Source organism: Barbatula barbatula (genome assembly GCF_947034865.1).
Source record: "Barbatula barbatula genome assembly, chromosome: 18".
NCBI lineage: Eukaryota > Metazoa > Chordata > Actinopteri > Cypriniformes > Nemacheilidae > Barbatula > Barbatula barbatula.
Window position 1 is genome coordinate 21,465,760 of NC_136781.1, and position 68,282 is coordinate 21,534,041.

The 68,282-nt window shown below is 42.2% G+C and overlaps 2 protein-coding genes across 2 annotated transcripts; both read left to right on the forward strand.

Moving 5' to 3' along the window:
• The first annotated feature begins 34,235 nt into the window (after positions 1-34,235).
• On the forward strand, positions 34,236-39,953 carry LOC306907557 (uncharacterized protein). The gene is made up of 6 exons (XM_079479729.1): positions 34,236-34,497; positions 36,122-36,275; positions 36,415-36,558; positions 37,172-37,468; positions 38,091-38,216; positions 39,524-39,953. The coding sequence occupies exons 1-6, from the start codon at positions 34,394-34,396 to the stop codon at positions 39,749-39,751; spliced, it is 1,053 nt and encodes a 350-aa protein (XP_079335855.1). The 5' UTR covers positions 34,236-34,393; the 3' UTR covers positions 39,752-39,953.
• An 88-nt stretch (positions 39,954-40,041) lies between these two features.
• LOC306907558 (L-threonyl-[L-threonyl-carrier protein] 4-chlorinase) lies at positions 40,042-42,749 on the forward strand. Its single transcript, XM_079479730.1, has 9 exons — positions 40,042-40,130; positions 40,330-40,460; positions 40,541-40,591; positions 40,863-41,023; positions 41,106-41,394; positions 41,485-41,576; positions 41,949-42,088; positions 42,179-42,283; positions 42,392-42,749. Exons 4-9 carry the CDS (start codon positions 40,900-40,902, stop codon positions 42,482-42,484), a joined length of 843 nt encoding a protein of 280 aa, XP_079335856.1. The 5' UTR covers positions 40,042-40,130; positions 40,330-40,460; positions 40,541-40,591; positions 40,863-40,899; the 3' UTR covers positions 42,485-42,749.
• Positions 42,750-68,282: the final 25,533 nt, after the last annotated feature.

Consider the following 68,282-nt stretch of genomic DNA (forward strand, 5'->3'; position numbering starts at 1 on the left):
GCGTCTTCTGATTCTGGTCCAAATTCGTATTAATGAAAATCTCAGACTACGTTAGACTCCTAAATCTGTGCATTATTACTACTACCTCGTAATAAGGGTTACACATACCCTCATCTCTCTCCCCCAAAAGTGCTGAAATTCTGGTTCACACCCTGGTCACTTCCCGCCTAGACTACAGCCAAACTCTCTCCTCTATGGTCTACCTGCCAAATCCATCCATAAATTACAACTAGTACATAACTCTGCTGCCCGTATCATTACCAGAACCCCCTTCATCAGTCACATAACACCTGTCCTGCAGCAACATCATTGGCTTCCCCTCAAATATCGCATCATTTATAAAAATCTCCTCCTTACATTTAAAGCCATCAACAATCTTGCCCCTACATATCTCACTGAGCTCCTCCATAGCAAGATACCCCCCCCGTTCTCTAAGGTCCTCTTCCTCCATTCAGCTCATCGTCCCACATGCTTGCCTGGTTACAATGGGGTTTAGAGCTTTCAGTTATTCAGCCCCATATCTCTGGAACTCTATGCCCCACTACATTCAACACTCCATGTCCATAACCATTTTCAAAACTCAATTAAAAACTCATCTTTTCAGACAGACATACTCACTTTAATTTTTAATTTGTTTTGATTGTAAGGACCCTACTCTTTCGCCAGTTATTATTGATTCAATGTTTAGAAAATGGAGCACGGAAAATGGAGCGGAACTTTCTTTAGATGATCTAAAATCATTAGTGTGCAGAAAGGTGGAGCGCAGGTGGAAAAAACATGGTCTCCAGGTGTCTTTAGAGATTTTGAAGGAGTCTCTTTCGGTTTTTCAAAGTTCAGTTAATGTCTTCTGTTCGAAATAACTGCAAGCTCAGGATTTTATTTAGCACTATTAATTCAGCAATAAACCCTCCTGTGATTGGTTTAATGTGAGAATTTTTTATTCAAGCAATTAGATCTGAGATTATGACCATAACCTTGAGTTGTTAACACCACACTCTGTGTTCTGCTTCATTTACACATTTTGAATAAATTTCTCTCGTCCTATTGGCCGAGATTGTAGGTCGGATGAAACCTTCAAACTGTATTGGTGATAAAATTCCATCGTGGCTTTACAAAAAAAGCCTTTGACATCATTGGCCCTAGTGTCTTATCTATTATTAACAGTAGTCTCGTCACTTGTAGGTGCCATTGCCCCTGAAACACACTGTAGTCCAACCTCTCCTTAAAAAGCTAAATTTAGATCAGTCTGTTCTGTCGAATTTACAACCGATATCAAAGTTGCCATTTTAATCCAAGGTTGTTGAGAAGATTGTTCTAAATCAACTACAGAGCATGTTGGACCAAAATAATGTGCTTGAAGTATTTCAGTCAGGTTTTAAAGCCAATCATAGTACACAGTCTGCCTTGTTACAAGTTTTAAATTATATATTTTTATTAAATGATTGAGGTCACTCAGTGGTTCTAATGCTTTTAGATCTCACTGCAGCTTTTGATAAATTTGAGGTGAGATCCTAGTTTTACACCTGGAGAAAGTGGCAGGCATCCATGGCACTGCTCTAAATTGGTTTAGATCTTTCCTTATGAATAGGAGTTTTTCTGTTAATCTAGGTCGGACCTTTTCCTTCTCTGCTATGTTGACTTGTGGAGTCCCTCAAGGATCCATTCTTGCTCCTATGCTATTTGCCATATACATGTTACCATTAGGGTCAATCTTTTGCAAACACAGGATTTCTTTCCACTTTTAGGCAGATGAAACACAAATGTATTTGCCTGTGCAAAGCAATGAGACATCGCTGGACTCCCTTATGCTTTGCTTAAACGAGGTTAAAGGCTGGATGGCAATTAAAACTGAGCTTGTTTGGTTTGGAGGGCCAGCCATGCATGACGTGATCAATCTAGGTGAGCTGAACCCCTTCCGTTAACCAGTGGTCAGAAATTTGGGGGTTTTATTGGACAGTGAGTTGACGTTTGACAAACAGATAAATTTGGTTGTAAAATCTGCTTTTTTTCATTTAAGATTATTGACTAAGGTCAAAGCATTTTTATCCTTCAAAGATTTGGAGAAGCTGATTCATGTCTTTGTGTTTTTTCGACTTGATTATTGTAACTCTCGATATGTGGGTGTATGCCAAACAGCTATAAAACGGCTGCAACTAGTGCAAACATTTTCTAGATTTCTGGTGGGGACCCGCAAGTACAACCACATTTCTGCTGTACTGGCTTCTTTAAATTGGTTATTAATCCAAGCTAGAATATATTTTAAACTTGTTATTTTTGTCTATAATGGTCTTAATGGACTAGCCTTGGCCTATCTATCTGGGCTTCTTCAGTTCTACAAGCCACCTAGGTCTTTAAGATCTTCAGAACAAGGGGTTTAGCATTAGCTAATGCTAGTGCTTTCACCAATAGACCATTTGATCTTCAACAGCTGACGTGCTGTTTTGTGGCTCAATCGCATCTGCACTCTTAAAGTGATGACACAACTGTAGTACCAGTTAATGTTCAAATCCTTACGTATTATAAAGTAAATCCATGCTCGGAACATAATTAAATCACTGTGACACTTCATAAAACGGGACACAGCCATGCCTGAAGGAACCACAGTCACGTTTGTATTTAAACCCTGCAGGTCATGACAATGTTTTTGTATTATAGCACCTGTTACATGTTAATATAGTTTTATCAATACGATGTATTTCACTAACCTATATTACACTTTAATTCCCCCAAAACGAATGCTGGTTAAGCACATTTGCTATGGGTGAATGTCACCCAGAAGCTTCGCCCTCTGAATCATTGTTACTTACCTCAAACATCAGGATGTTGTTACCTACTGATTAGTTAATCTTTCTTCCTTATAAGTTATCAGTATTGAAAACAGTGTTAAAGGTCTAGTGTGTCAGTTTTGGGATGATCTATTGACAGAAATGCAATATAATATACATAGCTATGTGTTCAGAGATGAATAAAGACATTACATAATGAAGAGTTGTGTTTTTATTTCTTTAGAATGAGCTATTTTTTCTATGTACACAGCGGGTACCCTTGTATGTGTGGTGGGGGACACGAAGCAAGTAAGGGGGTTTCTTAAAGTATTACAATTGATTAGATTGTACCATTCACACTCCGACTACGCCAATCTGGGAATTCCACCCAAAGATTAAGAATAAACCCCAACGAAAGGCATACACAGGTTCGTATCACTCATTTGTGTCAGAGACATGGGTCATCGTACAAAAATATATTTTATTGACAATATTTAAAAGAGAAGAGTTTAAGAAGGATATGCGGGACTTTGCTCAGATTCAATGAACCCCTACAAGTGTAAGAACCAGGTCCAGGCAGGGACGAGAGGCACAGAGGCAGAGAGTCGTGGCGCGCCACCCGCAGATGCAGGACCACTGCACTTCACTGTGCGCACACACAAACACACTCAGGTGTTAATACCAAGCACTGCAAACGGTGAGAAAGATACCATCACCCCAATAAGAATCCTCTGCCCCTGGTGCTCAGGCCCTGCTAACACACACACAAAGGAGATACATCAAATACAGAAAACCCCTTTGATAGATGGGAGGATCATTCAGGCTCAAACTAAAATCTAAATAACCAATATAATATTATAACTAATAAATTGAAATAAACTGTTGGTTGAAACTAAACCCGAATGTCAATGGCGACAAAATATATGAAGAAATCAATAAAAGAAACAAAGCAAACTCCAGACAAAATTATTAAATCAAACAAACCAGTTAAGCAATTTGAAACAAAATAGGGTTAAAAAAATAAACTTATTTCAAAAAGATAATTAGAGAAGAGATCATTTAACTTTAGAAACAAAATTAAATACAAATGAAAAAGCAAGACAAATTGGAATGGGAGAAGAGCAAAGATTGCGGTTTAGATTTTAGCACAAATCTTTGTAGCTAATAGCAGTCCAACGAAAACTATACAAAACAAAATGCTAGAATCCGAATCGCAATTGAATCAGTTGACAGTTAACCATTGAAACAGTATCACGACTGGAATACAGTTATAGCCCTTTACGGACAGATCGTCGAGGAAAATGAAACGTAGCTTTCTCTGGAGGGGAACTCAGGTTCTCACTATGGAGGGATAACTAGTCAGATTGTAAACAAAACTAAAAGTCTACATTTTAAACTAAAAGTCCAAGTCGACAATTAATTTGGTATTTAGAATTGGGCATTTGGTATTTAGGATAAGGCATTTTGTATGTAGGATTGGGCATTTAATCATTTAGCCATTTATGATTGAGGATTTGGGGATTTAGGGTTGAGGATTTGGGGATTTAGGATTGGGAATTTGAGGATTGAGGGTTGGGCATTTAGCCATTTAGGTTTGAGGTTTTGTGGATTTAGCATAGGGAATTTGAGGATTGGGCATTGTTGTGTCAATTCATGATTACAAGCTATACTGAGCACTCAAGCCTAAATTCACACAGGGCACTCCCAAACTGCAGGGGGCAACAATGCAACCCGAGCTGTTTAAACCAACTTCCAGGAAGTGCTCTTGGGACCATATTAACCTGTGCACCCACAAGCAGTGCATGTGCATGGCATTGAAATGTTTGGTAAAGAACTTACTTGGCTCTCACTCATTCCTGAAAAGAGATGCTGATGACCACAGCTCCTGATAATCCAAAGACGCAACTGGTAGGACAGAATGTGATTGAATGTGTTGAAATGTGTTGAATTCATTCTTCTATATGTTTTTTTTGTTTGTTTGTAACATACAATTTCAATTAAATAGTGAATACTTTATGTGAACATAAAACTTGACAGTAACGTTACTCTAAACATGTGTATTGTTGAATCATTAAATAAGTTTAATTATGATATTGATATGTTAATTATTAACTTGTAAAGATCCTAGGTTGATCTAAATGACTAAATGAATGTTGGGTTTGAGGATTTAGTAACATTTATTTATGCTTATTTTGAGAAAGTGAAATTGAGATATATTTGTAACTAATTCATGGTTTTTGTTTTTGGATTTTATAGGTTATCAACCTATTCTGTTCCACCCTTATGGAAATAAATAATCATAAAGTGAACACTTTTGAGTTGTCCTTTGCGTTCATCAAGGATAAAGCAGTTTTTCAAGTTTGGGCAGAGCTGTGGTTGGTCAAAAACACACACAACTTGACAGTTGATAACCAGCGCGGCAGTGAGAACAAGGATCAAAGGCCTGAAGTCAAGCTGTCGACGCAAAGGAAGAATTGACTGTAAACTCTTCACCATGGCAAAGGAAACTCTTGGGTAAACTCTTCACCATGGCAAAGGAAACTCTTGGGAAAATAGTCAAGCAACTGAAGCAAGAGCAGACCTTAGCTAAATCTGCTTTCACCAAGCAAGCAAACTACCTGAGCAAAGCTGCAGCTGGTATGATTAAGCATGAACTACAAGAGGAGTTCAGCAAGCTCAGTTCCCTGGCGAGGAATGTTAGTGATGCAAATGATGACTACGCGGCTGGCCTACTAGCTGAAGCGGGAACTAAGGAAGATGAAGAGGTCAAGCTCGACAAGCACCAGCAGGCTGATCTTGAAAGGACAATTGAAGAGTGCGACATGAAACTGGAGGACATCCGTGAGGCAGTCCAATTCAACCTCTGGCCAAGATATGGTGGAGAGGAGGTAGACTTTGCAATTCAAGAAGCGGAGAAAGCCTGTGACGGAGCCAAGGAAATCCCCGTCACTGCTATCAACAGAGACGGCTATGAACTACAGCTGGAAAGAGCGAGGAAGCTAATCCATGATGTAAGTGAAAGCCTGAAAGACTGGGAAAAATGGATCCCACACGATGAGACCGCAGACCTGAAAGGCAGAGTAAAAGATCTGAAAATATTCGGCAGTAACCTCGAGGCCAAAAGAGCAGGATTCCTCACCGCACAGAAAATTGCAGAAGAGGAAAGAAGACTTACAGAACCTCAACAAATAGCAGTTCCACAACCAGTGGTGAGAATAAAGCCAACCAGTCTACCTAAATTCACTGGGTTTAGGAGGAATTTCCACAGATGGAGGAAAGACTGGGAGAGTCTGCAAAAGCAGGGAGAGCCGACTGGTTCGGTGGAAGTGAAGAAGTTTCAACTCCTTGACAGTGTGGACGAGAGAATATGTAGAGACCTTCGCCTGTCAACATATATCAATTCTGAAGACATATTTAGAGTACTCCAAAACAGGTATGGAAACAAGCCAACAATTGCCTTGGAGATAATTGAGGACCTGGAGAGGATCCCTCCTTTAAAGTCACACCAACCAAGGAAGGTAATTGACCTAATTCAAGCTGTGGAAAAGGCCCTGAATGACCTCATGGAGCTCGAAAGCAGCGGAGCCATAAAAAATCCCCTTGTCATCAGATCCATAGAGAGCAAGCTGCCGGATAACATGAAGAGGGACTGGCTGACATTCATGGTCAATCCCAGAAATGGAGTAACACCTGACAATCACTTCGACAGCCTTCTAGAATTCTTAAAGACACAAGAGGACATTCTAGAGAAACTAGACCAGTTGGGTGTAAGTGACAAACCTGAAAAGAAAGCTACGTACCCGGAGAAGCGGTATGCCTCCACAAGGTCCACGAGAAAAGGAGGATGTGTTGTGTGTGGAGATGAAAAGCACCGTGAGAAGATCTTCTTTTGTAAGCAGTTCAAAGAACTAAAGCCTGGTGAGAAGCTGAATGCTGTCGAAAGACTGGGAGCATGCAGAAGATGCCTCAGATGTCATGGAGAGGATGATGAATGTACGGACACTTACCTGTGCAGAAACAGAGACTGCAGAAGAGGAAGCTCCTCGAATCACCATTTCTTCCTCTGCCTTAAAGGAGGGGTCAAGGGGAAAGAATATGTGAAAGTGGAAAAACCCAGCACCAGGAGGCAAACATTCACAGAGGAGCAAGAGAGATTAATATGTGATCTTACCCCGGACATGGCAGAAAAATTCAGGAAAGCTTTCACCAACATGGCTGCAAAATCACACTGCACTGGAAGAAGCCTTCCTGGAATGATGGACTCAAGCACACGTGAATTACCAGTTATTCTTATGCTTCTCGAAGTAACCACTAACGCAGGGCAGAAAATTGGAACTCTCATTGACTTAGCATCAGACACCAACTACATCACTCACATAGCTGCCAGGAGACTGAAGCTTCGAAGTGAAAGGATCACGCTCGTCGTCCATGGAGTTGGAGGCATGGCCATGAAGGTAAAGACCAAAAGATACTTACTCTAGGTAAGAGTCAAGACCCCAAGAGGCACGGAGAGAGCTCATGAGCTGATCTGTTACGGGTTGGATGAAATTGCAAAAGTTCACAGAGTAATCAAAGCACACCAACTCAAGAAGTTCTTCCCCGATACCAACCTGGAAGATCTTCACAGACCAGAACATGTTGAGCTTCTCATAAGCCACCGTGAAGGAAGACTTGCTCCGCAGAGAGTAAAGGTAGTAGGAGATCTTGTCCTGTGGGAAAGCCCTTTAGGAAAGACCGTTGGTGGAGCACATCCAGACCTCTGTGAAGTAGTGGACATGGCCCTGCACAATTCTGAAACTCATTTTGCACGATCAATGAGAATCACAGCAGTAAAGTATCAAGAAATTGCTGAGATGCAAGAATCTAGAGCTGAAACCAAAACCACTGTTATTGGCAGAGAGTTCTTGGACTGGTGGAAGTGGGACAGCATTGGTGCGGCCTGCGAACCCATGTGTGGAGGATGTCGGTGTGGTAACTGTCAACCAGGAGGCAAAGACATGACTCTTAGTGAAGAAAGAGAGCTTGAGATAATCAGGCAAGGTCTCAGTTATGTGGAGTCAGATGCGCATAGTCAGGAGCCTCACTGGGTCACAAAATACCCTTGGATTGAAGATCCAAGTTCCCTGCCCAACAACAGAAGCGCAGTGGAAGCCACATTTCTGAGGACGGAGAAACAACTCAAGAGAGAACCAGATTGGCGTGCAGCATACACAACTCAAGTCCATGAGATGGTGGAAAGGAAGGCAGCAAAGAAACTCACTCAAAAGACCATTACCGACTGGAAAGGTCCAGTTTGGTATGTCAGTCACTTGATAGCACCAAACCCACACTCTGTAACAACACCTGTCCGACTGGTATGGAACAGCAGCCAGAGGTTTAGAGGAAGCAGCATGAATGACCTTCTCCTGAAAGGGCCCGATGTACTAAATCCCATTCGAGCAGTACTGCTAAGGTTCAGGAGAGGAATCCATGCTGCTCTCGGCGACATAAAAAAGATGTACAATTCTGTGTGGCTTGAAGACCTGGAGATGCACCTCCATAGATTTCTCTGGAGAGACAGTGAAGATGGAGAAATTGAGGAATATGCCATCACCAGGGTCAACATTGGCGATAGACCAGCAGGGTGCATCGCACAACTAGCCATGAGAGAGACAGCGAAGTTGCCCATGTTCACTCATCTGAAAGAGGAACGGAGAGTCCTTGAAGAGGATTCCTATGTAGATGACATCCTGACATCCCATAATGACCTGGAAAAGCTAGACGGAACCACCAAAAAAGTCGAAGAAATTCTGAAGGCAGGTGGATTCTTCCTCAAGCCGTGGGTCCGATCAGGCCAAAGTGGGAGGCAAACATCTACATCAGAACATCCAGCATCGTCAGATGAAGTCTTCATCCTCCCCAACCAACTGAGAGAAGGAGACAACAAAGCCCTTGGAGTTGGTTATTTAGTCGAATCAGACAAACTGTACCTCATGACCTTGATAAACTTCTCAAAGAGAAAAAAGAAGATGAGGATCAGTCAAAATCTCGTTGGAGAGGAAGTGAGAAGGGAAACTCCAAATCCACTGACTAGAAGACAACTGCTTAGCCAAGTAGCTAGTTTGTATGACCCAATAGGCCTTGCAACACCTGCCAAACAGAAAGGAGCCATTTTAGTCAGAAAAGCATTTCAAGAAACTGGAGGCAAAACTCTAACAAGAGACACATGGGACACACCTCTGTCTGAGAAACTGAGAGAAGAAGCAATCCACCTGTTTGAGGAATATACACGCCTCAACCAAATTACCTTCCATAGGAGCCTAACACCAGTCAAAAGGATTGGAGAACCCTGGGGAATAACATTCTCAGATGGGAGCGACCAGAGTTATGGAGCTGTGGCATACTTCAGGTGGGAGACCGAGCAAGGCATCCTGGTCCGACTTGAGTCCAAAGCCAAGCTTACACCACTTGACCAAAAGGGAGAACCAGTGAAGGCTGAGGTCTGTGGTGCTGTGTTCGCTGCAAGACTCAGGAAATACATTGAAAAGCACAGTCGGATGCAAGTAGAATGTTGGCTACATCTGCTAGATAGTCAAACTGTGCTGGGTGCAATCCAAAGGGACAGTTATGGGTACCAGACCTTTTTTGCAAACAGAGTGGGAGAGATCCAGAAATCCACATCAGTTGAGGACTGGAGATGGATTCCAGGTGAGCAAAACATTGCTGACCTCACGACAAGAGGAGCAACCCCAGAGGACCTCAAAGAGAACTCTGTGTGGCAAAATGGCCCGGAGTTTCTGAAACGACCTGTAGAGGATTGGCCGACAAAGTCAGCCAAAGAAGTCGCTGCAGATGCCAAAGAAGGTATAAACAAGCTCCAAAGGAAAAGTTTTACAGCAGCACTGACCCGAGCGCAGGTGGGAAAAAAACCCAACATGCTCCACATGCCACTACAATACCAACATCTCCAACCTCTGACAAAAATAAAGACCTGCAAGGCAGCCCTAGCGGAAGAGGGCACCAAATCCAAGTCCGGAGACCACCTTCTGGTTCTTCAGTGGGGAAGATCTTTAACATCAGTAAGTTCAGCAGTTTAACCAGGTTGACAAGAGTCATTGCCTGGGTGTGGAGAGCTGCCACAAGGTGGAAAGAAATGCTGGTCAAGACCACCACCACAAGCAAGCCAAAGAAGAAGGAAATTCCTTCAGCTCTTGAGATCAAGTCCAGAGTCAAGGAAGCTACACTTACCATCATGCACTCAGGGATCTCTTCCTTGCGGCTCAAAAGGATGTAACCTTGCCAGACACCACACTCAGCAGGCTCGCTGTGGTCAAAGAGGACAACACTGGACTTTTGCTCTGTGGAGGAAGATTCCAAATCTTTATGAAGAAAAAACTGCAGTACCAATCTTGCCCTGCACATCATGGGTATCCACTCTTCTAGCTCAAGAAGCCCACAAGACAAATCATGAAGATATCGCAGGCACACTCCTCCGGATGAGAAGGAAAGCATGGGTGGTAAGAGGCCGGAAACTAGCTCAGAAGATCGTTGATAACTGTGTGACATGCAGGAAACTTAAGGCCCGAAGATGCCAACAGATCATGAGTGACCTTCCATCGGAGATAATAACACCAGCCAATCCATTTGAGTACACAACAGTGGACTTATTTGGACCTTATGAAGTGCAGGATGAGGTGAGAAAGAAGGTGAAACTTAAGGTGTGGGGAATTGTCTTTTGCTGCATGGTGTCAAGAGCTATGCACACAGACCTTGTCAGCGACCAGTCAGCTGAAGGCTTCCTGTTAGCCTACCAAAGATTTACGGCACTTAGAGGGGATCCTGGGAAAAACTTTGTCGGAGCCAGACCTGCCCTCAAAGAACTCTACATGTTTCTGGACCGATTGGAGAAATCAAAGCTTGAAAACGAAGTTTCCAAGCATGGCACAGAATGGAGCTGGAGGATCCATCCAGCACACTCACCTCACAGAAACGGAGCTGCTGAAGCTGCTATCCGGACTGTGAAGCGGGCTTTACGCAATCTGGGAGGTAATGGAGCCTTCACATGGGGTGAATTTCAAACTTTCCTTTATATGGCTTCCAACCTCGCCAATGAACGGCCTATTGATGCCAGGACTCAGAGCAGAGAGGACTGTGTAGAATACATTAGCCCAAATTCACTTCTACTCGGAAGAACCGGACCCAGAGGAGATCCAGGGACCTTTGACTTTGAAGGCTACTCACACAAGAGATTAAGAACCATCCAAACAGAAGTTGACCGATTCTGGAGGAAATGGAGTCAGTTAGCCGGACCAAACCTGTTTGTCCGGACCAAGTGGCACACCGCTCACAGGAATGTGGCAATTGGAGATGTCGTCTGGATGGCTGACCAGAACGCCTTGAGAGGTCAGTTCAGGCTTTCCAGAGTTATTGACGTTAACACTGACAAGAAGGGAATTGTGAGGGTTGTATATCTCCGATCCTTCCTCAGCTACCCAGTCGCAACTGTGAAGTCCACTAAAAAGATGAAAAAACATTCAATCAAGATACCTGCAACAGTTCTTCACAGGGATGTCAGACGGATAGTTGTCTTGCTTCCAGTTGAAGAGCAGCAGCAGCAACAGGATCAAGAATAGAGTAACTAAATCCAACACATCACAGTACTGTGTGACCTCCTTGGGTTGAAGAACCAGGAGGTCAAGTGGGAGGTGTTGTGTCAATTCATGATTACAAGCTATACTGAGCACTCAAGCCTAAATTCACGCGGGGCACTCCCAAACTGCAGGGGGCAACAATGCAACCCGAGCTGTTTAAACCAACTTCCAGGAAGTGCTCTTGGGACCATATTAACCTGTGCACCCACAAGCAGTGCATGTGCATGGCATTGAAATGTTTGGTAAAGAACTTACTTGGCTCTCACTCATTCCTGAAAAGAGATGCTGATGACCACAGCTCCTGATAATCCAAAGACGCAACTGGTAGGACAGAATGTGATTGAATGTGTTGAAATGTGTTGAATTCATTCTTCTATATGTTTTTTTTGTTTGTTTGTAACATACAATTTCAATTAAATAGTGAATACTTTATGTGAACATAAAACTTGACAGTAACGTTACTCTAAACATGTGTATTGTTGAATCATTAAGTTTAATTATGATATTGATATGTTAATTATTAACTTGTAAAGATCCTAGGTTGATCTAAATGACTAAATGAATGTTGGGTTTGAGGATTTAGTAACATTTATTTATGCTTATTTTGAGAAAGTGAAATTGAGATATATTTGTAACTAATTCATGGTTTTTGTTTGTGGATTTTATAGGTTATCAACCTATTCTGTTCCACCCTTATGGAAATAAATAATCATAAAGTGAACACTTTTGAGTTGTCCTTTGCGTTCATCAAGGATAAAGCAGTTTTTCAAGTTTGGGCAGAGCTGTGGTTGGTCAAAAACACGCACAACTTGACAGGCATTTGAGGATTGAGGAGTGTATGCAAATTAGAAATCGTGGCCCAAATACTGGAGGATGGGTTTGAAATGGCTGGTGCGCAGAGGCACCTTATGGACAGCAGAGGGAGCTCCCAGTGCTAAGACACATGTAATGAAACCAGAGCGAGTGAGCGGTTGGAGCGAGGATATGAGGCACCGTTTAGGGTTTAAATCAAACTGCGCTTATGAATACATATATAAAAGCGTGCATATACATTGCTCACATATACAGTATTGGATGTTCAAACAAACACATATGAAAAACATGTGCGCACTAATTTGAAATCCATAACAATACATATGATGTTAGTAATGCAGGCATGTACACTTTTTCACGCATACATATAAACTCGATTCAAACAAACCTAAATAACACTCGCACATAAGGTGTCTCCATCTACATCAGAGATGGACCAACCATTTCAAACCCATCCTCCAGTATTTGGACCACGCCTCCTAATTTGCATACACTCCTAAATCCTCAAATTCCCAATCCTAAAACCCCAAATCCTCAATCCTAACTGGCTAAATGATTAAATGCCCAATCCTATATACCAAATAAATTTTCGACTTGGAGTTTTAGTTTCAAATTTAGACTTTTAGATTTGGTTTAAGACTTTTAGTTTTAGACTTTTAGTTTACAATCTGACTAGAAAATCCCCCCATATCTCACAACTGAGAAAGGGTATGGATTAGGTTCTCACGACTTCTTCAGTATCCACATCCAGTACATGTGAAGAATAACAATCGTAACGAGCTTGTGCAGCGGTAGACAAAAGCGTCAAAAAGAGACAAAAGTCTCGGTTCGGGTGCTCGCATCCAGTTTCCAGGAAGCAGTGACGGAAGCGCGTTAACGACGCAGCGATTCCAAACGTGACGCCTTACCAACGGTAAATGTGTTGCTGTTTTAAAGCCCAGGCGCACAGATGATAGGCTAGAATGGCCATCAATTACAATAATGAAACACAGAAATGCCCTTCCTGCCACACATGTAATTTGCTATGTTCTGTCAGCTGCCGTAGTCTTTGGAAATGGAGGGGTGTAGTGAGCGGTTGGTTGCAATTCGCAACCTTGCGGTGAAATATTACTGACTGGACCTCTATAGTGTCGGATTTTCGCCGGCGTGATTAGTCGGATAGTCGGTTGTTACAGACAATCAGAGTAGTCTTCCTGCCGTGAGGCCTGGGAGATGACCCAAAAACCACAGCACAAGGTAGAAACTTGTTTCAGTCCAAGTGTTTTTATTTGGACCGCGGTCTTGGCACACGTGAATCCACACACTTTACCCAACAAGAATATAGGAAAGAAAACATAAAATAAATAATTTAAACTGACTGAACAAACATAAGAAAAAAACATAAGCTGTGAGTAGCAAAACCAGGCATCATGCTAGCCTGGACGTCGACAAAGACATTTTGCTGGTGTGGGGGGTTTTCTTTGCCCCACTACCACACTCAACCAACCCCCCCTTTCCTTGTCTCACCCGCACTTATACACACTTGATTTCCCGCCCAAAATTAATGGATCGTACCATCCTTAGGGGTCAATAAACACTCTTTGACAGAGTTTGTACATTTAGTTACACTTACACATCTTTATACGTTAGTACAGTGAACTAACGCTCACGTGATGGTGACCTCTCTGCTCATCATCACAGGCAGCACTACCCATTCGTTCTGCATTAGTTTCTGCATAACTGACTGTGGTGAAATGGAATTAAGGCCACGCCCATCATTAGTAGGTTTCGAGCTCTATATAAAGGGGTTGCTCCGGTCGGAGGATGTGGCGTCATTGTTCAGTTAACTTCCGTTGTGGACTGGTGTTCTGCTGCCTGGTGTTGAGGGTAGGTCGTTTACCGTTCACCGTAGCTTGTTCATCCTTGTGCTTGGGTGATATCATTGAATGTTTTACCCCTCTTTGGAAAGGCTGGTGTCTGTTTTGGCGGGTGCCTATTATATTTGCTGCATTGAAAAAAGACCGCTCGATTTCGCTACGGTAAAGCTCCTTTACCTCGTTACATTACCGCATGTGTGGCTGCTGTCCTCCTGGCTGGTAAGCAGATGTGTATATATTTATAGTTTGATTACAGTTTATTACATCAAAAGTTATACGACTCGTTGTGTATGTGGTGTAGCGTTGGGGTGCTGTTCTGACGACTGGACGAGGCGTCCTCCGCATATGGGTTTGTAGCGCTCACTTTTAATGCATTGATCGCACTTCGTTTGAAAGGTACGTGCCGATTTTATTCTTATGGGTTTCAGATGTACAGCAAGGCATTAGTACACTGTAGTGTGGTGCTGCTGCATGTCGTGACGCTCCATCGCTGCTGTTTTGTCGTGATTTGTTTTGCTTTTTGTTTTGCTTTGTGCTGCTTTGTGGTGTTTGGCTTTGCTTGGCTTCGCTTTGCTTTGTTTGTTTTGATTTCTTTGATTTACATTTTGGTTACGTTGCTTGCAGTCCAATCAATTTTGTCTATTCATTTGTGGTTAGACCCCGGTGTCGCTTATGTGGCAAGTTTGCTCTGCTTGACTAGCTGCTTGCCCACTTCTGAGCGCATGTAAACCTGTGGTGTCGGGTTTCTCATTCTTCCACGTTTTGCTGGAAATATAAATTCTATTTCCCGTGTGCATACCCTTTTTTTTTGGAATTTGTTATTTTCTTTGTTTAGTATATTTGTTTATTTCGGATTATCTGTGTATATGTGTGGGTTGCCCATGCTTTGGGTAATCACAACTGGTTTTTGTATTAGGTTTATGTTTTTGTTGCTTTAGAAATATTACTTGTATTCTACTCTTCTTGTCTATTTAGTTATAAGTAATTGTCCTTTTTCTTTGCTTGCTTCTAGGAGTTGGGGAGGACCAGTGGGGTTGCAGGCTGGTGCGGCCATATACCGGAGTTCCTTAATTGCTTGTGTGGTTTTCCTGTTCTTTTTTTGGTTTAGGTTTTGTCCTTGCTGTGAATTTCACATTAGTATTTGATTTAATTGTAGCACGTGTGGCTCCTTTGGGAAGCCGGACACCTAGCCTGCCTCCCTGCTGGCGATCCCCAGACTCTGGTCAGCAGCTCTAATCTAACTCTGCTATTTTAATGTTTTCTAACCCATGCTGTCATTTGTATTAAGATTATTACCGATTTTAAAAGCACTGTTATGACCTGGAGAACTTTCTGCATAATACTATATTGTTGCCTGTGTTTTTCTTTGTCCATGGTTCATGTGTGCAGACACGTCACTACTCCAGATGGGCGTGGTCTCTTCTAATCACTTGGAGATGGTCATTGGTCCGACGCCAGGTGCCATGTGGTTATTAGGACAGCCCCAAACACTCATCGTGGCCTTGGGTTCCTTGTGTGCCATTGAACTCTTGTGCCTTGTGTAGATGGTTCAGCTGAGGGATGTTGTTTGATGTTACTGGATGAAGTTTTGTAATTCTTGAGAATGAGTAGTGTTAGACTTTGTGTTATATTTAAGTATACTCTCACACTGTACATATCTTTTTACATATGTTCACCAAGTTGGGGAGGTAGGGGGGGTAAGGCGCCATTTTGATTTACATACCGGTTTTTACTTTGTTTATCCTCAGGGAGTCAGGGAAGATACTCTGTTTTGTTTTTTTATTGTTTATCCTCACAGGTTATTTAGCACTCTAAAATAAGACTGTTTTGTTTGTTATGTTGGCCTTGTCTGCCCCCCTGAAGAGATTCCCATATGTTAATAAACTTGGTTTATTGAGTTACTTGTTTTTACGAGTGTGGTTTTCTTTGCCTGTTTCGGCCGACCCCTAGAGGTCGTAACAGCACGCAGGGGGTTTTTCCCAAATCTTGGATAAAATAAATTATATTTTGATATTCACGTCTCATGGTCTTCAGTCATTGGAAATCTGAACCTGTGTGTCTAGGTCTATATATTTCCCATATAGGTGTGCTGGGTGGCGTAGTCGGTTATATCAATTCCCTTTTTCTTGTTTTATTGTACCTTCCTTCCCCTCCCATGAGCTTCGGCCACATAACTATTATGTGCCCATTGTTTATTAAACTGATCATTAAAAAAAAAGTATTATTCCAGAAAAGAATGAAAATATTATCCTGTGAATCCTGTAACTCTCCTCGATGTGAAGATGTGCAGACATCAAATACCACCCCATCATCTAGCCGAAGGAAAGATTCATTACATTACATCCTTCTTTTTGCCCTTGAATCAACATTAACCATATGGAGAGAAACTTGTTTTGGCTCATTGGCAAAATGAATAGTCACCCGGTCAGAAGTAAGAGCCTTAGCTAAACCTTTTACAGGTTATACATAAAATTTACTTTCAAATTCATTCAAGTACAAGATAGATGAAGCAGGCCAGTTTACAAAATAAAACCTTGGGGCACCAAATGGTGATCATTTCTTATCACTTTTGGGATTTCATAACTTTACCAGGATTGCACAAGAACTCCTTTTACGTTTTGCTTTTATATCTTGGAGCCATACTATAAGACCGATTGCACAAATGAATCTGCATCGTGATTAAAGTAGTCAATGAGACTCACGTACTTCATGCACAAATCTATTCCGGCCTGATTATGACAAACTATTGATTTAATCACCTAAAACTAAAAACCATAATCATTCTCATTAGCTACATACCAGTGGTGTGCGGTGGACTTAAAAAATGAGGAGGCAGATTTCTACCCATGTAATTTTTGTTCATCTCTGTACTATTAACAAGTGCGTTTGTCAGTCATTTCAGTGTTTATGTGTGAAAAATTCCCTTTAATTACTACAAGTTCAATACAGTATGTACTTCTGATTTTTGTAGTTTTATATTTTCCCTGCTTTGGGAAAAGGTACATCAACACCACCTTCATCTTCCTCTGGTACTATATTTCCTATATAAGAATTACATCATTACCAGGGCCAGACGGAATCTGCAGACTTTTTTTGTTAATTCTGCGCAGAATTTTTTTCTTAATCTGCCGAATAGTTTTTATATTGTTTGAAATATGTTATAAATTGAAAAAAGGTTTTAAAATAAATTTGTTAAAAGATTTGAGAGAATGGGCCTTTAAACTTTACAAAATAAAAGCATTTACAAATCAGCTGTCAAAATTGCAATTAAACCTAAATAAAAATGTTATCAACATGTTTTATAAACACCATTATTGAATATAGACCTACTTGTTTATTTACATTTACATTTATTCGTTTGGCAGACGCTTTACAAGTAGTTTTATACAGTGGCACATTACTGCAGAGCAATCAGAGGTAAGGTGTCTTGCTCGAGGGCACTTCAGTCATGACCTGCTGACACTGAGATTAGAACCGGCAACCTTCAGATCACAAGCCCAACACTCTAACCATTAGGCCACAGCTATAATATATAATGATATAATATACATATGCAGAATGACATATTTTTATAATGATGATCATACATGTAAATGCTGTTCAGAGCTTTAAACTATGACGATCTCAGTCGTGTTTTTGACTACTTTAATGGATCTTTCAGTGTTACTGTCTCAGCACATGAGATGAAGAAGAAAGGAATTTATGTGGAAAAAAACATAAGCGCTTTAAGAAACTTGTTCGCTCATTGCATTGTTGTGTGTGAGTTTGCTGCGTCTGATTACGCAGCGCTTCTTAAACCCAAGTTTTATGTGTAGGCTAAGCTTGCTTTTATCCAGTGGCGGCCGGCCAATAGAGGGCGCTAGGGCGCCGCCCCCCTTAAGCCACAAAAAAAAAATTTTTTAAAAAATTAAAACAAAAATAGTAATAATAATGAGAAAAACATCAGTATGTCAATATTTGTGTGTTTTAAATATGGAATGCACCCAGTAATACATGTAAAATATGATACAAAATCATATTTACAACCTTTCCTCTGCCTGTCTGACCGCTTCATCAGCTCTGGGGCGATAGAGAAAGCGCCCCAAGGAGGCGGGTCTATGTAGCAGTTAAGCCAATTGCTAATTTAAGATATGAATGTATGACATAAAATTTAGCCAATCAGCGTTCTTAAATGGAATCCAAGAAGGGCGATCATTTTATCGCCCCAAGCCCTGATAAAATAAGGACTGGGCTCTAGGGGCGCCATTTTTACTAAACGACAATGGCGAGCGCGGACGTTACTCCTCCAAGACCCAACCCTAACTCGGTGAAATCTCTCCTCCAAGATCCGTTTGAGTGGAGAACTTTGTCGGAGAAAGTTCGGGTGAAAGAGCTGGGCCCAGATCAACCTGACCTCTCAATCAAACAGCAGGCTAGCGAAAAAGGAAAGCAGTATATGCGCGGCTTCTCCCGTAGCTTCACACACACACACACACACGTTTCTTTGTATATAGTTGACCTTAGCATAAAAATCATTCAGTTATATATGGTACTCTAAAAAATGTTAATAGTGTGTTTGCTAATATTACTGTATATATGTTTTGTATCAATTAATTGTTGCAGTTCTGGAGCACATTAACAATTAGTTACATTTAGTTTGATCATAAAATACTTTATGCTATTCTTCCAGTCAAAGGTTTGAGTTCAGCCACTTGATATCCATTTCTATATTATACATCCTTTATACAGTGTAAGAATTCCTATAAACTTTATAATAATTTAATGTTATTGTCCACTTTCCACTCTGTTCTGACAGCATGCATATTGTGTTGCCTATTTACTACCAATGGCACCAACAGCCTTTCCAAAAGATGTTACTTATATGTAGAAATAGTCAATTGTTTACAAGTTCAGTTTAAATGCAAATAAAAGGCTTGTGTTTGTGCATCATGATGTTTATGTTTTTGTGTACGAATGCCTCAACTTTTTAATATTGGCATTAAATAATTACTGACTATTTCACTGAGCACTGCTGTCCTGCAGTTTGTGTTAAATTTTATTGCGATGGTTACGGAAACAAAAAAGTATGGCACAGCCCCACCGAGAATATTTTTCACCAGCCGCCACTGCTTTTATCAACAAAAACATGTGATGCAATACGAACACGACAACCATATCGTGTGGACATTTATATAGACAGGCTGCTTCATTAGTGGTTTTTACTTTTGCTTTGCGTGAGGTAAAATTCGCTTGTTCTGTAGCCTATTTTAGAAACGATTACGATCTATAAGATTCGCTTGAGAAGTAGACTGTGGGTGTCTTTGGAATCGATCACGCCATAAAATCATCAGATTGCAACACTAACAGCAGAGTACTTGATGCTTACTCTTCCGCGGAAATATCCACGGGTAACCGCGGTCCGCGGACGCGCATTCCGTCTGGCCCTGATCATTACCAATACCATCAATTTAATTATTAGCAGTCCCAGAAATATTCAAAGCATTTAAGAGATCAAATCAAATAGATGTGACTTACTTTAAACTTGCTCTTATCCTGAGCAAGCCTGATCACAAGCAAACGTTTTTGAACAAATCTGAACCACGTAATATTCTGTCAACAATCGATAACTCCTCTGCCTCCGCCATCTGCGAAACGAATCCTAAACTCCGATTAATACAACTAATAAAACTATTTAATTAATGTTCAATCTAATTTAGCGCCCGCAGTTTAAAATGAATGACGAAGACGAGCAGGAAGGCGGGATCTCGCTGATGAGTTAATCCAATCATAGCCCGTTGGAGGCATTGCCTCCTCTCACGTGACTTTTCTCCATTCTTTTCAATTACCCCCACTCAAACTCACGGCACGCTTTAGCGGGTATATGTAAAGTCAATGAGCTTAGAGGAGGCAAGAGAAACGCTGTCTCCCTTTGGATTTCTTTCGAGCGGGGTCGCTGGTTCACACTGTTTTATACGCTGATTGATCTCATATTTCGCTTAATACATTCTATCAGCTGTCCTATTTTATTTCTGAACTGTTAATAATATTCTCATTCGATTATTTTCGAGGGGGAGGGGAGGCACCGCCTCCCTTGCCTCCTCGGAGGAAACGCCCCTGCTACATACATCTGCAACAATCTGCAAACCATTGGATTAGATTAAATCACTTCACTTCAGCAATCCCAAGCACAGACTTTACAGGCTAAAAATATGCAGTGATGTTTTTTGTTTTGGAGTAGAAAAGAAGCCTGTGCACTTTAAGAACAAACAAAAACACAGGTTGTTTTATGCAGGCAGCTTATTACGAAAGATAAGCACCCTCTATCTGTCGGAGGAAGATGACCGTTGTGTTGTCTGTGATGTCATAGAACATCACTACCAATGGAAAAGCATGTTCATGTATGCACAGGGCTGGAAATGTAGAGCATTTCCATCTTTTATGCATGAACTAGCTTACAAATGCTAAAAGTGGCATTTTCAGCATTTGTGGTTTGTTTTTCTTTATAATGTCCCCAACTAGACACCCCTTTTCCACCACTGTTTACTACCTACTGAACTTTATGTAGGTATAAGTATAAACTTTGGACGCGTTGAATAGACTTGTAGTACATTCAAGGTATACATTTTATTCGTATATGGGTTTCCTGGGATTGCTGGTAACGAGAGGCTCTACCAGTGTCGCGACAAAAGACAACAGAACCCATTCTAATCAGTGATGCTCCCCACAGTGGATGCTGTGGTTTGAAGACATGGCGTGAGCTACAGGAATCCCTCATTAGCACACACATTAAACCCCGGAAGAGGTGCCAGTTTAGCACAGTGCTATAAATTGGAGGGCTTTTAATCCTGTTGTACCCGAAACACACAGACTGGTCCGAAGAAATGGTTTAGCTGGTTTTCACTGACATTGTGCAAGTAAACACGGTCACACTTCAGTATATGGGTAAGATTAGGGATGTAGATATTGGTCATGCAGAATAAGTGCTTTATAAATCCTAATAAACAGCCAATATGCCAATAAAAGACATGCAACTAACAACTATTTAATAGTGAGAATTGCCCCCAATACTGAAGTGTTACAGTAAACACAATGGCTTTTAAACAACTCCACGCCTTTAATGATGATGTGCTGTGAAGGTAGATCCATCACAGGTTTGCACTGTACATTCTGTGTGTTCCTGCTGACAATCGCTCTCTATAATGCATTTTCAGCAACATGGAGGCGTGAGCGAGCTTTTTAAAATGCTGAGGAATAGTGAATCCGTGAGAAGTGATGCAGAGGACCGAAACGTTCCAAAGAATACGTTCCTTTTCACTCTTGGCATTTAACCGAGGAAAATCTGATTAAACTATGTTCTACCAAAAATTTTAATTCTGTCATTTATTTACCCTCTTTCCAAGCATGTATGACATATTCTTCAGAGCGGAAAAGCAGATACCATCCAGCTGGATGGATTCAATACAATAGAACTGATAAAAGCATCTGCTGTATTAATAAAAGTGGATCAATGAGTTAAGTTAATAATATAAGTTTTCAATTGAAATGTCCTTTAACGACGACAGGAGTCATACCTGAATATCATTTTTGAATATGTTTAATAGGTAAGGCATTAAAAACATTTGGGGTAAACTAAATCACAGGCTGTTTAACCAGAATTAAATATGATTTGGCATATACAGCTTTGTCAAAATCACGATAACTACTTCTCTTTAAACTCTCGCAGACGCTAATTGGGAAATTTGTAGCATTCTTATGTTTCTATTTTTCATAACCTAATTGGTGAAATTGCATTGACACTGTAGGGTGGCACATCAGATGTGCCCGTTTTATGTGTAAAATCATCCCCCTTTTTTAAACAAGCTTAAAGCTTGAGCATGCTTTTGAGCATTATTTGAGTATGATTTAATGGTTTCTTCAATAGAACCCAACACATACCATACTTTCTTTTCCATTACAACCAATAAAACTCCCGTCATTACTATTAAATCCAGTGGATTTTGTGTGATGGTTTACAGCTTTTTCAGCGGTGTATGCATTCTAAAATGCTAAAATCTAGTTAAGTGCTGGTCATTCCTGTTGGCTACAACCGCATGTCTGTCTACAATGCCTAAAACAATGTAGAAATTAATATTTTAGGATTCGAGTGTTCATGTCTGTATCAGATAATATATAATATATAAATATATCCCTGGACTATATAATTAAATGTTTATTGAAAAACTATCTGCGAAACTAATACTAGATTGACATTACTATATCAAAGCAAACAATGCATTGTCCAGTGCCCACAGTCGGCATTTTCAGATGCCTTAAATACTGGATTGACAATTAAAGGCACAGTGAAAGCCCATGTGAACCAACTCAGGGTGTATAAGAGCAAAATCTAAGAGAGGCATGTACAGAAATGTGAATATTAAACCAGCAGCCTCAAAATTGACTACGTCTAGAAGAGAAGATGTATATCGCAGGTTATTGTTACATGTTTCCTCAGGGATTGTGATAGTAATCTGGATGAGTTTACTTGGTTTTGAGATTAGATTTTTCCTTCATGTTTAGACGAGTAGGAATTAAAAGCAGCCCAGGAGCAAAAGGTTATGTCTTGCTGGGCTTCTGGGATACTGCATTGGGTATCTGTGCGGTTTAATCAAACCCGGATTGAATGAAATGAACTTTGCCTTTTGGTAAAGTCTAAAATTATCAAACCCTTTTCTAATGCTTTTAAGAAACACCCAAGTTCTCAAACATTTACCTCTTTATCATTGCGCAAGACAAGGAGTCTGTTTAGCATTTTATTACCAGTAATGCTCCAAAAGGAATGTCCTTCAATAATAAAAATATGATTTAAATTCTATGAGGAACCCTGATGGGTGTTTTGAATTACTGTCCTTGCATGGCACTGTTATTTTACTTTGTACGTTTTTCATTCTCTAAACGAAGTCCTGAATGATGACACACAGGTATGCCAAGGTCATCATGTGCAGCAGCAGCGACAGGACTGTGTTTTTTCTAAGCTCTGCTTCATGATGGCAGTTTACTGCAGACGTGTAAAAAGGTTTTCTGCCACAATGTCAGTAAAGATCCCCATAAGATTGTACATTACTTGCACATTAATGGCCAAAAAAATTCTCATTCACCATGGAGCTGACTAGCGGGAACATTGATGATACCAATCACTCAGGAAACTGCAAAGATTTTTGGCACTGTGGAGAAAATGACATTCAAAAGCATTAGGTGTAATTGAAGAATTTGACACAAAAATGTCATCACCTACAACCTCCCTAAAAAAGCTGACTTCCTCTAAGGTTTCTCTGCCTTCACCAATTCAGAAAATTTGCCAGGGAAGAAGTCATTTTCTATGATATCCGACATACAGTTAGACGAAAGTTACTAAACCTGTATGAGATGTTTTTTTAGAATGTTGATAACCTAACAACATTGAACCCCATTGACTTGCATTGAATGAACACAAAAAAATCTTTCTCAGAATATCTCCTGTTGTGTTCCAGCGAAGAAAGACTCGCATACAGATTTACAACCGCATGGGGGTTGATACATGGTAACATCATTTTTAAGACTTTTCTGAGCATCTAGAACAGGAAAAGGTTTGGCTTAAGTTATCATGTTGTCTAATAGTCTTTTCAACTCTTGGTACTGTTAATAAACATGGAGGTGGTGCTGGATGTGGACAGGTGGAGCTGTGGTTGGAGGATGAATGAGCCCTGAAATACTGCTTACAAAAGAAGAGTAACCAGACTACATAAATGCAGAAGCATGCGTTGTTATTCTCTACAATGCTGATTGGCTGAAAATGTTTACATGGCCAATTTTAGTTCACTTAGGGTATATTGCTATAATGTGTGTGATAGCAGGTCACCACCTCATTTAGTAAATATTTCTGGTTTCGCGAAGTCCTGTCCATTATCTAATAGAACTACACAGGTCCAACACTGTATGGCAGACATTAGATTCTAGCATTTCTATACTGCTGTGGTGCAAGAAGTTACAACCATTCTGTTCTCATTTTCACAGGTCTAACTACACTATCACCCACAATATTACAAAAGCACTGGTTCAGAATATATATATATATCGTTTAAAATAAAAAGAATTGTTTGTTTTAACTGCCTGTCTTGGAAAAGCAAGTATGTTGGCTTGGGTATCGTTTTCAAGCGATTCCAATTTCGATTCTGCTTATCTTTTCCACAGTTGAAGTAAAACATTTAGATATCAACCTGTATGATCCTTTAGCCTGCTAATTGACTGGATTACAAAAATATATTTATGAGCACCAATTATTGTATATAAATACAGTATACACATACACATGTTTTGTCTGATTTATTTCAATTTGTGTTACCAATACCATTCCTTGACTACATCATGATAAAACTGAACATTTCTGAAAATTCACACACAGGCATTGATAAGAGGAATTATAATTTTAATTACAAGTATCCAATTCCTTTCCATTCCGATTCCCAAACAATTCCGATGTTTGATTCCCAACCCTAGCTGTCACCTGGTCTTGAAGGGCCCTCAATCTTGTATGATCCCGTGGAGTTCATTGATCTCTTTTAACGACAGCCATGACATCATCTGTTCTTCCACAGATTAATGGCACTCTGATAAGTGATGATATCGCTCTGCACTAAGATTGAATGGAATCGTGGGAATGGAGCAATGGGAGGCATTGTGGGAGTCAGGCTCTTTACTTGTGCTGGTTACAACACTCGTGTCTAAGCCTCCAGGGATTCGTATTAAGCTCTCTCAGCTCTGAGCTTCACCGTATCATGACCTCGGGTGGCGCAACCCTGACCGGCCTAAGCAAGTCACGGGTGAGCACTGCCGCAAATCATGATCTCCCAAAAAAGTGAGGCAGCTCTTGAATAAGGGCAAGGGATCTTACCAATGGCTGTCACAGGCTGGGGGGCCTTCCTACTCTAGATAGGAGATGGCCACCTGGAACCGTGAGGGACACTGGGGAGTGCAGGAACTTCGAGAGACGAGGCCACATCCTACCGACAGGGAGGTGATATGTGGAAATTACACACACGGTCTCACCAAATGGGGAGAACTCATGGGAGAATGGTGCATGACCCCAACAGGCATACATAAAACAGTGGAGTCCACCGGGGGGAGGTAACAGGTTCACCAGTGGGGAACCAAGAGTAAGGAATACGTCAGACGGGACAACCCAATGGGGAAAAAGAGCGCACTGACTCGCCTGGAGAAGGCAGGCCGTCGCAAAAGTATTGGGTGTAGCCCAACCCGCAGCTTCTACTCAGTGCACCTATCTCTGTTAGGAGACAGCTCTTCCCTGTGCCCTGCACTGACATGCTCGGGTCTCGAGTGAGGGAGGATCGAGACATGAAAGTACATGTCCTCTTGGTTTATAGCCACGAACCAATCCTGATGTCAGACGGACCTCAGGACGTGCCTCTGTGTCGACATTCTGAACGGAAGCCTGAAGAGCTTATTTCAAAGAGCACAGCCCCAAGATGGACACAGCCCCCACACTTTCTTTCTGGACGATGAAGAACCCAGAGGACATCTCTGTCAGACTCGACCCCTTTCGCCAGAGGGGTGGCACATTGACCCGAAGCACGGGAGTATTCCTGCCTTGAACCGAGGAAATGGAATGCACCGAAACCTGGGCGGGCATCTGGCGAACTGGATCACACGGACGGATCCTCCTCGCTAGCCAACTGGACAGGCTGGGGAGCAGAGTCCGCACCCCAGGAACCACAAGTGTCAAATAACTTATACGCTTTGGAAGGGTTGGTCGGTCCCTCCAGGTGGCAGCTGTCTGCGGGCACAGGTGTGCCGTGACTGCACGATCAACCTGGGGTACATCAACACATCCCTAGCTGCCAATGTAAAGGAAAGTCAAGGCAGAAAAGTGGGCGTTCCTGTCTTCATGAGCTGGTCATGCACATCCGGAAGAGAGGTACGGGGTACCAATATAACCGCGGTTGTTTAAAACTCATACTCGTCAGCCCTATGGGCTGGTCAGTGCCACCCATCGGAAACGCGTATTGGGTTATGAACGGTCCACGCCTTTGGCGTCAGTTTACACAGCAAGCCGTGACCGCTACACCTCGTACGAGTCGATCGCATCCAATGTAACAGTGGTGAGATATGTCAGGGACATGTCCATGCTGTAGGAAATTTACAGCTCTTTTAGACACCCATGTCCCATGTCTTCTGTGTATTTTAAGGGTCAGACGAGTGATCGCTCAGTCAGACGCCGCCAGCCAACGAAGCCGCGCAAGAGACCTCCCTCTCTACAGTACAGAACCTGGGACCACACCTCCGAGGCACGCAGGAGCGCCGTTCCCCGTATTTTTCCTGCTCCCTTGGTGCATTCAATAAACGTTACCCTCCGTGGGTTGTGTCTAGCAATCTTTTTGTGTACGTGTCGTTACTTTGCTCGCTACACCTTTTAAAAAGAACAAAATGAGTTGATAATAGATCAAACCCCATCTGTTGGTTCAACAAAACTTGTAGAGACCAACAGAAAGGGAACTGCCATTGTTCTGTTTCCAATGTTCTTCAAAATATGATGAGGACCTCCTCATCTGGCCTGTCAATCATAGAGCAATAAAGTTAAACTCATATGGAGAGGGGCTTGTGAAGGTGGACTAACGCAGAGTAGAGCTATAGAATGAAGCTGCCAGAGTCATTTGTTGGTGAAGCAATTCCCCTCACCTGTCTCTGTGTGAAATAGGATTTACTTTGGCTTCCAATCAGTTGATTAAAAGCATTGACTGGTCTGTCAAGATTCTAAGAGTGAGATACCAGACTCTTGCATCACTTGAAGATGAACAAACTGCAGTGAAAAAGATGCATAAGAGAACAATCACTTGATGAACCTCAAGAATCCCAAATTCCTTTAAACTATCAGAAATGTTTCATCCAGAGACAATTTTCAAATCTTAACCAATTTTAAAACCATGGGAGACCACGGACACAAGGACCTTAAACAATGGCACACACCAGACGATATGGTCAGACAACACACCCGCTGTAGTAATGATTCACAGTGGTAGGGTCCAGGAGAGTCACAGAAACTCACAGTGTGATCAAACGTGACTTCAGAAGAGAAACTATTATGAAGGCCAATCAACATGTACCGTCTCTAAAGCCCAACTACTTACTGAAATCATCTGAAAGTCACATACCATCTTAAGGTCTCTTAAGAAGAGTCTAAAAATGTTTTGATCCGGTTGTCTGGACAAATTGTTGAACATTTTGATACGGACTCTCTATTTTGTCATTTTATATTTTAAAACTTAAAGGGACGTACACAAGTAATTCTGAAGAGAAAATTCTGAATCGTCCTGTAATGAATAAATGGAACTGAAATGACACTATACTTTCACAATTAAATGACAAAAAGGGGTTGTCCGATTACATCATGGTTCAGCATTTTGTCACTGTGGACAAACCGCTTCAGAAAATTAACATTAGGGTTTAATCTAGAATCTAAAAAATACATTGTGGCAAAAAAGTGAAATGAAACCAACAAAATGCTGCTGAAAACGTCAGTTTGACTTTTTTAGATAGACATACTGTAGTTCATTCTAAGATGATAAAACCAAAACACCTCTGAAGACTATGTATATTATATTGCATTTCTGTCAATAGATCCTCCTTAATCTTCCACATAAACACAAGATCAAACAAGAAACACAGAAAACAGAAGGCTATAAATACCCATATAATGATGAACAAAACTAGACATGTAACCTTAACCAATGAGACCAATTCTAAACAGGAAGAGTAAAACTGGGAACAGAATGAAGGGGTCTATGTGTCTCTATCAGCACTCTGTAGTGCAGTGGTGTTCACAGGTTCTGACACTCGGACACTGTTCACTTATTTTCCTATGACTTGACTGCTTAACCTCACCAATAGTATTTATCAATCAAAGACAGAACTCAGTACCCAGCAACATTACTTACAGTTTGAAAAACACTTTGATTATTCTTTATCATATCTGTGTGTAGTGATGTAGCCTGGACGAGAGCCGGGATACGAGACCGGTGCACGTACAGCTGACGCTTGTTATCACTCCCTCACCGGCATCGAATCCCGGCTCTTGTTCCGCCTACATCACTACACTGTGCAATGATATACATGTATTTAAATTAATTAAATGACTTCAGAAAATGTCATGTGATTTTTGGTAAGGGAACATGGTAAGGGTTCTGGCGTTGCATCGTTGGAATTTCTAGGGGACGAATGTTTCAGTGTACTGGAAGAATTTTGTGAATGAGACGTAGTCCTATGTGCCAAAAACAGGCCAAATGTGACAATTACTGTATATTCAGAATGAGATCCACATACTTGGTAATTTAGGACGAAGCTGAATAGATAGAATAATTTAGAGAATGCGGGGCGTATTAAAAATCACTCAATTCATGACACAGTTCAGGCTCCACAATCTGCTTTAACACATTATTCAAAATATATATTCATAGAGCAACTTCATCATTATTTATATCTAGAGGATAAAAGAAAATGATGGATGCCATGACCTACCCAGTTAGTTATCAATTCAGAACGCCAAAGCACAGATGCCAATGTGTGTTAGCATTTATCACACCTCATGACCGTACGATTCATCAGTTATCCACACTTGTCCCTTTTCATTTATTCTCTCTTTGCAAGACGCAGAATGTTTCTTACGTAAGCTGCCATTCTGAGGTTCCTCTTTCCAGACGTCAAACGCTCTCTTAATGAGTTTTCCTCGCAGCGGTTTCGGTAGTTGATATGGCCAATAGCTTGACAACCTTTCTCTCTTTCTCCGTGTGAGGTAAACATCAACGTTTTTCACATGAGTACTACTCAAAAAATGATGTACAGTAGAGTAGTGCAGAGCCACAAAGAGAAAGAGACTTCTAGTTTCCGACAGCTGGCCACGTACCTCGCACACCGCTTTCAGAGCAGTTTGCATGCTAATGAAGAGCAGTCAATGAAACTTTAGAAAAGCAGTGTGCTGTGATATTACAAGCCCTGAGAGGAAAAACACTCCCTCGCAAAAGAGCGCCGGTGACCGCTTTTCCAATTACAGTAAAGACCACGACTGAAATCTGTGTCCTTTCTCATTTGAAAATCTTGATCTATAAGAGCTGTCTGTAGCCAGCGGCCGTGGTTCACTGCAGTATGGTAGCTCGATGCTGTGGAAGCTGAAATCAAACCTTTTCTATTTCATCCTCTTCATATGCCACATATTGCAATATGTTTACGAATAGTATAAATAGACTGAGAAGAAGCCTCTGGGCAGGAGGGGGAAACAATTGTCGCCGAAATCTCATTTATATGCCCCACACTGCCACACTAAATGTTTCATTAGCTTTTAGATTATAAATGATTCAGAAAATTCTAGTTTGAATCTCATGGGTTGCCTTTTTTATGAGCGTGTGCATAATCTGGTTAGCTCATATAGAACTTGTTTCCCTGGCTGGTAATAATTCTTCTTTTCAAAAATCTATCCAGTCTGCCTTTCCATAAAACAATAAATACAAATGTGTATTCGATAAAATATGAAAATGAAGTTATGCACGGTTTGATGTGCATGATATCTTAAGTTTGTTTAGAAGAGGTGTGCTTTTACTTTACTGAAGAAAAAGACTCGCATTGAAGAGGTGAATTTTGACTCATGAACACATGATATTTGTAACAGCAACATTTCAAAGAATGGTTTTTTTCATGGTGACTAAAACCGGGTGATATCAATCCTGCGTCGAGGTATTAAAGAGGCCAATTAATGGGGAATTGTAAGTACTTTGTGATTAACTCCAAGGATTAATAAAGATACTGTCACATTAAAACTAAGCTGACCCATTTAGACTCTAACAAAGGAGCATTAGAGTCGAGCGTTCGCAGTGAACTACTGAGATAAATGAAGCTCAGAGAGAACGGCAGAGAACATTTTGTGTTCAGCCGAACAGATAGAAGCTGTCAGGTCATCTGTGCATGTACTCTTAATGTCTGAGGCACGCAGAAGTCTACTTTAAATAAAACACACACACACACACTAAAGAACATCAATGCTGAATATTCTGCAAACACTGATGTGTTTGATTTCACAGCATGCATTTTGAAATGGCATCATGTTTAAGAAGATCCTTACATTGCAGTGATCGGCTATAAGTTGCTATGGGTACACCATTGCATCAATCATCACAACCACTGTTGTCACTCCCGAAGCTTTGCAATTTCACGCAAGTTCATGGCCATTGTTCAAACTCTAAATCCCAACTGGATTACAGGAACACAACAGCAATCCATGACACAACACATTTACTGTTCAATGGAAAACACAGGAGCATGTTAAAACAGAGTAGTCAAGGGTTACATAGACATACCCGGACAAAATTAGGTTAGGATAAGAAAGAACTACAAAAAACTGACAGGACTACAACAGGAAGTGACATCATACACGACAAAACATACGATTTTAAATAAAAGACATGACCACAGCACTTTCATGATTGTGTTTTATTTTGTGGTGGTTTCTTGTGTTGCTGTGTTCACTGTTCATGCAAGTACAAATGAGTCCGTTGTTAGTTTCCATGAATTACCTGTGTATTTATATTCCTGGTTTAGTTCTGCTTCTCTGGTTTAGTCAGTTCTCATTTATGTTTAGGTGTTTAGTTCTCTGAGAATCCCAACCCTTATCATAAAGAAGTATACTTATAGCTAGTGGTGGCAAGATGAAGCCTCATGCTGTATTGAAGCTTTTCGGCCAAGTGGTTCACAAAAGGGTTCATTTCTCGAGGCTTCGTTTGCTCACAATACCAAGAGTGTAAAACAAGCAGATACAGTACAGATGTGCCTGACGGGGTCTTTGAGACATTGTATTTCGTGCCAGTTAAGGCTTAGAAATAATCGATTTCCACACACTAATATATTTATATGAATATAATGTGTGTATGTTCAGGTGGTATATATTGATTGTATAACATATCTGTGAAAAAAACATTGGCTTCAAATGAATGGGGCTATCAAATGTGTGTACATAAATGATTTGGTCATAATAGGCAGAAGGGGCATTATTATTATTATTATTCTAAAAGTGTCTGGGGTTAACTGGGCAGAGGGCAGTGAATGTGCTTGTGTAACTTGGTTTATATAGCTGTTAAACTGTCGCGGCAAGATTCGACCCTCTTACTGAACCACTCAGGCGGAAGATACGCCTGAAAGCTTCCAGGATTTCTCGACACGTGCTCCAAAGCCTCGGCACAGAACGAACATCTACTTATATCACACTTGAATATACGTATTTCTGATAAGGGATAAACTGTTACAAACAAAGAACGTGAAAACCTGGCAACTTTAGTTTATTTGTATTTTATTTATACATTTGTGGTAACACTTTATATTAATGGAGTAGTTCACTATAAAATTTTAATTTCACTCAACCACATGTCATATAAGCCACCAGTGTGTTTATTTCTTCTGTCGAAAACAAAATGAGACTTATGAGGAAAGCTTTCCAGTGTTCTTCTCCATATAATGCCTACATTCAAAAGGCTCTGCATGACACGTAACGGTGTTGTCTAGCAATACAATTGGTCATTTTCCAAAAAAACTAAAAATGATATTCTTGTTAAACATAATATATGGCTTGCTCTGCCTCGGAATGCCTCCATGATGCGCGTCCATGACTTCACGGACTCTGTAATCAAGTTGGAAGTTCCCACCCAGTGTTTACAAGTTTGGAGTTAAAAGACTGTTCCCAAGTCATTGTGCAAGATTATCGTTTCAAATGGTCAGTTCATGTGCAGGTCAGAAATGTTTCAATCTTTGGAAATCTACATCAAGCATGCAAGGAGCTCTCTTCCGCCACCAGCCCATTTGTTTGGGACTAAAGCCAAAATTGAACAAAAACTTGTGTTTAATTGTGTCTAAAACTGAAGTCACTAATTAACTCAAGGTTTATTGTATAATTATACAAAATACGTATCACATCAGATGTTATAAAAAAAAACAAGATCTCATACAAGTACCTTTCTTGCAATCACATCTCGGATATTGTGGGCCTTTGCGTGTATTCATTTTGTTGACAGATTTCTTTAAGACAATCCCCCATTCTTGTCATACAACCACCACCAGCAATTTAATGTCGTTCCCACAGTTGTGGCCTTGACCGGTCTTGAAATAAAATCCAGAGACCACTAATAAAATGGCACTACATGTTACCTGTTGTTTGGTCATACTTACCTGTGGAGGTTACCTGTTGTTTGGATTTTAACATGTCACCTGTTCCTCCGTTCACCCCTGCAATAAACCAGTCAACTTCAGCTCTCTGTGTGGCATCGTCCATCAGCCTATAACTGTTACAGTTTGCTGCATTTATTAGCAGCATCAGCTTTGACAATCTAACTCATACAGCACAACCCACCTACTAAAACAATAAATGAATTTATGGGTGATAACATTTGGTGTTACGTTTGGACTCATTCAGCGGGAAGCTGAAGCTGGAGGTGGTTTGGAAAGAAGAGGGAATATTATCAACAGAACTTGTATATACAAAGAGTTTATGTGTTTGTCTGGGCTGTTATTCCGAAACGCAGCCAGAAACAACGAACATTGACAGTTCTTTTTATTCCCTGATGTGAAAACACAACTAAACAATTGAAGTAATTCAAATTTGAATTATATCTTGCATTTTCATATGTATGAACAACAGTGTGTGCTTGTTAATTGTGATGCTGTATCGTTATTCCTGCAGGACACCAGTGATAGCTGTTAACTGTCACAGCATAGAAAGGTTTACAGAGACTGGATTTTGGCTGCCTAGTATAAAACAAATGCCCAGTGCCATCAGATAAAAGTACCTTCTGTCCAGATGGATATCACAGGAACATCTGCAGCGAGGCTTCACTTCAAGGTTCTGCAGTTGCTCCAGCGTCATGTCACGTGACCATTGTTCTGCCCGACCTGTATCTGTTATACTCAACATGACTTTGAGTCCGTATCGTTTACAAAACGACGGCCCTAAGCCATACTAACTAAGCAAATATCCACTAAAAGGTGTGCACATCCAAGAAGCAAACATCTCAACGGGGGTTCTCAACCACAACAAAAAACCTACAAATGAATGAAAAGTGGTAATACGCGGTTGTGCTCTTGACCCAGGCTTACACTTTTTTTAATCAAAGATTCTATTTGAACACATTTTTGTTGTTGTTTTGAGCTTTTAATCTTTCAGACTGGGTCTGATGCAGCAGTCAGCAGAACACAGTTAACCAACAGACCATCATTCTCATCCTTCACGTATGTTCCGTTTCAGAAACAAATCAGTCCATTTCACCATGTCATTTATCCCTGGTCCTTGATAGCGTTTTGGGTCAATAATGCCATTGCTTTAACAATCTCTCTAGAAACTAGCGCTAATGCTCGAACTAATGCTGGACTCAGCAATACACTGACTGACATGATGATAATGAATGAAGGAAACAGAACCGGAGCCGTCATCTGGTCAGTCCGCCGGGCGTGTGCTGTAAATACTGATGGACTGAAAGAAACGCTACACTGTCTTTCAAACATTAGTGTGCTTTGTTATTGGGATTCGTTAACAAACAGTTAAGGTCAAGTCGGTCAAGTTGCATTATGGGATAGAGTACTGTATTCTGAGACACGCTGTCCTACTAAATCGTGCATTCAATAAAAACAATAACCTTTATATTAAAATATCACACATGTGACAATAAGTGGGAGAGTGTGTTGATGAGTAAAATATATTTATTTTTGTAACAATAACCAAATTCACTATAGTGTTTTGGTGAAACTATGATACATTGGTACATCTTGTGACTGGAACACGACAAAAGACACTCTGATGTAGGCCGTCACCCACCCATGTCCTGACAGTCAGATTTTGTGGTTTGGTTTTTAACAGTACAAGCCCAAAGAGAACAGATGATTCTACAGCGGAAATTCCCCACCGTGACATCACTTCCCTGTTTAACTGCTCGCTACAATAATCCATACAAAACATCATAACGTCAGTCTTTCTGTATGAAATCATTCTCACAAATAATAAATAATGTCATCGTGATGAAACTAAAGTATTTATGCTTTACATGGCATTGTTATGAGTTTGTGAGGACGGTAGCAGTGAAGTGTTATAACAGTGGGTTGTTTACTGTTGTGACACGTTCAGTTTTACTTCCTACTTTGTGATGTCTTGCATGTCAATGAAGGGGTTTATATGTGAACTTTCGCTCCGGTGTTTACCGTAGTGTGTAAAAGTCACTACACGCTTTACTTGTTCTGTCGTTTGTATTTGGGGCGAAGTAGATTAAGAACTGAAGTGATAATCTGATTTTAAAGAGTCATGGATGAAAGTTCACCGTCTTCACTATCAGAAGAGGAGTCTTCAAGAAAAGATAGTTTTTTACCCGAGGAGTCGAGTGAACCCAAGGCAACGGAGTCTTCAGAGTAAGTGTTATTTGGTCATTTCAATATTCTCCAAAATTACTTACAACCGAAACCACTGAAACATGGCAGTTGAAATAATAAAACATACAATTTGTTAAGACAGAAAATTATTATAATAAAGAACGGTGTTCTCTACCTTGGACATAACATAATTTTGACAGGATGTATTTATTTATGTATTAGATTTTTTTTAAACAATTGGATGTGTACTAGATGTTCTCAAATGATAAAAACATGATTGACAGAATATTCATGTATAATAAAAATGAAGAAATAGTGGAAAAAAAGAAGTGTCCAGGACTGATACTCTCATTCTCGTTTATTAAAGACTGTTTAAACACACACAAAGATATTTACATTAAGTTAGATTTTCTGTGAAGAAACACATATGCTAGTAATGGCTAACAAGTTAACAAATTACTTTATATTTTAAAAGTATTATGTTAAAAACTGTCACACCGTGTAGACAACTTTTTGCCCTCTCATAACCGATACAGGTAGATTTCCACATTTAAAGAAATGTTGGGTTTAAGTGCATGTTATAACAGCTAAGTGCATTGTGGCAGCAGGGGCGGGTCAAGAAATGGTTCTGGTGGGGGGAAACAACAATTAATCTGGGGGGGCCGCTCAAAAGTAACAAAAGTGAAAGCTGCCAGAAGTGGGCGATCACTTCAATTGATATTGTAGAGTTACACACGATTTGATTTCATTGCTTGCTTTTCTTGGCCACATTAAATCTTCTGGGTGTACTCTTACCAAGTGGTAACACACAGAACACTAGCATGTTTGCTGTACAGAGTTAGCAAGAGGTTAGTGCTTCTAGCTCTGTACAGTGAACATAGCAGTGTTCTGTATAGTAATCAGTTTTAAGCACCACTTAAATTTTTACAATGCAACAATAATATCCTTTAATAATAATAATATTAAAAAATATATATATATATATACTTAAAAATAGAATTCCCTCCGTTCCCTCACGGCTCTTGTCCCGCCCCGCTCATAACAGATGAGATATACTGTAGATAACATTAACCTATGCACTGAACACTGTAAGACTTCTAAAGACTATTCTTATCAAAATAAATCTTCAAAACTGGTCATCATTTCTTCAGGTCCTTATAAATGGCTAGTGATTGGCAAAACAAACACACACTTTATTAACACACATCATTTAAATCTACACGTGATGTGTTCAGGGGAAACATCTCGTGTCTCACACGATACGGGTCAATAGGAACTGAAAGTCACCTCAAATCTACCCAGCTGCTTCCTACCTGTAGTTGTGGATGTTCATTGTGTGTTTGTGTGTTAACTTCAGGTTATCTGTTTGTAGTGTCTCTGTAGCGTTGTGCTATGCTCTGACAGAGCTGTTCATATTTTGAGTTTGTTGTGGGGTTCATCAGGCTAATATGAAAACAACAACAGCCATGTTGGAAGTCGCCAACATAAGAGGATAACAAACTCTGTGTACGGGCGCACGCGCGTGTGTGTGTTTGGTTATAGATGTAATGTCCTGCACATGTTCGTGTGATGATTAGCTTTAGAGGATACATCATGAGTCTAATAAAAAGATCTATGGAAGTCAATAATTAGTAAATAATAAAGTCAATTGTGTGTGTTGTAGGCCGGTGGAGGACACGGCACAGGTTGGGGAGTCGCTGGTCAGTGGAGAGGAGCAGTTGAGTCTCATCACAGAAAGCATGTCCATCACCTCCTCTGATGAAGAGAAGCTTCAACTCCTTAACAAAAACACTGAGCTCAGGCGAATCAACAAAGAGGTAGAAAAAGTTTATCAAGAAAAATAAAGATAACAAACGCACGCAAACAGGAAAGAGGATGTCACACTTGTGTAAAAAAGTTCCCAGCGTGATATAAAAGCATACGTGTGTTTCGTGTGTGTGTGTGTGTGTGTTTTAGCTGATGAAGCTGAATGAGGAGTGGGATCACGTCTATCACAGCACGAGCGTTGGTCTTCAGCAGCGTGTTTCAGCTCTTGAGGAGGAGAGTTCAGCTCTGAAGAAGCTCAACAGCAGACTGCTCCTCAAAGTGGAACATGAGCAGGTATATTAGTTATTACATCACACTTACTGTATGGTTCAATTCATGTTGAACAGCGCGTATGGCATGATCATGAAGCAATTCATCTCTATAGTTTTTTCTTGTTCTTTGTGGTTCAAAACCACAGAAACCAAACAGCCTCAAATGCCAAATGGATAGAGAAGAAATAATATACATGTCATGAGTGTATACTGTATACATATAAATGTTAAATATCAGTGAAGCAGTAGTGACCTCTACTGCCAAACTCAGATACAACTGGATAGAAAAAATCCAAGGAATGACGCAGATTCTCTACTCGATACATCAAAAGTCATCAGATCGAAAGATGGTTGTTTGGTGCCATTGTTGGTTAAAACTAGTGATGTGTACTTCTATACCTTTGTGAATTAAAAGAGTGAAAAAGTCAGAGGTCATGTGTGATTGCAAAGCATCTCCCAAATGTTGTTAAATATCCTTTTATGATGTTGGTCTTTCAAACTCTGTGGTGTCGATGGAAACGTTTGAATTGGTTTCATATGTATGCTTATTCCTGGAAGGTTGTGATGTGATATTGATATTGTAGACCTATACTGGCTCAGCACATGAGCAGGACATGACGTGTGTTTGTGTATAGAACAAGAGGGAGTATTACGAGCACACATTGATGCAAGAGCTGAAGAAGAATCAGCATCTTCAGGACTACATCAGACTGCTGGAGAGCCGCATGCACCAGACAGACCTCAGCGGCACCTCTGATCTTCATCTACGCCACCGTACCACTAAACCGTCTGTTGAGGTACGATCCACTTCTGGACTTTCTGCAGGTGTAAAGTCTGTCTGCAGACTGTCTGGGACGGCAGCAGAGAGCGAGATGGATGCTGTGAGAGAGGTACAGGATCTAAAAGAGCAGCTGGAGGCGCTGCGGTGTCAGGTGGGTTTTCAGAGACTACAGAGAATGTGTGCACATGAGCATATTTCAGTCCTTTGTGAATACAGTGAGTAAACAGCATTCCCTAGTGGATGTTAAAGGTACTACATTATTCATTTGTTCTTTTAAATTAACATGTATGCATTTGACAAACGCTTTCATCCAAAGCGACTTACATTGCATTATACTATACCAATCTTGTGAACTACAGATTGAAGTAGCTCTTGGCCTTCACAGTTTTAAGGGTTGTTTTGCAATAATGTTAAAACATATGTCTTCAGTGTTTTTTTTGTGTATACAGATGATTGTTTTAAAAATGTGTAAAATGTTTTTTAGAATGTTATCATGTTTTAATTATGTTTTAATGTGTTAGTTGGGTGACTAAACGAACCAACTGCAGTTTGATTGATAGAAATCGATTTTTGAACCAAACTCCTCATATCTATATTCTGTATATATATATATATATATAGGTAGTGTTTAAGCAGAACTTGAACGGAGGGATAAATCTCATATTTATATTTTACCCCAAACTCAAAATATTTTTTTTAAAAAGGTGTAGAATTAAGTACAATTGTATATGTCTCCTAAAATGAATTGATCAATTGTGTCTATCCCACCACAGACTAAGATTTATGAGGCGGATTATAAAAGCGAGCATAAGGACCATGAGCGGATGCTGCAGGAGAATAAGAGACTGCGGCGGAGAGAAGGAGAGATGCGACAGCAGATGGGTCTTCTGCAGGAGCAGGTGAGCATTAAAGCCTCCTTCCTGTATGACGGACTCATACCACTGGGTGGCAGACGTTACTAGATCATCATCTATTGCCCTTGATTTCCTCCCAGTGCGCTTGACAAACTGAACATTTTTTTGAGGGTTTTTTGTGTTCAAATCCTTTCCTTGTTTGACTACGAGTAAATCATTAGTGGGTTGGCATTGTGAGTTTGAACCTCAGCTATTTCACTTCTGACGTCATTAAATTGTCATTTGATTAAGAAAATGAATATCAACTGCTCATTTCTGCTATTTCATTTTGTGCCACTTACACCTATACACTTCATTTTATCTTTTATTATATTTTATCTGGTCGAAGGTATGCAGAATAATAGACATTCAATCAAACAATATGAATAGAAAATGTCTAAAGCTCAGTCGATTTGTTGTGACACAAACTGATCACATGTTTGCCAAATAATGTAAAAAATGTTTTATTTTCCACTGTATTGTCTGTTTTAGCCGTATTAATGCCAGTGCATATAACTCCCTGTTGGGATGTTGCCATTGTGTAATCATTGTCTGGTCATCTGAGATACAAAACGCTGATTCACAAAAGGAAATGCTTTTGTAAACTAAGTGAAACTAACCGTGGCAGCTTTTCTTTCGAAGGAAGTCACTAAAAATAGACTTAATAAAAGAATGATAAAAGTAGACTGCATCATTAAACTATTAAAAGAATGTGTTTGGAAAAAAGACATCACACCACAGTAACTCTTCCGGTTATGACTGAAGACAGGTTAAAATAAAGGGATGAATAATAAACCATTAAGCACAAGTAATTCATGAAATTAAAATGTTTTGGTGATAATTTGAGTGCAGTGTGTAATATTTGTGTGTTACTGTACAACAGAAAGGGTTCACAATCAATCCTATTCAGCTTGGTTGAGATGTTGTGATGTGAATGTTATGCAGCAGTACCAGAAGAATACAACAGGTCATTTTTGGTCATATGATCCTACAGATTAAATGTGGGTTCTTCACCTTGATGCCATAGAAGAACCATTTACTCTCTTACTTTTTGATCATCTAAAGAACCTTTTCCACTATAAAGAGTTTTCTATAGAACTGATTTCTTTGCGTTTGGGCTCTATGAAGCCAGACCATAGCTGACCATGGCAAACATTTTTCCAACTAAACTTATGTATATGCCAATTTGTTTAGTCTTTGTTTACATCCAAACATAAAAAAATAACTTCTCAGAAAATAAAAGAACAATTATAATATAGGATTTATTGAACATCAAACAGCTTACATAAATGGAAAATCTCTGTTTCTTTCAGCTTAAGGTGTATGAGGATGACTTTCAGAAGGAGCGTTCAGACAAGCGGATTCTCCAGAGACTGCTGATGAATAAATCACCTGCCGTGAAAGATCCCATCCTGGTGCATCGCTGTAATAATGATCAGGACACGTCCAGAGCAGACAGAAGAAAACACGAAGAAGAACGACGGGCCGGATACGTCTGTCCTAAACACTTTGAACATCACGGACAACTGAACTTCTCCTGAACAAAAACGAATTTCCCCCAAATCAATAATACAGCAAAAAATCTTGCTTTATTAACTAAGATATTTATTTTATATTTTTTGTTGTTTTCATTGGATGTATTATTATCGGAGAATAGTTGTTTTTTTAATATTCTGTGATATGTTACATTAATAAATGGACATAAATAAATGAATAAATGAGGAAGTCCCAGAATCAGTTAACTGAAAACCGCTCACGTTACTCAAACACATATACATTTCACAATGTTTTTTAGATCAGATTAAAATAATTGAAGTTTAAGTTTGTGTTTAACAGTGCTGACAACATAAAACTCCAACAATACATATCAATGAATGAATGAGGAAATACAAAAACCAATGACTTAAATGTCTTCTCAAGGTAAACCACCTCTGGCTCAATGTCTGTACGTGTATAAATGACCAACTGTTCATTTATCTAAAGCATATAATCACATAGGTTTAGGTGGTTTCAAAAATATGTTTGTATTACTAAGAGGAAAGACATGAAGAAGTTCTCTCCGCTTTGACTATAAGGAAAGACTTTGAGAAAAGTTATAAAAATAAACCCTTTGTTCCAGGAATGTCAAATACATATGTCATGATATTTAGTCAAAGGAGGAGCCAAATCCTAAAAGTAATATAAATAAACCGAATGTGGCATCTTACAGAACCATTTATATGAAAGCAACAGCCGAGCAGAAGTGAACAGGTATGATGGATTGATGTTAAGATTAAATATGATTCTGAGCTTCTTTATTTGAAGTTGGTCTTTATCTTCTTTTCCTACAGCTTTGAACACGGATCAGTCTTGACTCAGTCCAGATAACTTTATAAACTCGGGTAAGCTGTGTGACTGAATAAACTTGTGTATTTGTGCATGGCAGCCCCTCCGTGAGAACTCTCATCGACGCCCTCCATCCGTTTACCTCATTTAGATGTTTTTCCAGTTAAATTGCTCATGAAGAAAGCTTCTGTAAAACTCTGTGTTCCTGCCAAAACAACTTAGAATACATTTCTGCTGTCTTGAATAAGCTGAGAGGATAGGTCGGAAAATGAAAGGTCAGATTCAGAGTGTGAACACGAAGGCTATAAAGACACTTTCTCTCTTCAGCAGCAAATAAAACAGAAAGAGCCGTGCACCTTTAGACATGACCACAGCAGAAGTTCAGGCCCTGTACGAGCAGCAGGGATATCTGTCGGCTCTTCCCATCCTGAGTCCTGAAGAGCTTCAGCGCGCCCGAGACGCTTTCGCTGAGCTGGAGAGAAAACACGGTGAGTGCAGCATCATTTACAAGGCTCCATCTGGACAATTATTATAGCTAAAATCAAACTACTGCATTCAACTCTCTAACAGGTGAAGACTACACCGCGTACAGTCTTCATAACATTCATATGGAGTACGAGTGGGTGAGCGCTCTCGCCAAGCACCCTCGGCTTCTCGAGGTGGTCACGGCAGCCCTGGGGCCCGATGTCATCCTGCTCGACTCCAGATTCATCTGTAAATATCCAGTGCGTAACAAGCAACAGAACAATGATGTCATCCCTTACAACCAATCAGGGAACAGCTGTGAAGAGAAGACGGAAGGAAATGTGAACGAGGAGGAAGACGGCCTTCCGTTCGTGGCCTGGCATCAGGACATGAAGTAAGAACAATGTCACATAATGACGTAACATGGGGATGTTGTGCTTTTCTGTTGGCTTAGTTAGCAGAACGTGTGAATGTTGGTTTGCAGGTACTGGGGTTTTGACGGAGGTCCAGTTTTGTCAGTCTGGCTGGCCCTGGATGATTCACTCGAGGACAACGGAGCCCTGCAGGTTATCCCAGGTGCTTTACATCGTATTCATAAATGAAAAGAAAAATGAGTTCTTGTTTATCCATGTTTATCGTGCTTCAGATCATCGAATCAGCTTAACAGATATACAACAGTACACAATAACCTCGATGTTTAAATGCCCAGAATACTGTTAGTTTACGTCAGCTATTCCCGTTAACGTAAAAAATCACAGCTGAGCTTCTAGATTTCTGAGCTTCTAGAAGTTAGTAGCCTAGTAGTTACATTTATTATTTCCAAACTGTTTACAATGTTATTTTCAGTTGAGAAGCACATATGTCAGATCTCATGGGCCTGGTTTGTGCTTTATTTTTGGCTGGGTTTTAGTTCTGTCTAATGTCTGAAGTTTTGTGTTTATCCAACAGAGAGTCACCACTCTGGTCTTCTGCCTCATCATCAGTCCAACCGATCCGGCAACATGTTGAGTGTCAATCAAGAAATCCCAGAAGAGCTGGTGGAGACTGAGAAAGCCGTCTTATGTCCCCTGTTAGCTGGTCAGATGTCGGTGAGTCTATGTGTTTCATAACTCCAGACATTCAGTACACCTACACGCAATGTCCAAACACTCATTGTTTTCAGGGTTGTTTTTGTCTAGATCCACGATGGACTTCTGGTTCATGCCAGTGATCCTAACACGTCCAGTAGGCGGCGCTGTGGATATGTCCTCCGTTACGTCCCCACATATACTTATCCGATCCAGGTAAACATCTCTCCCATTAAAAAAACAACGAGGACATTCCACACACAAGACATTGTGTATTTATCTGTAAACACTGCTGAGGATAAAAAACATGTGTTTCTCTGACAGGACCCTGAACGGCCCAGAACTTTCCCTGCTACAGTTCTGGTCAGTGGTGTTGACAAATACAACAACTTCTCCAAACAAAACTCCAGACTGTGACCACTTTACACTAAACTCTCTGTGAACATATGCAATGTATTAAAACATGACGGTCTGTGTCATTTTACTGTATATTATTTTAATGATTTTGAATAATACGTAATTTTTCTTGACTATCAATATGGCATTTATAGTGGTATTCATTGTGTATCTATTCTTTTTCAGAAATCAAAAGCGATGAATGATTTGATTTTAAATAGAAGTGACTATGTTCGTAACTTGTACTTGATTTATTTAAAAACTCAATAAAGTCCTCATCACTCTCACTTCTGGTTATTTGATGATTCATTTGCACCCTATTCGGCACAAAACATTCATACACATGTTAAGACATTGCATTTAAAATATAATATTTATGATTCAAATCATGTAGATTAAGGACTTTAACACAAAATAAAAAATAGTCAAGTTAAAGAGACTAAGAATTACAGTTTTTTCATGTCCAGGTGGAGATTTCCCACAGTTCCCTATCAAAAGAACAGTCTTTGTTCGACCGGTGAAGCACGTGTGTCAAACACGGCAAAATATTTTGGCTTTAAATAACCTTGGCAGGTGACGTGAGTAATTACACCAGCACCTGCAGGTTATAAATACACGTGGCACGAACGTGTCTTCAGGTTCTATTGTCTTCAAGGACCACTTTGTTTGCTTGTACATCTGTTTTGTGAGGGAGAAGTCTCCCGCTTGTTTTGTTTCAGCGATTGCAAATGGATTGCAAAATATCGGTGACAGGGCCAAGGGTTAGGAGCAGACACCAGAAAACACCAAGAGGCGGACAACAAGGATGAGTTTAAAAGGTACGTTTTTATTAAGCTAAAAGGGATAAAAAGCAGGGGTGGGGATGCTCGTGGCTGTAGCGTGGACGCAATGAAGAAGAGGGGGGTGCTGGTAGGTACTTTTCCGTCCTTCAGGTAAGTATATTCCTCTCTAGGTGGGCCTGTGGCTGTAGCGTTGATGAAGTGAGGAGGGGGGGGGGTGCCGGTAGGTACTTTTCCGTTCTTCAGGTAAGTATATTCCTCTCTAGGTAGGCTCGTGGGACAGACCGGGACTTCCCTCGTCGTCAGACTCGTGGAATAACTCGTGGCGCAGGCAGCTTCCGGGCTCGGTTTCATTGACGTGCTCGCAGAGCCACCATTCAACTCTTCGCAATAGCTCCCTCTTTGCTCTCTGCAAGGGACGGACAATTCGACAGTGAGGCGGACAGTAGTAGGTGAGACAGAAAACGGTGTACTTTACCAGCCTTCGCTCTCGTTCTGGGTGTAATGGAACGGCATCGTCAGAAGAATGGTAAGGCTGGACTTTTGTTGATGTGGGATACAGTGCTCGTGGCTTGTGGCAACAACGGTGCGTTGAGTTGTCCTTCCTCCTCTACACCATGCACACGATCTTTAGGGACCTGGAAACAACTACGGGGACAGTTCAATTTGAAAGCATCTTCAAAGTTATGGACCAGTTTCATCCATCAGAGACTTAGAGAAAACGCAGTTGTTTGATCTCACCACACTTGTGCATAAATCACTCTTGTAAATCCTCACACGTGTTGGTTTCACTCTTTCAGACACTGCAAACTCACTCTATCTTTACAGCGATTAATCAACTCGTTTCTCTCCTCTTCATAGGGTGGATGATCCAAAGGATAGTGGTTTTAGAAGATAAACCCGAACTCCATGATCTCCCCAGCTGGTACAGTTACTGTTCCTCACTCGCCACTCACTGCCGCAGCCGCTACTATAATCCACTAGAGCGCTTCACAACTGCCCGAACATTCTCTTCCCCCTTCCTCCTTACCATGCTTTCAGCCTCTCTCTTTATACTCTCTTTTGTCCGGGCATGTGCTTCAATGAAGCACTAATCATTGGATTCAGCTTGCGCTCATTATAGTCGGCAGCCAGAATGTGTAAACACAGAGCCGGCCCGGTGTCACACCGGCATTTCTTCCCCCTAGCAACGAGTCGAAATCCCTTTGGTTCCCGGTCTGTTCACCCGTTGACACCATTATAGTGAAAACTTGACCGCCGTAGTGGGAAAAACCAGAGAGGGAGACAAGAGGCTCGAGCACTCGGCCAGTACATAGCAAAAATAGGCAAGGGAAAACATTAACAAAAAAAACCCACAGAGAGTCAAGGCTGACGGAGCTACCGTCTACAGTCCCCGGACTTAGATTAAAAGTTCATAAAAGACAGTCCATCTGTCAGGACAAAAAGTTCAAAAAGCAAAACCAGAGGCGGAAGCACTCTGGGCAAGATATCCACACGCTGAGTTGGATAAACAGTTCTGGGGGTCTCACGCCGGGTGGGGTAATCCAATAGTAGAGGTGCCAGAAGTCAGAACGTTTCCTCCGGTAGCTTTACAGGAGAACAGAGAGAGTAAAGCAAGGCTTGGTAACACTCGATCCGTAGAGTCCCTTCGGATTTGACGCACCCACGAAACGACCAGGGTATACACATCTCTGAGAGGACCCAGTAGCATGAGGCAGATCGTGCCCGACATAACACAGAGGAAAACACAGACAACACAGGGAGTGCTAGACCCGGGACCTGACACTTTTTATTTACTTAGCCTAGTTTAGAATAAGAAGAAGGAAAAATATCCCTCCCTGTGAGAGGATCCTCTCCGATGTCGATAAGCATGAGTTCTGCTTTGAATGCTTGGGGGCTGATCATGACGCCCGAGGAATTATGTATCTGCTTTCTCCGCTCGCCTTTTTTAAGTGAGACCGAGCCACCTCTCCCTCGGGTCCACAGTTTTATCTTGCTGTGGCACGGGAGACGGATCCGTCTGCTTCCCCCATGCCTTCACCGAACCGCGACGTCCTCGCGTCTGCTTCTGAAGCGCGCCTCGGCACTTCTTCTGAGCCGGAGGAGGACAAGGCTTCCCTTGTTTCTGCGGAGTTAAAAAGCGACTGCGGTCCTCTCACAACGTGAAGGCGACTGAGGATTTACTCGGGCGGCAACCAAGGCAGTCGACAGGCTTAAACTCGACTGGCCGCAGCAACAAGAGGCCCCCAAGGGATTAAAGCTTGATGACAGATATCTGTCGGGCAAGTATCTCCATGACGAGCTATCTTGTTCATGGCAGAAACCTAATTTCTCCCGTTTCATTGTGGACACGGGGGTACATGGCGACGCCCCGGGTGGAAGAGACACTGGTGAACTCTCTCCCCTGGGACATTGTCGTCCCTGAAAAATCCTTCTCTTCCCACCAAGCCTTGCAGAGTTTACATTAACATTTACATTTAGTTATTTTGCAGACGCTTTTATCCAAAGCGACTTACAGATGAGGAAACATTGGAAGCAATTATAACAACATAGGCAACAAAATACATAAGTGTATCAAACTAGTCCATTAAAGCCTAGCACAGTATACAAAGCTAAGAATAGTGAGGTTAGTATTTCTTATCTTTATTTTTTAAGAAGGAAAGGGAAAAGAATTAGGATAAATCAATCAGAGACGTGTTGACAGAAGAGATGCGTTTTAAGGCATTTTTTAAAGATGGCAACAGAGTCTGCTGGTCTTGTAGCAGAAGATAGATCATTCCACCAATGTGGAACAGATCCAGAGAAGGTACGGGAGAGTGACTTTTTTCCTTTTTGGGATGGTACCACCTTTGCAGACCACAGTGATCTGGCAGGAACATAGATCTAAATTAGCGAGTGGAGATACGATGGTGCGGACCCGGTGGGGGTCTTGTAGGCGAGGAGCATAGCTTTGAACTTTATGCAGACGGCAACAGGGAGCCAGTGTAACCTGATGAAGAGTGGAGTTACATGAGCTCTCTTCGGTTCATTGAAGAACACTCTTGCTGCCGCATTCTGGATCATCTGGAGAGGTTTGATTGTGCAAGCAGGAAGTCCAGCCAGAAGCGCATTGCAATAATCCAGTTTGGACAAGACAAGAGCCTGGACTAGGACTTGCGTAGAGTGCTCCAATGGGAAAGGTCTAATTTTCCTAATGTTGTAGAGGATGAATCTACAGGACCGGGTGGTGCTGGCAACATGACGTGAGGTTAAGCCGATCATCGATTACCACCCCCAGGTTTCTGGCTGTGCTGGACGGTGTGATAGTTGATGAGTCTAGTTGAATGGCAAGGTTGTGGTGAATATTTGCGTTGGCTGGTATCACAAGCAGTTCCATTTTTGCAAGGTTTAGCTGCAGGTGATGATCCTTCATCCAAAGTGAGATGTCACTCAGGCATTCTGCGATGCGAGCAGAGACCGTCGGATCGTCCGGGTCCCACCCTCCAGTGTCGATTAGCCTGCCTCTGTTGTTGTCGACTGGCCCTCGATAAAGCAACACGTGCTCTTTGCCAGGAACGTCGGCACCGGCGGACCAGCTGAGTAGCAGCAGGGACGTCAACCTTTGGCTCCTGTCCGGGAAACAGAGGGGGAGGGAAACCATACTGACATTCAAAAGGAGACATGTCTAGGGAGGAATGGTAAAGGGTGTTATGAGCGAATTCAGCCCAGATTAATCGAGAGCTCCATGTGGATTGATTTTTTGGAAACCAGGCATCTTAATGTCCTTTCAATGTCTTGATTTACTCTCTCTGTCTGGCCGTTGGACTGGGGGTGGAAGCCGGAAGACAGACTGATGGAAGATCCGATAAGCCGTCCGAATGCCTTCCAGAACCGGGAAGTGAACTGTGGACCCCGGTCGGAAACCATATCCTGCGGGAAGCCGTGGATCCTGAACACATGCCTCATCAACAGTTCTGCGGTTTGGTTTGCTGTGGGGACCTTGGGCAGAGGTAAGAGATGGCAAGTCTTTGAAAATCTATCCACCACCACCAGAATTACCGTATTTCCTTGAGAGTGTGGTAAACCTGTGATAAAGTCCAAGGAAATGTGAGACCAAGGGCGTCTTGGAATAGGAAGTGGGTACAGCAAGCGTTGAGGGTGGGTCCTGGTTTCCTTATTCTGGGCACAAACAGAGCAGGCAGTGACGAAGGCCCGGACGTCTTTGTGCAGTTTAGGCCACCAGAACTTCCTCTGGACAAGCTTGCATGTTCTGGTAGTTCCCGGGTGTCCAGAAGGGAGGGAAGCATGAGCCCACTGAAAAAAACCTCAGAATGCAGACAGTTAGGGACAAAGAGGCGCTCAGGAGGGCCATTATCTGGTCCTGGCTGCTGCAGTTGGGCCCTCTTGACAGCCGTCTCAATATCCCACTGGATGGGAGCCACCACCCTGGAAGTGGGGAGAATGGGTTCTGGAACAGACTCCCCCTCTTGTGGCTCATACTGTCTCGAGAGTGCATCTGGTTTGAGATTCTTGGAACCTGGGCGATGGGAAAGAGTGAAGTTAAATCGGTTAAAAAAGAGGGCCCAACGAGCTTGTCGAGAATTCAACCTCTTAGCCTCCCGGATGTAAATGAGGTTTCTGTGGTCCGTCCATATGAGAAAAGAATGTTTGCACCCCTTCAGCAAATGCCTCCACTCTTCCAATGCCATCTTAATGGCCAGCAGTTCCCTGTTCACAATATCATAATTTCTCTGAGTTGGGGTAAGCCGACGAGAGAAAAATGCACACGGGTGAAGCTTGTTATCACGCCTACTCCTCTATGATAGGACAGCTACTACCCCCACATCTGAGGCATCCACCTCCAATACAAAGGGTATCTCTGGATCAGGGAGAGTTAGGATTGGGGCAGATGTGAAGAGTCGCTTCAATCTATTGAAGGCTTGGTTAGCTCTGCTGGTCCACACAAATGGTTTGGCTGACTTCTTAGTCAGTGCGGAGAGAGGCTCTGCAACAGAACTAAAGTCTCTAATGAATCTCCTATAAAAATTGGAAAAGCCCAAAAAGCGCTGTACCTGCTTCACCGAAGTTGGATGGGGCCAATCCAGGACTGCCTGGATCTTGCCAGGATCCACATGGAGGCTGTCCTTGGACACATGGAAGCCTAGAAATGAGATTGCTGGAACATGAAATTCACTCTTCTCCAGCTTCACAAAGAGTTTATGTTTTAGCAGATGGACCAGAACATGCTGAATATGTTCCTGGTAGTTGAGGGAGAATATGAGTATGTCATCCAGATAAACAAATACAGAAATATTCAGCATCTCTCTGAGAGCATTATTAATAAAGGCCTGGAAGACGGCTGGGGCATTAACCAGGCCGAATGGCATTACCTGGTATTCGTAGTGGCCCGTTGGGGTGGTGAATGCAGTCTTCCACTCGTCTCCCTCACGGATTCTAACTAGATGGTATGCATTACGAAGGTCCAGCTTAGTAAATATGGTGGCACCCTGCAAGATCTCAAAAGCCGTGGTCATGAGGGGAAGAGGGTACCGGTTCTTAATGGTAAAACGGTTTAAGCCTCTGTAGTCTATGCAGGGTCGGAGGCTGCCATCCTTCTTTTCAACAAAGAAAAAAACCTGCTCCTGCAGGTGAGGTAGAAAGACAGACGAATCCGCTGTCCAGAGCTTCTTCTAGGTACTTGTCCATGGCTAATCTTTCAGGACCAGAGAGAGAATAGAGCCTTCCACGAGGTGGGCAGGTACAAGGAACCAGTTCAATAGGGCAATCGTAAGGTCTATGAGGGGGCAGTGAGGCAGCTCTGTCCTTACTGAAAACTTCATAAGGGTCTGCATACTCCGGGGGAACTCGGGATAACTCGGGAAGATGAGCTAGAGACTTGGTTTTAGCTGACTCCATCTTGGGAACAGCCATGACTTCAGTGGACAGGGTTTCGGGAACAGAGGCAGATCTCCACATGGAGATAGCTGACGAAGGTTCTGGGAATGATTCTAGGAGATTGGGGGAACAGCAGAAGGCGATGTCTGAAACCCGGCAGTTAGTTCCCCAGGATCTAACAATCCCTCGGGCCCAGTCAACGTGTGGGTTATGAGCAGTCAGCCAAGGGAAGCCAAGGATTAGAGGGAGTTTAGGAGAATGAATAAAAAAGAACCGTATCTGTTCCTGGTGTTGCCCCACCTTTAGCTGGAGAGATGGGGTACAATGATTAACCTGTCCTGAACCCAGAGGACTGCCATCAACTGCCGTAATGTTAAGGGGTTTCTGAAGCATCACAGGGCATGCAATCGAAAGTGGCCTGGCTTACCACAATAGAGACAGCATCTGTCTCTCATCCGTCGGTTTCGTTCAGCCTGGGATATCCTGGTCCCACCCAACTGCATGGGTTCCTCTGGGTCACTAGGAGACGAAAGTAGTTTAATAGGGCTAGCAGACTCAAGCAATCTGTTCTCCAGTTGTCTCTCCTGTCGACGTTCCCTGAGACGATGGTCTACCCGGGTGGCCACGTCAATGAAAGATTCGAGATCAGGCACAGGGTCTCGGTATGCTAACTCATCCTTGAGCTCAGGAGACAAGGCAGGGCTCGTTGATCCCATCCACTCTCTGTGGCGAGAGTGCGAAACTCAATAACAAACTCTGCTGCACTCCGGGTACCTTGAGAGAGACTGAGTAAGCGGTGATCCACATCTCCCCTACTAGCTGGATGATGGAAAACTCCCTTTTTCAACTGACTGAGGAGGAGTCAAGTTTCACGCTCCTGCTTACTTCTCCGCGCTTACTCTGTCGCTTTAATACTTTTATATTTTATCTCCTTTTATCACCTAATTTTAACTTCGGCACAGTGCTCAAACGTATTACTACAAAAATCCGAATTATCTTATTTGACCAGCCTCCAACTGAAAGCTTACATTCCGGGGAAGAGAAAACACAACTGTCTACACTCATAAGGATAAGAGAAAATGCCTTCTCTGGAATCTACTTGCTGCATAAACTGCCACAAACTTTTACAAAGGATTGCAGTTCTTGAAACAAAGTTACTTGTGGGACCACCAATCCAGACGGAACACAAATCAGAGCTCCGTCATGGACGCCCTCAGCACACAGCCGGTGAGTCCCATAAATCTAGTACTCCTCGACCGGCCTTTCTGAGTGTAGAGAAACAAGCCGATCGACTTACAAATAGATGGCATAAACAGGGAGACATCAGACTGTCACGAGTATCACATATTGCCGCAGCAGCATCCTCTACCCCAAATATGGCTACAAGGATTGCAAACACTGGTCTCCGAACACCGCCCATACATCTTGAGAACAGATTTGAAGTATTATTCAATGAGGAATCCCCAAATTTGATGAATGTGTCTGAACACAGACTAAATCAGCCAGCAGCTAACTCTGATTTTAACAGGCGCTCAAGGTCGAACAGACAGCGGCACTCAGCTCAAAGCGCAGCTGAGCCCAGGACTCTGATAGTGGGTGACTCCATAATCAGAAACATTAGTAGCAGGGATACAACTACGTGCTGCCGTCCACAAGCAACAACTTCTGATGTAAACAGGGAACTTCAGAACATTCTGGTGAAACATAAGACTGTAAATCGACTCATCATTCATGTGGGGAAAAATGATATTCATAAAGAACAGTCAGAACTTCTTAAGGACTTCAATGAACTCATTGAAACACTAAAAACACTGAATGTTCAAACATTCATCAGTGGACCACTCCCAGCAAGAGGAACAAACAGGTTTTCACGTTTGCTTGGGCTTAATACATGGCTGCAAAAAACCTGCAATATAAAAGGAGTGAACTTCATTGACAACTTCAATATTTTCTGGAGTCAGAGGCAACTGTTTCAACAAAATGGCCACCAGCTAAACAAACTGGGTTCAAGAGTGCTTAAGGACAATATCTTCTTCTCCCTCAGTCATCCTTCTGCCAATCCACTCAACCAGAATGGCACACACACACCCGAACACAGTGTGAATGACCACATGTCTTCACCTCAGCACCTGGTTGGACATGCGGCTGACACGTCACACAATGATAACACCACTCAGTTCATGGACACCATCTCAGCTGAGCCCTGCCCACCGAGCTCAACACAGACAGACTGTGACATATTAGAACTGCTCCAAGATTCAGCACCCAAGTACGACTTCCTGGAAAACAGCCAGGGAAACCAGGACAGCGTATTACAGCCTCTGATAACACCAGAGATACAGCCCCTCTCACCAGACACGTTATCTCTCTCCCCAGCATCTCCACTTCTGTGCTTCTCAGAGAAAATGGAAAAACTGGTGTATGCTGGCACCAAACTTGCTGGAAGCCCCCAAATATCGACCAAAAAACGACAAGCCCCACGGCCACCAAAGCCTGCAGGCCCAGCTCGCCATCGCCCTCCTCCTGTGAGAGCTCTTCGGCCTCTACCACAACGCCAGTGCCCACACCCTCCTCCATCTCTTCGAGGTCAACCAAAAACAACTAATACCAGCTCTAAGTGATATGTGTCGGGTCCCCGCTATGATAACAGTAACTTTATCAAATGTTTACAGAACAAGCGGGAATCCAGTGTGCCTGTATCTTTTTCTATTGCTGTGCTATCACACGACAGAAAGTCTAAGGCCTTCAATAGTCGTAGATCAAACCAGACTAATCTGGTGCCCATTGCACGTCAAACCAAGATTGCTATGGGGGCAAAAAGCAAGACTGTAAAGTTAGCACTTTTAAACATCTGCTCACTTAAAAACAAATCACTTCTAGTCAACGATTTAATAACCACATACAACCTGGATTTTATGTTTCTAAATTAAACCTGGCTAGAAGACAGCTGCAGTGCAACAGTCCTCAATGAAGCATCCCCTCCTAACTTTACTTTTATGAGTGTCTGCAGATCAGTTAGGAGCGGTGGGGGAGTAGCTGCTCTTTTTAAAGATGTCTATCAATGTAAGCAAATATCATTTGGAAATTACACGTCTTTTGAATATCTGGGTATTGTGTTAAAAGGTGCTCCTCGTGTAACCGGCAGAGTAGTCACTGTCGGGTTGAAGTTTGTCCCTCTGCAGCTACGGCAGCCCTCTGACGTCACCCGGTTAGCCGTGAGTGGCTAAACAACTAATTTGTGGCCAGGCTAGTCTCTATAAGACGGTCTGCACGGTCGGGCTTTGAGATATTCGCTGGTGTCCAGATAGGTCTTCGGTCTTGTTAGGACTTGGGTATGTGGCTCTCCTGTGCAGCGAAGGGGTTTGACTGATTGCCAGATACTTCCGGGTAGTCGGGCTGTGGATTACCGAAGGTCTTGGGCAAAGCACCCGCCAGGTAGCTGTACCGCAAATAAGACGCGACGTCTAAAAGGTAAATGTTTAGTGTTTGTTACGAGTGGATTCGGGGTGTTAGGACTAATGGCGTGGAACGCGTGCAAAATGAGTTTGTGTTGCCCTGATGTAATGCATAGTTGTGTTTGTATATTCTTAATGGTAATGTATTTATTAAATACGCTGTGTGTAACAACTGTTGTGCAGGATTGTGAAGACTGGTGCAAAGGGGCTGTTTTTCCACTGTGTCATTTCCGTATGTCAACATTGAGGTAAAAAGAAAATAAGGTTTTTATGAAATGTTTGTGATGCTATTTGACTAATTATGTATGTGTATATCAAGCACTGATTTAATGATTTTGTGTCTGCAGGCAGATTGCTCCTGCTGCTTAGCCTTGCCTAAATTAAGTTTTATATATATATTTTTCTTTTCGTTATTTGTGTTGTGGCCTCAGTTAATTCTCTGTCTGACCGATGTGGTGTTGGCTGTTCTAGTAGCATATAGTGTTATATTCTCTATCTACACGGCTAGTGATAACAGCTCGTCTTTTTTCCTTCTCTTCCGGAGTGCTAGAGTAGCTGCTCACGAGAGGTTCCTGGTTCCGTCCTCGCGCACTGCACCACGTGTTGTAGTGGTAAACTGCACTTCACCATATTGATTGAATCATTGACTTGTAGTGGTCGTGCCTGTGTGTGTGTGTGTGTGCGTGTGTGTGTGTGCATGTGATGGTGGACACCAGAGTCCAGAGCACGGGTGGTGAATGTCACACGTATCCCGGACAGGTAACTTGCCTTGACAGTGAATAAGTATTTCTCCCTATTAAATGGTTAATTATATTGTTCCTTGTATCAGCCAATACCAGGTCGGGTCTCTTGAGGCCAATTCTTTTGTTTTGGACCTACTGTGCCTCGAACATGATGTTGCGGCACTTTTAATCATAACAGTGTGTAATAAAGTATTGTTTTTCTATCGGAAGCACGTCTCTGTCCAGTTCATCTTTAGTGTAGTGCTACAAACCTGTTTGCCTTAGATTAGGTATTTGGCAGTTGAGGTGCAGAGTATATCCTGGTGTGAGAGGCACCAGGTGGCGTAGTCAAGAACCTTCAAATTTAGAGCTGGTCAAAGCTTCATAAGGTCAACTCGCATTTTACTAATCACTATTTGCAGGCCTCCAAAATACTCTTCATCCTTTGCTGAGGACTTTATAGAACTGTTATCAACAATTTCCTCAGAGTTTGACTGTTTCTCTATTGCCGGAGATTTTAACATTCACATAGATAATGCAGAAAACAATATGGCAAAATCAATCAAAACTGTTTTAAAAACATTTGACCTGACTCAGCATGTACATGGACCCACACACAATCGTGGACACACTCTAGATTTACTTATCAGTAAGGGTCTAAACATTTCATCTATTGTTATTAAGGATGTAGCACTATCTGATCATTTCTGTATTTTCTTTGATATATTGATCTCTCCTGCCATTGAAGTTAGATCTGTGTCTGTCAAGAAGAGATGCTTAAATGAGAACACTAGTGTACTATTTATGAAGCCCATATCTTTAACACCAAGCATATCTGCTGACTCTGTTGATTCTCTCCTTGATTATTTTAACTCGAAGGTTAAAAGTGTAATTGATGATATTGCCCCTGTGAAAGTCAGGAAGAGTGGTAGACAAAAAGCACCTTGGAGAAACTCAACAGCGGTACAAAATATGAAAAGACAATGCAGAAAAGCAGAGCGCTTGTGGCGGAAGACAAAACTTGTAGTCCATTATAACATCTACAAAGACACCCTCCATGCTTTCAATATGGAACTAGGCAAAGCTAGGCAGACTTTCTTCTCAAATATTATAAACAGCAACTTAAACAACACCCGGACTCTTTTCGCTACTGTAGACAGACTGACAAACCCCCCAAGCCAGATTCCCAGTGAAATGCTCTCAGACAGCAAGTGCAGTGAATTTGCATCTTTCTTCTCTGATAAAATCAATAATATTAGAAAGGTGATCGGTACATCCTTGAGTTGCGCTGGGGTCAGTCAGATCACACCACAACCTGAGAAAGTAGTTACAATGTCTGATTTTGAAGAAATTGATGGCAAAAATTTGGAAGAAACCGTTCAACACCTTAAAACATCAACCTGCGCCCTTGACGCACTTCCCACATCTTTTTTCAAAAGTGTGTTAAATTGTTTAGAAGCAGATCGCCTAGATGTGGTAAATGCCTCACTTCTCTCTGGAAGTTTCCCAAACTCCCTGAAAACTGCTGTTGTCAAACCCCTCCTGAAAAAGAGCAATCTGGATAAGACCATATTAAACAACTATAGACCGATCTCAAATCTTCCCTTCATAGGTAAGATAATTGAAAAAGTTGTCTTCAACCAGCTGAACAAATTCTTAAGCTCAAACGGATGCTTTGACAATTTTCAATCTGGGTTCCGCCCGCATCACAGCACAGAGACAGCGCTCATTAAGATAGTAAACGACATTCGCTTAAGTACTGATTCAGGCAAATTATCCGTGCTGGTCCTACTCGACCTCAGTGCTGCATTTGACACGGTCGATCACAACATACTTATAGACAGGCTGGAAAACTGGGTGGGGCTTTCTGGGATAGTCCTAAAATGGTTCAGGTCATACCTAGAAGCAAGATGTTATTATGTGAGTATAGGTGACCATAAGTCTGAGTGGACATCCATGACATGCGGAGTCCCAAGGCTCAATTCTTGCGCCTCTCCTATTCAACCTGTACATGCTCCCTATGAGCCAAATAATAAGAAATAACCAAATTGCTCACCACAGCTATGCAGACGACACACAGATATACTTAGCCCTATCGCCGGTTACATATAACGATTACAGCCCCATTGACTCCCTGCTCAAATGCATTGATGAAATAAATAGTTGGATGTGCCAAAACTTTCTTCAGTTAAACAAAGACAAAACTGAAGTCATTGCGTTTGGAAATAAAGATGAAGTTCTCAAGGTGAACGCGTACCTTCACACTAAAGGTCAAACAACAAAAAATCAAGTCAGGAATCTCGGTGTGTCTTTAGAGTCAGACGTTAGCTTCATGTCAAAGCAATAACTAAATCAGCATACTATCATCTGAAAAATATTGCAAGAATTAGATGCTTTGTTTCCAGTCAAGACTTAGAGAAACTAGTGCATGCTTTCATCACCAGCAGGGTGGATTATTGTGATGGACTCCTTACTGGCCTCCCCAAAAAGACCATAAGACAGATGCAGCTCATACAGAACGCTGCGGCAAGGACACTGAGCAGAACCAGAAAATATGATCATATCACACCAGTCCTCAGGTCTTTACACTGGCTACCAGTTACATATAGGATAGATTTTAAAGTTTTATTACTGGTATATAAATCGTTCAATGGCCTAGGACCTCAATACATTGCAGATATGCTCATTGAATACAGACCCAGAAGAACACTCAGGTCATTAGGATCGCATCAGCTAGAAATACCAAGGGTTCTCTCCAAGCAAGGAGAGTCTGCATTTAGCTATTATGCGAGCCGCAGCTGGAACCAGCTTCCAGAAGAGATCAGATGTGCTCCCACAGTAGCCACATTCAAATCCAGACTCAAAACACATCTGTTTAACTTTGCATTTGATTCATGTGCCACTGTGCCTCTGACCGTCCGACTGTTTGTGCTGTGCTTTATTTTATTTATTATCTATTCTAAACTATATTTTATTTTATTCTTAACTGTTAACTTTTATTTTTCTTATTTCTTAACGGTTTTATCAAATGGATATTTTTAATTTCTTCTATGTAAAGCACTTTGAATTGCCATTGTGTATGAAATGTGCTATACAAATAAACTTGCCTTGCCTTGCCTTCTCTTCATCTCAGAAATGAAGTCTTGACTGTCGGCTGTGTGTGGAGATCTCTGATCCCACAAGGCTGAGGCCCAGTCCAATAATAAGAAGGGTAATGATGTACGCCACTCTACCACTTTCAGTGGGAAAGCTGCTAGGCTGGAGCTGGAAGGCCAGTGTAGACTGGGTAATGAAACCTCTGCATCTCTCTGGACTGCCATCAAATTGTTCAGGGACAGGTAGTCTGGGCTCTGATGGTAAAGCAACCATAGATCTGAGTGGAAGATCAGAAGGTGGGGCTCGGGTCTGGGCTTGAGACTGGTGACTCAGAAAGTGAAAGATCTCTGACAGATCCTGATCAAGCCTCTGAACTTTTGCGGCTTGATCCGAAAGAAGACTCTTCCGCTTCCATGGTTCAGTCTTGCTGTAACGTGACTGCCTTAGGCGGGGATTGAATCCGGGTCTGCAGTGCTCAAGTGCAAGGTGTTTTCCACTGAGCTAACTCCCCAACAGTTGAACCCAAAAGCTGAAGAGCAATGAGCCAGGATGCCTGTGTTTCTTTCCAAAAATATAATCTTTACTTGAAGAAAAAATACAAAGTACAAATAAACAAGGAAAGCCGAGCTTCCATAAAACAGTGAAACAAAACAGACACAAGGGTCAAAAGGTATAAAAAGTAACAAACTTAACTTGAAAACTTGATCACAGAGCACTGAAGCACAGAATACATAGGCTCAAGACTGAACACAAAGGCAGGGAACAAACAGACTTATAAAGGGTTAGACACAGGTGAAGGCTATGAGGGTTAACGAGCAGAGTACTGGACAAGGTTAGGGATGTTGGCGCCATCTGCAGGAGTGGAGGGAACAGGCAACCCAAAGATGAGATCTTTACACAGCTTTTCCCAGTCTCAGGGCTTCGCTGACTGAGAGCAGTGCAGTCTCTGTGGAATGATCGGTCTTGGAACCAGACTCATTGCTGTCCAGCAGGTTGTTTCACATGAGAAAGGAGGAGAGCTGGTTGAACACAACTCGCTCCAGGGTTTTGGCAATGAAGGAAAGAAGGGAAACAGGCCTGTAGTTTTCTAGCAGTGAAGGGTTGAGGGTGGGTTTCTTCAGAAGCGGTGTGATGCGGGCCTCTTTGAACGTTGTGGGAAATGTCCCAGTGGTGAGCGAAGAGTTGATGATGTGGGTCAGAGCACGCACAACCGTTGGAGAAATGGCTCGGAGGAAATGGGTGGGGATGGGATCCAGTGGGCAGTAGGGTGGTTGGAACCTATGACCTTGGAAACATCAGCTTCAGACAGAGGAGAAAAGGCGGGGAGCACACACGTGTCAGGGATGTGGGCGTGTTCGACAGGTGGTGGCGTAGGAAACTGGCTGCTGATGGCGGTAGTTTTCTTTATGAAGAACGATGCAAAATCAGCAGCTGTTAACTCCGATGAAGGTGCGGGAGCAGGCAGACAGAGGAGAGCAGAGAAAGTTTTGAATAGCGTTCGAGAGTCCGGAGAGTTGCAGATCCTCGAGTGGTAGTAATCTGTTTTTGCAGAGGTGATGTCTACAGAGAAAGTAGAGAGAAGAGATTGGTAGAGAGAGAGGTCAGCAGGGTCTTTTGACCTGCACCATTTTCTCTCAGCTGACCGGAGCTGGCGCGATGCTCACGCAGTACATCCGATAACCAGGGAGCCGACGGGGATGCACAGGCTGGTCCAGATGCAAGAAGGCATAGTGTCCAAGCAGGATGAAAGCGTGGAACCCAGAATGTCTGTGGCATTGTCTGTATTCAAAAGAGAGAGCTCATCAGAGAGGGGGGAGTGCAGAGAAGACAGCAGAGGAAAAACAGGAGGGAGGGAGGGACCGCAGGTTGCGCCGGAAAGTGACCATCGGTAAGACATCTGCGATGTCCGGAGCAGTGAGGTCGAGGTCGAGGGTGACGAAGAAGTGATCAGACGTGTGCAGCGGGGTGACCTGAGAGTGATGAGTGGAGCAGTACCTTGTGAAGATCAGATCTAGATGGTTTCCAGACTTGTGGGTTGTTGATGTGGAAACCTGCTTGATGAGAAATGATGCGGTCAGGTTGAGGAAGTCAGCAGCCTGTGGCTTTCCAATGTGGATGTTGAAGTCTCCTAGTACCACTAGAGGAGTACCATCCTCAGGGAAGGATGAAAGAAGCAAATCCAGCTCCTCCAAGAAATGTCCAAGCTGACCTGGGGGACGATATATAACTACAAAATTACTTTTTACAGGGTGGGTGATAGTAACAGCATGAAACTCGAAGGAGCTGTTGTCAAACATGGGTGTTAGCGGATTTAATTTCCAGTCTTTGGGGATAAGTAGACCGGTGCCTCCACCCCTTCCTGTGATGCGAGGGCTGTGGGAGAAAGTGTGGTTATGGGAGAGGGCTGCGGGAGTGGCAGAGTCCTCTGGTTTGATCCATGTTTCTGTAAGTGCTACAATGGAAAGATCAGAATGTTTAACAAAAGCTGTAATGAAATCAGCTTTGTTCACAGCAGATTGGCATTTCCAAAATCCTATTGGGAAAGTAGAAGGTGCTGTTGCTAGCAGTGATACATTGTGAAGATTATTAGCATTGCGTCGCCTTCGGCATGCGGCAGATGGTTTACGTGTTGTGATAACAGAAAGGATTTTAAAACACATATTTAAGAGAAGCAGAAAGAAAATAGGGAGAACCATTAAAGATAACAATAAAGGATTAAGTATTAGTGCAAACAAGTAAGACAAAAAGTGCAAGTGTTAACACAAAACAAAATAGGTACAAAAGAAGTGCAATACTCAAGTGCCCTGTCGGTGTCCCGGGCTCGGTGGAGTCGCGCGCAGGTAGAGTCGATGTCTTTACTCTCTTCGGTCTTCACGCGATGAGGGCTGCACGCGACCGCTGCCACGGTGGGTAGTCACTTTTTAAATACCCGTCAAATTACTTTAATTCAACAGGCCCCGCCCTCAGATGACACGCGCAGACAAAGCAAACAATTAAACTAGCCCGAGAACGAACGAAGGAACGATACTACACGTGGTTTCACCACATGACAGAGCAGAAGTAAATATAAAGCGATTTCTCAGTTTAACTCAGTACTAAAACTCCACAAGACACAATTTCAATACACTTACACAATTATGTACGCCTCTGCTGCTAAGTTGCTTCTACAGATTGAAGACTAATCTCCATTTAAATAACAATGCTGGCATTTGGCCCCGCCCTCAGAGTTACATCTGCACTGGTGGTAAAAGCTTTTCAGGCAGCAGGTCAGGCTGGTGCTGCCTTGCACACCATGGTGGTTCTGCAGGTGTACCAGGCTGACCTGCTGGATTATGTCAGCACTGGCCGGGTGATCAAAGAAGCAGCATTCTCAGATTTACGCTGCGTCACAGATTTGTCTCTCCGCGCGACCAAGCAAATGGCCCTGAAATACTACCTCTGGCAGTTACAAGGCTACCATGTCCTAATGGGCGATCCCAGTCAGGAGGGATCTCATCTCTCAAGGGCACGGGACAATACTTCATCACCGTCCCGAGCTCTGGAAACTCCATGTCTGGCCCCTTAAGGGGACCAGCTGAGAGGTGCTGGGCTTCCGCTCGAAGTAGTAGAGACTATTCTAAGTGCTAGGGCTCCCTCCACTAGAAGTAGCTACGCCCTTAGATGGAGCACTTTTGACAGGTGGTGCATGGCACACCATGCAGACCCTATTCACTGCCAAATTGTTTCAGTGTTGGAGTTTTTGCAAGAGAAACTGTCCTCAGGGACGAGCCCCGGTACGCTCAGGGTTTCTGTGGCCGCCATTTCAGCCTGCCACGCCCTGATTGATGGGGTTTTTGTGGGAAAAAACCCTTTAGTCACTCGCTTCATTCGTGGAGCTGAGACCTCCATCTAGACAGACTTCATGGGACTATAGTGCTCGAGGGCCTGGTTGGTGCCCCTTTCAAATCTAAGGAGTCAGCACCTGTCAGGCTTCTTACCCTTAAGATGTTTTTTCTAACGGCAATCACTTCTCTTAAGAGAATTGGGGATTTGCAGGCACTCTCAACCTTGCCCTCCAGGTAAATTTTTGCCCCTGGGATGGTCAAAGTTTTTCCGCATCCTCCCCCGAGTTATCTGCCTAAAGTTCCATTCTCCACAGTGCATCCGGTTGTTCTTGAGGCCTTCTGCCCTCCGCCGTTCGGAGCCGAAATGATTACACCTACTGTTTCCAGTACGTGCTCTTCAAAATTACGTCCATCGCACCAGCAAGTGGCATACAGTGGGGCAAAAAAGTATTTAGTCAGCCATCAATTGTGCAAATTATCCCACTTAAAAAGATGAGAGACGCCTGTAATTTTCATCATTGGTACACTTCAACCATGAGAGACAGAATGAGAAAAGAACACCAGAAAATCACATCGTCTGATTTTTAAAGAATGTATTTGCAAATTATGGTGGAAAATACGTTTATGGTCACCAAAAGCTTTCTGGCTCTCACAGACCTGTAACTTCTTCTTTAAGAGGCTCCTCTGTTCTCCACTGGTTTCCTGTATTAATGACACCTGTTTGAACTGGTTATCAGTATTAAAGACACCTGTCCACAACCACAAACATTCGGACTCCAAACTCCACTATGGCCAAGACCAAAGAGCTGTCAAACGACACCAGAAACAAAATTGTAGACCTGCACCTGGAGTCTACATCCCAGAGTCATGTCTGATGCCTCCTCTTGGCTTGTGCACACACACCACACAACCTTCCTGGGACCAGACATCTCCAGTGTGGCGGCGTTGGTATTCTCGTTTCTATAGCGTTTGAAACGCAGCATCGAGAGTAGCTTTTGATAGGGAACGTCTCGGGTTACTTGGCTGTAGCCCTGTTCCCTGAAAAAGCGGGAAAGAGATGCTGTGCCTCAATGCCGCACTGTAGGTGTGCCGGAAGTCCTTTCAGACAAAGTTAGAACCTGAAGACGCACCACGCATATTTATAATCTGCGGATGCTGGTGTAATTAGCCATGTCACCTGCCGAGGTTATTTAAAGCCAAAAAATGTTGCATTGTTTGACACGCGTGCTTCACAACCGATCGAACAAAAACTGTTCTCCCATAGCGTTTGAAGCGTAGCATCTCGTTTCCCGCTTTTTCAGGGGGCAGGGTTTCAGCCAAGTAACCCGAGACGAACACACAACATGGACCGTCTGACTGACCGTTACCTACATACAGTGGCTCTGCTGGTTTGTGTCTCATATTATTGAATAATTTACATTGCATTCAACTCTTTACGGTCTCCTGAGGACATATGGCATGTGTTGTGTTTCCTCCAATATGAAATCTATGATAGTTGTCAAATGAGATGTCATTGTTTGTTTAATGAGAATAATGGTTTAGAAACATTTGGATAAATGTTGCATACAAATTAAACACATTTTAATATTTCATTAATTTTCATTGGGATTCAAGGACATTTGAATGTGAGACACTGTATATAAAACATGAACTGGTCAAGAACAAGAAAATCACACATAAAACAGTGTGAGTGGATATCAGTGCAAGATCGGCCTGATGCAGTTTCACTTTTTTGTTACTGTAAATTCTTATTGTTGTTACTGAATAGAGTTCCGATGAATACATCATTATCCCCACAATACACCACTTCATACCTTTCACACTGTCTGTGTTATTTCAGCTTTGCACTATACTTGCATACTTTGCACATAAACCTACATTTAAAAAAAACTAATGTAATAGTTTCCTTCATCTTTTAAGCACCAGAACAGTCAATAAATAATGTTTATATTCCACATAAATCATTTATTTCTACTCCCTTTCATATTTATGTCACCTATACAGTAACCTATGTTATGTTGTAAGTACTTTTTACTTTTAATCTTTTAATTATTTTCCCTATGGCCCAGTTTCATAGACATGACAGAACTATGCCTTAGTTGAATTAAGATATTTATGTTGCTTTTATAAAAAAGCCTTAGAATAATACATTACTGGTGTGCATCTGGAGGCAAAACAACGGCACTGATATATATGTGGTGAGGAAGGCGGGACGAGAGCTGTGACGCGGGGCCGGTGGCGTGAGTGATAAGTGCAAGCAGCTGTGCGCGCACCGGTCCCGCATCTTATCACGGAGGAGATTGGGAGCTTAAAAGGACGATCGGCAGGACTGTTGACGAGAGAGGACCGGGCCCGAACATGTGTTTAGTTTATGTGTATGTTTTAGGGCTGGCAGTCTACCGTGAGGTGGCTGCCGGGGCCTGTACCATGAAGCTGGTTTAGGTGGCTAGCCAGCTATGTTTCAGTTTAGTTTGTGCCAACCCTGGGTTTTAGGTACCATGAAAGTACCTAGGCTTTATTCGGTGTTCGTCGCCATGGTATCTTGCGCTGCACGGCTAACCTGCTCAGGACTGAAGTTTGACCAATCAGCTGTGAGCAAAGAAACATATCGGTGACGTAACTGACTCACAGTGCGTGTTAGAATGGCTAGTTATTTTTTATACTGTTTAATAAAATAAAAATTTATAAATATATATTACAAATATAAAATCAAATATTGGTTACTATATAGGTCAAATCTGATTTTACAGATTTGCTGGCTTTCCTTTACACTCACATGAAATTCAATTTACTTATATTCCACTTTTATTGTATAACGTGTATTTGCATTGCATTTTTTACATTCTTGTCTGTGGTGCAGAACATCTAGGAACACTTTCAGTTTCACTGTATTAGGACATTTTTCTTTGTCCTGATCCGTAGTTTTTATTAAGGCTTCAATGAAATGACTGACCCTGGTTAATGGCGCAAAGACTAGTCTATTAAAGGTAGAGGCTTATGTATTCTGTTGTAAAAGCAGGGCGTTTTATTAAGTGTAATTCTTATATTTTCTTCCGCTTCTCTGTGTTGCAGAACACACCGCTATTTTATAATTCTGAGCTCCGTTGTCTTTCTGCAAAAAATACTCGTTTTTTTTCTGCAGAGCAATATATCAGACTAAAAGGAGACCAACATGCAACCAGTCCACGTTATTTTTGGGGCAACTTGTTTGACATGCCCATCAGTACACGGTGCATGTTTCATCAATTTTAAACACGTTATATGTCAGAGTTTACAATACAGAAGCGGTGTGGTGTCATTTGCCTGTCAAATTAGCCGTTTACAGCTTTAACAAATTTGTACAGAAGTTCAGAAATATATGAGAATGAACTTTATCTGCACGCAACTCCTCTCATGTGTACTCGGAAGGGAAATGATGAAGCAAATGTAAGGTTAACTGCTTCTGCTGCCTGAATGGATGTTTTTTGTCCGCACGCAGGTTAAAATTGCAATATGCGGGAGCTTCAATGAACATTTTTTGTAATATTTCTGTACCCATGTGTAGCAGAGCGAAGGGGAGGGGCTTGAAAAGCCCAATACTCTAGTTTAAATCGACTACGCCACCCCACAATTTGGGGAAATAACCCTAGTTAGGGCACACAGGTTCAAATACCTAGAGTGAACAATTCAGGCAACAGACGTGGGTATAAATATAAATTATTTTATTATCTTTTAAGTTTGTTTAAATATTTAAGAGGTCTAATGGCAACGTTGGTTTATCACATGAGTAAACAAGGAAAACAAACAGAATTGGGAGAGTGGAACAGTTGGCTAGTTACAAAAATAAAAAGAAACCCAAACCACACACAAAACCAATCAATAATAAACACAGCACTTCGTGTAAACTTAAATTATAACAGAGTAAGCAACCCTCTCTCCACATATACCCAATAAAGGACAGGGATAGACAAATCACGAAATCAACAATAAACCAACGAAACAATTATTCACAATATGAGAATATATATGTCAGACCTTAATGCTAAAGGGGATATGTAGAGGGATAATGCCTACCGGCAAGGCAAAACAAAAGAAACAAATAATATTTATAGAAAAAGAAACGAACATGAACAGTATCCACACAAAAGATACCGGAAACAAAAAAAAAGAAACAAATAACAAACCTAGACAGTTGTAATAAAATGAGCAGAAATCAAAGTGATTAACAAAGCTCTACACACAACGTCACAATGAATTTGATGCAAGCGGTAGATGCACGCAGTCTGCAACACGGCGAAGCAACGCGCCTGAATAGTGTTGAGGGTTTGAGACAGTCACTAGTGAGACAATGCACCACAGTTACTTCAACGAACTGCGTTCGCGAACAGAACAGTCACCAGGCGACAGCGTGCGCCGAAAGTCGCTGCATCAATGCACTCAGGACAAAACAGCAAAGCAGTCAGGTAGCTAACCCTTAGCTCCGAAGAACCGTAACGCCTTGAATGGTCAAAAACCTATAAAGTATGAAACCAAAAAAAGTAAACATTATCCTAAAAAGCAAAACAGAAACAAACAATTACGTCTTTGCTTATAAGGTGCTGCAGCTTAAGTCCTTAATAGCAGGCACTCGGCCAGCAGTAAAGCACATAAGCCTAAAAACTTTGGATCATGAGACACTAAAACAACTCTTATTACAATAAAATAGACAAAAATAAACTACATACCAGCACCAGCAGGCAGCCAGCCAAAGGGAACAACCACACAACAACTCCTAAGAATAATAATAAACAACAATTATTCCCCATACAAACAAACCCACCCGCTACAGACCGCCTTTCCTACCTGCGACGAGAAAAGATGACGTCACCCAGAAACCGGCGGTGTCAAAGAAGACGCACATCCAGTTTGTCTGTATTTGCCCATATATATACACACACACCCACATCCCTAAATGGATTCAGCTGGCTACCTATGGCATGCTCAATTAACCCTACTACATTCACCCCCCAATTACGCATCGACGCCCCGGCGATGAACTCCACATAAAGTGGGAACCAGTAATCAAGTCCAGGGTCTAAAGACTGTATCCACTATACTTGATAGTGGGTCCCTGCCCGCAATCATTCCACTAACTGTCCCACCCGAAGGCCTTGGCAAATGATGAACATTAGAGTGTTGTCCCGCAGTGGCCCGTCTGGGCCGTTGTAACACCTCCCTAGCTTGAGGCATAATTGTGGAATGTAAGGATGGCCCTGCAATTACTTCAATAACATCAGGTTGTTCCTGTATTCCTACAGTGTCTGACTGACGTTCAGCTAATCCAAGCTGTACTTCCACAGGAACGTCCGACATTACAACCCACAGGTCCACATCCTCCACCTCCTCCTCCTCTTGCGGGGATACGTCTGCCACCGGCCTGTCCGGAGAAACAACCAAAGAATTTCTCTGGATCTGAGCCTTCAATAATGACCTATGAACACGTTTGATGTGTTCCAATTGCCCAACCTGTGCAATAGTATATACAGAACCACCTGAGCAGGGTGCCTCGATAATTCTATAGAGCTCAGAACTCCAAAGATCTTCAATTTTATGGCGCCCTCTCACCTTAAGGTTACGCAGATAGACCAACTGGCCCTCCTCCAGTGGTCCATCACGCACACGCTGGTCAAAATATGCCTTGCGCCGACCAGCGGCAGTCTTTAGCCGTCCTTGCGCCCCATCAAAGGCCACCTCCAACCTAGCCTGATGCTCCACAATCCATTCATGCACTTTCCCGGCTACAGGTTCGTTGACCTTGCCAAGCAAAAAGTCAACGGGAAGACGTGGCTCCTGGCCAAACATTAAGAAATAAGGGGACTCACCAGTGGCCTGATGTGGCGTTGTATTGTATGAGAAAATTACTTGGGGAAGACAGGACACCCAATCTCTTTTTCTTGAAACCGGCAATGTGCGCAATAAGTTATGTAACGTCCTGTTAAAACGCTCACACTGACCATTGCCAGCTGGATGGTAAGGAGTAGTTCTTGATTTTTTGACACCATACAACTTACATAACTGTTGGACCAACAAAGACTCAAAGCTGCGGCCCTGGTCAGAATGAATCCGCCCTGGGACCCCATACCTATAGAACCATTCCAGTACCAATACTTGCGCAACAGTCTCTGCTCGTTGATCTCGAGTAGGAACAGCTAGTGTAAACTTCGTAAAAACGTCTGTCATCACCAAAACAGTTTCCAACCCAGAACGAGAAGGTTCCAACAGGGTAAAATCAATAGCCAAGATTTCATTAGGCCTAGAGGCCAATAAGTGGCCCAAAAAACTGCGAGCTACCGGTTGAGTATTTTTAGCAGATTGGCATCGTTCACATTCCTGACACCATCGTGCCACCCCAGCAGACATACCAGGCCAGTAGCATCGTTGGCGTACCAACTCTGTGGTACGCTCAATGCCCTGATGCCCATGATCTTGATGTAACGCTGTCAGGACATCATGTTGTAAAGCAGCAGGCAAAACCAACTGCAAAATTTCTTCCCCCCCATCAGGACGAAAAATGCGTCGATAAAGTACTCCTTGCACTTCCACCAAACGATCCCACTGCTTAAGCATAGTCAATGCAGCCGTAGAAAGCTTTTGCCGTTCGTGGGATTCAGGGGACCTCTGTTCTTTCCAGAACCCCAAAATCTCCCCAATTACTGGGTCAGCATGCTGCAAACGGCCGATTTCAACATCCGAACGGCCCGGTAGGGCAACGATCATAGACTGAGCAACTGGTGGAACCGGAACTGCCCCTGCCGCCTGCTGTACTGATACAGGAACTGCTATACCTGAATGCAAGCTTTCCAATGATGACAACATAGGATTCTGTCTAGACAATGCGTCAGCGTTCCGATTACTTTTTCCTGATCTGTACTTTATCTCAAAATCAAAGGCAGCCAGTTGTGCAGCCCAGCGTTGCTCAGTGGCCCCCAACTTGGCAGAACCCAGGTGGCTAAGAGGATTATTGTCAGTGAACACAAAACACTTATTGCCCAGCAAGTATTCACGAAATTTTTCTGTCATGGCCCATTTCAGTGCCAAAAATTCCAATTTCATAGAGCTATAATTTGACATATTACGCTCTGTGGGTCTAAGACCACGACTTGCATAAGCTAGAGGCCTAATCTTACCTCCTTGCTCCTGTGAGAGAACCGCACCCAATCCCCTCAGGCTGGCATCGACCTCTAAGATAAAGGGCAACGAAAAATCTGCATAGGCGAGGACTGGGGCTGTGGTAAGCCTTTCCTTTAATTCCTCAAAGCCACTCTGACACTCAGGTGTCCATTTACCCACAACACATTGCTCTGCTTTTGTCCTAGGCTTTGTACCTCCAAGCTCTGCCACAAGCTTATGCAGAGGGGCTGCCAAATGGGCAAACCCCTCCACGAACCGCCGATAATAACTGGCAAAACCCAAGAAGGAGCGCAGCTCTGAAACACTGGTAGGCTTTGGCCACCGAGACACGGCCTCAATCTTTTTCGGGTCAGTTGAAACACCCCTAGCTGATATTACATGACCCAAATAAGCAACTTCTGGGCAAAAAAAGGAACATTTTTCAAACTTAGCCTTCAGGCCCTCCCGCTTTAACCTACTCAAAACAACCTCCAAGCGCTGTAAATGCTGCTCCACTGTAGAAGAGAAAACAACAATATCATCAAGATACAGTAATAATGACTGACACTGCTGGTCACCAAACAACCGCTGCATCAAGCGCTGGAATGTACCAGGTGCATTACAGAGCCAAAAAGGCATGCGGTTCCACTCGAAAAGGCCAAACGGTGTACAGAAGGCAGTTTTTGACCTATCGCCTTCAGCCACCGGCACTTGGTTATACCCGCTGGCTAAATCCATTGTGGAAAACCAGCGGGCCCCGGTCAAGGAGTCCAATGACTCCTCAATGCGAGGTAAGGGAAATGCATCCTTCCTGGTTTTAGAATTCAACTGACGGTAGTCCACACACATGCGTAGGCTACAGTTTTTCTTCTTAACCAGGACAACAGGAGATGCATAGGGACTAGAACTTTCCCGAATAATCTGTGCATCCAGAAGCATAT

Bases quoted from the DNA above. Each gene is read 5' to 3' on its own strand.
- LOC306907558 (XM_079479730.1), top strand. From the start codon at position 40,900: ATGACCACAGCAGAAGTTCAGGCCCTGTACGAGCAGCAGGGATATCTG. The intron at 41,395-41,484 runs GTAAGAACAATG...GTTGGTTTGCAG, and splicing joins GCCTGGCATCAGGACATGAA to GTACTGGGGTTTTGACGGAG. The intron at 42,284-42,391 runs GTAAACATCTCT...TTTCTCTGACAG, and splicing joins CATATACTTATCCGATCCAG to GACCCTGAACGGCCCAGAAC.
- LOC306907557 (XM_079479729.1), top strand. From the start codon at position 34,394: ATGGATGAAAGTTCACCGTCTTCACTATCAGAAGAGGAGTCTTCAAGA. The intron at 37,469-38,090 runs GTGGGTTTTCAG...ATCCCACCACAG, and splicing joins TGGAGGCGCTGCGGTGTCAG to ACTAAGATTTATGAGGCGGA. The intron at 38,217-39,523 runs GTGAGCATTAAA...TGTTTCTTTCAG, and splicing joins TGGGTCTTCTGCAGGAGCAG to CTTAAGGTGTATGAGGATGA.